Source organism: Mobula hypostoma, chromosome 14, assembly GCF_963921235.1.
Source record: "Mobula hypostoma chromosome 14, sMobHyp1.1, whole genome shotgun sequence".
Lineage (NCBI taxonomy): Eukaryota > Metazoa > Chordata > Chondrichthyes > Myliobatiformes > Myliobatidae > Mobula > Mobula hypostoma.
In genome coordinates, this window is record NC_086110.1 from 4,159,008 (window position 1) to 4,231,096 (window position 72,089).

Here is a 72,089-nt window from a genome sequence, read left to right on the forward strand (position 1 = left end):
TCTAAAACACTGCATTCCATTAAACCGATGTTGCTTTAAAATGCTATTGAGTTTGCAGCACTGATGAAGGCTAAAACATGATTTAATTTTGACAGAAAATCAATGCTGATATAGAGATGCGGTTGAAGTAAGGATTGGACAGAATATAAGACACAATACAAAATCACTAAGTGTTTAATGAGGGAAATTAAGGCTTGCCAAAATAGTAAAAACAATCAGTGAGAGTTTCTATGGATAATTAACTATGTGTGTATTTGCCCTGTGGAAAGTTGAGTCTGGGTGGTTTGTGAGGAGGTGTACTCCCCCTGTATTGGAAGTAGTTCACTGAATGTTTACTGGACTGATAGAGGGAGATTGTTTTAGAAAGGAAAACTGGTATCAATTGGAATTTATGAGAGTCATAGTGACCTTGCTCAAAACACAAGTTATAAGATTCTGGATGATGTGAAGAAATTTTTTTCTTGTGGCAACACCAGGAACTAGGGGTAGTTGAAAAAAGGGAGTGAACAGTTTAAGACAAGGAAAGGTGAAATTTTTTGTCTTTTTTTTGGCAACTCATGTGTCAGAGCCCGACAGAAATTGGGATAGAGAGGATAAAAGGAGGAGATTCAGGCAAGGCTGGTCCTTTTGGGCAGCACAGGCATGGAAAGTGTCAGAGTCAGAGGCCTAAACTCAGCTGCAAACAAAAAGAGAGTAGGTTTAAGCAGAGTGGCCAATGATAGAGTGTGAAGGCTTTGGCTTTACAGGCTTTGACATGAACAGGCCTTTTCTTTCTAGTGTAGAGTAGTCAGGACAGACATCCTACCCTGCAAAAACTCATTTCAGGGAGGTAGCACCCCCGCCCCCCGCAACCCCATATTCCACCCCACCCCCCCTTCCCGTCGACCTCCAAGGGTGTATGTAATACCTTGTTTAGTGATTTTGTCTAATCTGTAAACCAAGTTGGGTATATGCAGAAAATGTGACATTAAAATATGTACTTATATTATATTATCATGTTTATTCTATTACAACTTTAAGCAAGTCTACAGGGAGTTTGATCCCTGATCTGGGTCGACATTTACGTGCCGGGCGGCACCTAATTAACTAGCTTGTTTATTTTGGCTTTTTTCTTAAAAGATGTGCTGGGTGCGTTCCGGCCACCATTGTATTCTTCGCAGCCCGGAGGTTGGGGACCACTGAATTATAAGTCACTTATAAGTCAATAGCATCATTACATTTTAAGTAACGTTTGGATATTAAACACACAGCGCATACTTTCCCCGTATGAACATATAAAATCATTGCAACACACCAATATCGCTGAATCAGTGGGAGCCCTGGGCTTGTTTTCCTGCAACAAGACGGTCCCATCTGGGGGTGATGGGAGACAGCGATACTCGAAGGGGGTTCCTTATGTCCAGTCTATTCCGCAATTTAGTTTTCGTTGCATTCATTGCAGAAAACTCCGCTTCTCAGAGATACGATGTTGGAAATGGAAGCAACGTTTTCAGTGCTTTTGTGGCTATCTCAGGATATTTAGACTTGATTTTGATCCAAAATGCCAGCAGAGATGTTAAGTCAAACATACTTTTCAGCCCGTCATCATTTGCAAGCTCGAGGAGTTGATCTTTTTCCCGCGCTGACATTTGGATGATTCACCGGGGACATTCACAAATGGGTCACGGACCCATTCCTTTGCACGTCTTGGGTCACTGATGACCTCACGTGTGTTAAAATTCAACAGTGCGTGATAGGGAATGAGGAAAGGTGGAGCTGACTCATATTGTTTCATATCGCCAAATCATATTTTTTCCTCGGTTGGGGACCACTCTTAGCACGAAGAGAGACCAATCAGGATGCTCGCTCTCCCTCTCAAAAAAAACGATTTCTGGGATATTATATATAATTTCCAGGCATCAGGGAGCCACTATCGATATACGGGAGACTCCCAGAACTTCCGGGAGAGGTAGGATGTCTGAGTCAGGATGAAATGCTCTTCCTGTCAGACGTGGGAGTTCAATACTCAACCACTCTCTGCTCTCTCACAAAGTCAAGGTCCAATCCAATTTACTACCTCATCCTAAATGCCAAGTGACTGAATCTTCTTGACCAGCCTCCCTTGTGGGACCTTGCCAAATGTCCATGTCGACAACACCCTTTTCCTTGCCTTCATCTACTTTCCTAGTATCTTCTTCAAGAAAATTCTATCAGATTGGTTAGATATGACCCACCACATACCAAGCCATGCTGTCCATCCGTAATCAGTCCATGTCTATCCAAATACTTATATATCCAGTCCCCTAGAATACCTTCCAGTAATTTTCCCACAGCTGATTTCAGACTCACTGGACTATAATCTCCTGCTTTATGTTTGGAGCCTTTTTTAAACAGTAAAACAACATTGACTATCCTCCAAACCTCTGATACCTCTCCAGTCACCAAGGATGTTTTACGTATTTCTGCTAAGGCCTATGTTCTATGTTCTTGGAACTTCCTCATGAAATAGATTCCGAATAATCAAGTGGGGATTGGTGACCAGAACTGGCCAGGAATGCAGAGTTGAGATTGTAATTGGATCAGTAATTATCTCATTAAAAGCCTGAGTGGGTTCAAGAGGCCAAATGACCATCAGCCATTGGAGCAGAATTAGGCCATTCAGTCCAGAGTCTGCTCCACCATTCCACCATGGCTGATTTATTGTCCCTCTCAACCCTGTTCTCCTGCCTTCTCCCCGTAACCTGTGATGCCTTTACTAATCAAGAACCTATCAACTTCCTGATGACAGCCTCCACTGCTCTGAGCAGGAAATTTTTACACGGACTGAAAACTGCGTGGCACTTTAATCCACAAACACGAGAAGATCTGCAGATGCTGGGAATCCAAAGCAACACACACAAAATGCTGGAGGAACTCAGTAGGCCAGGCAGCGACTATGGAAAAGGTCTAGATGCAGGGTCTTAGCCTGAAACGGTGACTGTTCACTCTTTTCCACAGATGCTACCTGGTTGCTGAGTTCTTCCAGTATCTTGTGTGTGTGGCAATTTAAATGTGTTTTTGTATGTGATATGCTTACGGTACTGTGAATATTCAGAATGAAAACTGGAAAACCACCTACTTTTGATTTTATTTATTAATTGAAAGGTGCTTAGAAATACAAAACAACAAAGAAAGTCTTTCACGTTTTGTAAAGTTTTTCCAGCTGTGCCCAATTCCAGCTGCGCAGCAACAAAGGCTATGTGCGCGGGAGTATTCCAGCTTCTGCGTGGCCTCGTACCCGCGCAGCTTAGAGGAAATATTATTCTCCAAATCCACTCTGCCTAGGCCTTTCAATACTCGATATGTCCGTGTGTATGAAAAACAAAAATAATCATAAACCCCATGTGAAATGTTTCCAATGAAGGAAACATCTTTGTCCTACTGGAGACAGAAGCCATGGATTCTGGAGTCTGGAGTAAGAAACAAACTGCTGGAGGAACTCAGAGGGTAAAATAGCATGTTTAAAGACAAAGGGGTAGTCAGATTTTTGACCCCGCAGGGCTGAGCGTGCAGAGGGGAGACAGTAAAGAGGTGAGATGTAGGGAGTGAGGCCAGGTGGGTCCAGGTCAGGTGGAGGAATGCTGGGCAGAAGGAGCCAAATAGAATGGGGGGGGGGGAGTGGGAGTTAGGAGTCAGAAGTTGGCGGGTTCTTAGATGGAAATAAATAATGAAAAGAATTGTACCAATGGATCCAGATTTGGATTTACACCCAATCTGTACATGATCTGATAACAAAAATGACTGAATTATCAGCATCTGGTCATATAAAACTTATTTTACACGAGCAGCCCTCAAAGGTGATTAGGATTGTCAACCATTCAACATTGCTGCTCACTAGAGAAAATCTGCAGATGCTGGAAATCCAAGCAATGCACACAAAATGCTGGAGGAACTCAGCAGGCCAGGCAGCATCTAGGAAAAGAGTACAGTCGATGGTTTGGCCCAAAACCGATGGGTTTCAGCCTGAAATGGTGACTGTACTTTTTCCTAGATGCTGCCTGGCCTGCTGAGTTCCTCCAGCATTGTGAGTGTTACTGCACACTACTGGTTTCCATCCGGGGGGTCAGTGTGGACATGGTGGAGGATTACAAATACCTGGGGATACAAATTGACAATAAACTGGACTGGTCAAAGAACACTGAGGCTGTCTACAAGAAGGGTCAGAGCCGTCTCTATTTCCTGAGGAGACTAAGGTCCTTTAACATCTGCCGGACGATGCTGAGGATGTTCTACGAGTCTGTTGTGGCCAGTGCGATCATGTTTACTGTTGTGTGCTGGGGCAGAAGGCTGAGGGTAGCAGACACCAACAGAATCAACAAACCCATTCGTAAGGCCAGTGATGTTGTGGGGATGGAACTAGACTCTCTCACGGTGGTGTCTGAAAAGAGGATGCTGTCCAAGTTGCATGCCATCTTGGTCAATGTCTCCCATCCACTACATAATGTACTGGGTGGGCACAGGAGTACATTCAGCCAGAGACTCATTCCACCAAGATTCAGCACAGAGCGTCATAGGAGGTCATTCCTGCCTGTGGCCATCAAACTTTACAACTCCTTCCTTGGAGGGTCAGACACCCTGAGCCAATAGGCTGATCCTGGACTTATTTCCTGGCATAATTTACATATTACTATTTAATTATTTATGGTTTTATTACTACTTAATTATTTATGGTGCAACTGTAATGAAAACCAATTTCCCTCCAGATCAATAAAGTATGATTATGACTATGACTATGGTTTACACCAGTAGATGGTGTGCCAAACAAACACTCGGATTTGGTGACAAGCTTCTTGGTGTTGTTGGAGCTGTGCTCAGTGGGGATGCTGCCAGGACACTCCTTAACCACAGCTCGTGGTGAAAAGATTTCGTAGCTGGTGAAGTCACTCTCACAATAACCAGCCTTGGCCTTGCTCCTGTAGTCATAGTACAATTGTGACTAGTCAATTTTTCAGGTAATTGAATTGGATTGGTTACTAATGTCATATGTACTGAGGTACAGTGACAAGCCTTTCTGTATGTACAGATTGGGGTGTAGATTTGTTATTTTTCTTGTAGTTTAATTTTCTCATGCTTGCTTGAGTTTTATATAATCACCTATATACACATAGGGGTATATGGGGTGTCAGGGAGGGGTAGCACCTCTGGTGGGGGAAAATGTCGCGTCCTTTTCAGGACGGTTAGTCCACCTTTGGTCCCCACCTGGCACTGAGCTCTCACCTGCGTCTCCCCGTAGCTGTTTGCATGCAACAGCGGCCACACCCCGGGCAACAGCTTCGACAAGCCGGCTAAACCAGGTGAGGGTAGCCGACGGGTCTCAAACCCTCAGTGAGATAGGGAGTTGTCTATCCCAGCATGTGCAGACAGACTCCGGCGGATTGAGCAGACGAGACCAATGGAAGGTCCAATGGTCAAGAAGGCGGTCTCTGCAAGCGTCATGGAACGTGTAGAGCAGGACAAGACACAGAAGATGTCCTGGTCATCCACTGCACCTAGTCCCATCTCCAGCCGTCTAGACTCTATCTTGCCACTGGATTCAGATGGGAATTGGGAAGAGAGAGTGAGGCTGACGCTGCGCAACTCTCCCTCACTTACATCCAAATCACGCACTAGTCTCGACATCATCATTATGGTGTTGAGGTCCTCATCGACGTCAACGATGGACGAACAACAACATATACACATAATTGTCCACTAAGGTTGTAATAGTTGCTTCAATATTTTTCCAGAAACTTCTTAATTTTCAGTAGCAGGTGTTCCACCACTTGAATCTGGCAATTTTACACGGTAACTGTTATCAATGGAATTCTGTCATCTCTAGTCTGAGTATGAGAGACTACAACTACTTATTGGACTTCTCTTTGTTCCCTGGACACTTCTTTCATCTCTGCTCTTGTAACACTTAATAAAATGCCAGCAAGCAGTAAGTTTTATGCCTCATTCTTGACTTCCAAAGGACTTTCAGATTGCAAAAGCATCAGGGTCCAAGAGCTTGGAGTAGTTGGGAGGATGATGACAAAAATTTAAGGACATGGAAGAAGCCCAGATGAAGGGGAAAGTTTTGATGTGCACATTTTGTAGGATGTAAGACTTTCCTCCTTACTTTCATAATCATCAGAAAAATCCTCTATTTCGGGCTTCAATAAACTATTTGAAGGAAGTTTAAAAGTGAAGGAAGACCCTATTATACTTTCCTTTGGACTCTTTTAATAAAATTAACTGCACAAAAAATAAATTTTGGTTGCAATCTAGTGATAAAAGCAAGCACAAATTCAGTTCTGTGCAACGAAAATTGTTACAAGCAGGCAAAGTACGAATAAAATTAAAAGTAGCAATAAAGTTAGAATCATCGGATCATACAAGTGTCACAATGGCGGGGCATAGGGAGCAAGGGTGGACCCAAATGCAATTCACATCTTGTGAGGTTACTTAGATTTAGCTTATTGTTCGATACCATGAGAGCTAGGCAGGAGCAGGAGTAGTGAACTGGACAAGGACTGAGGACTACGACCAGGCTGGGACTAAGGGTTTGGGCTTGGACTCTGAATTGGCTCCCAGAACTGAGGAGACATGAAGAGGCTAGGGTATGGACTCCGAGCCAGAGACTGGGCAAGGACCCAGTACCTGGGTCTTGCCTCGGGCTCGGACCCCAGAACCAGGCAAGGACATGACATGGGCTAGGGAGAGAAGGAACATGGGAATACAGAGCCTCCGTCTCAGGGGACCAGGTACATGGAACCATGGACACATACACAGAACAGAGAGTCGGGACCCCTCCTTGGGTACAGGACATAGGGCCGGGCCTCACACACAGAACAGAGAGTCGGGGCCCCTCCTTGGGTACAGGACATAGGGCCGGGACTCATGACCCTCCGCGGGGCAATGGCAAGACGGCCTGACTTACCCCACAGAGGCGAGGCGAGGACAAGACAAGACAGAACATGACCCCCCGCGGGGCAATGGCAAGACGGCCTGACCTACCCCACGGAGGCGAGGACAAGACACGACAAGACATGACCACCTGCAGAGCAACAGCAAGACGGCCTGACTTACCCCGCGGAGGCAAGGACAAGACAAGACAAGACCAACACGAATGAACACCAGACAGTACCTATCTAGCTCCGGTGATGGAACTAGACCGAAGTGCAGGTGGGGGCTGCAGACGAGGGCTAGAGGCGAGAGGGGCAGAGAAAGGATACAGACAAGGGGGTAGGACAGGAATCAAAGACCGCCAGGGCCAGGATTTGACTTGGTGCTTGAATGCCGCCAGGGTCAGGACTTGACTTGGAACTTGAATGCCGCCAGGGCCAGGACTTGACTTGGAACTTGAATGCCGCCAGGGCCAGGACTTGACTTGAAGCCTCCAGGTAGTGGCGAGCTCTCGACTCGACCCGGGAACAGTAGACAGTGGCTCTTGGTTCTCTCCGGCTGGTTAACTGACGGACCCACCTTGATGAGGAAACTTTGCAGGCTCGCTTCAGCGAGGTAACTGGACAGGGTTGCTCCGGTGAGGAGAGGCGAATTACCAGCACTCGCTTCGGCAGAGACTAGGCTTGCTCCGGCCAGATGACATTGGCACGCCGTACCTTAGATGACTTTGCAGACGCTCCCGCGCCGAACGGCTGAAAGCCGGAGACTATAAGCTACCGGTTCAGCCGAGTGTTAATTGCCTCTAATCACCAAAGTCGAGGGAAAACAGGGAATCAACAGTCCAGATCGTAACATAAACAAGGTAAATTTAAAGGGACCGCCATCCGGACCATGACAACAAGTCAACAGTAAAAGCAAGCACAAAATAAGCGCGTGGCAAAATTAAGGCAATGGCCAAAGTAGTGAAACCCTTAACCTCCTGTTGTTATGTGTCAGCAGATGACTGAGGGCTTGGGTTCCTACCTGAACAAAGTATTTCAATTTAATAACAGTAATGAAGAAATTAGAACAAAATATAGATTCAATGTTGGGTCTAATGAAAATTAGCGGCTAGACAATAGTAAAAAAAGCATGGGGCAAGACCAGAGAATGCCCAGGGGAAAGGAAAAACAACTGGATGGACATTAGTAGCCTTTTCGTGGTTAAAAAAATGTGAGTATGCAGAGTTAGAAGATCAAATATGGGGTTGAAACGAGAGTGTGTTGTTTCTGAAAATCAATTATGGGGTTGAAACAAGTGTGTGTTGATGCTGAAGATCAAATACGGGGTTGAAACGAGAGGGTGTTGAGTTAATTGAATTGAATTGACATTATTTCTTACATCCTTCACATACATGAAGAGTAAAAATCTTTACGTTACATCTCTATCTGAATGTGCAATGTGTACATTTTAGTAATTTGTAAAAAATAGTATGTACAATAAGATATACAACAGAACAGTCAATAATTACAATTGTATCAGCATGAATGAAAGGTACGAAGTGTCGTGGAGTATGACTGCTTATCATGGATGAATGCCTCACAGAGTGTCCTCAGCCAGCTTGATTCCATTCAAAGAAAGGCTCTCAGGATTATAGGTGTAGATGAAGCCACAGCTCGAGAGAAGCTAGCCATCAGTAGCTTACACCACAGATGACAGGTTGCTGCAGCTACTGTGCTACACAAAATGCACACCAGCCCTGCAGACCTTCGCGCCATGCTGCCTTCATCTCATGAGAGACAGCGCACCACACGATCAGATTTATCTGTGCCCGCTCATGCTGTTTCTATGCCTGATGCTAGAACCAACACACTGGATAGAAGCTTCCTTCACTGTGCTATCAGAATTTGGAACAGCCTTGCAGATGCTGTGGTTGGAAACATCTGTGACGATGGGGTCCAAGCCTTCAAGAGTCGAGTGCACAAACACCCATCATCTCTGGGAGGGAAGTCACATGCTTCTTGATAAAGTATCATGAAGGGGACCAGGATGGCAATGCTTGGTTGTTGGTAGGTAGGGTTAATACCTGACTATCAAGAGCACTTGTGAGTTATGTTCCGGCTGGACTTAGTCCTTAAACTGCTGGAGACCAGTACGGAAAGAACAGGTGCTGTTTTCTCCCGGTAGGGATTAGTTTTCAGTTCCAAGTGCTCCTGCCACGTTTTGTCACCCTGCAACCTTATTCTTCAATCTCTTTGAATTATGGAGGACAGCATGTGTATAAATTTCTCTCTCCAGCAGACTTCATCATGATCATCATGACTCCAGTATTTCTGCTATTTTTTAAATGTTTCTTAATTGTACATACGATTTTTTTTTGTGTTCTACCGCTGAGCAGCAGTGAACCATCTGATTGGCCTATCAGAGTTCGCTTTGGGAACTAGTCGACTTGATCAGCATTTCTGATCTGGCTATTGTTCACGATTGCACTTAATAAAAAAAATTAATCAGTCTGATGGCCTGGTGGAAGAAGCTGTCCTGGAGCCTGTTGGTCCTGGCTTCAATGCTGCGATTCCGTTTCCTGGATGGTGGCAGCTGGAACAGTTTGTGGCTGGGGGGGGGCTTGGGTCCCCAATGATCCTTCGGGTCCTTTTTACACACCTATTGCTGTAAATTTCCTGAATAGTGGGAAGTTCACATCCACAGATGTGCTGGGCTGTCCTGCGATTAAGGGAAGTACAGTTCCCATACCAGGCAGTGATACAGCCAGTCAGCTCTCAATTATGCCCCTGTAGAAAGTCCTTAGGATTTGGGGACTCATGCCAAACTTCTTCAACCATCTGAGGTGAAAGAGGCACTGTTGAGCCTTTTTCATTTCATTTTCATTTTCAAATCTTTTTATTAATTATTATTGAAAATCAACTACAAAAAATACATTAAAATAATCAAGTCAATATATCAATATGTATAATAAGAGTCAAACTATTAACCAAGCTAAACAATATATATATCAATATAGTAATAATAATAAAAAAAATGTTAAAGAAAATGGAAAAAAGAAAGAAGGAAAAAAGAACCCCTGCTAACTAAAACAAAAAAACCCTAACAAAAAAAAACGAGGAAAAAAACTCATTTGGAGCACAAACCCGGAGCTATACGCCATACAAGCTTCCATAAAAAAAGACATCAATCTGCCAGCCAAATCCATTTACCCAAGAATCAGAAGGAAACCACCTTAATTAACTCAAATCAAATGATAGTAGCGGGCAAAATGACCCTACCTTTTCTCAAAGTCAAATCGAGGATCAAAAGTTCGATTTCTGATTTTTTCCAAGCTAAGACATAACATCACCTGAGAGAACCATTGTATCAAAGTGGGAGCAGAGGCATCTTTCCATTTCAATAAAATAGCCCTTCTGGCCAGTAATGTAACAAATGCAATTACATGTTGGTCTGATATAGAAATACCATGAATATATTGAGGAATTATACCAAACAAAACTGTCAATTTATTAAGTTGTAAATTAATTTTTAAAGCTTTAGAAATTGTAGAAAAAATAGATTTCCAAAACTGTTTCAATACAGAAAATGACCAAAACATATGTGTCAATGTAGCTGTCTCAGTTTTAAATCTATCACACTGACTATTAATATTAGGAAATATTTTGGACAGTCTCTCCTTTGTCAAATAATAATGATGTACAATTTTAAATTGAATTAGAGAATGACTGGTGCAAATCGAAGAAGAGTTAACCAACTTCAAAATTCGCAACCAATCCTCTGCTATCAAGGTCATGTTAAGCTCTCTTTCCCAATCTTGCTTAATCTTAAATAGGGGATGATTTATCTTAATCTTGCTTAATCTTAAGTAGAGGATGATCCTGTTGTAATAGTAAATTATAAATTTTCCCTGTAAAACCTTTCACTAAAGGGTTCATTTTTAAAATAATGTCTAACAGGTCAGAATCTTGTATATATGGAAAATTACTTAAATATTCTTGTAAAAAATGTCTGACCTGAAGATATTGCAAAAAGTGTGAGTGTGAACGAGAGTATTTAGTTACTAATTTCTCAAAGGACATCAATCGGCTTTCTTGAAACAGATCTTATTCCTCCAAAGAGAAAAGGTAGGATCACTAAGTGAGGGTTTAAATAAATAGTTTCGATAAATTAAACTAAGAAGGTTAAATTTTTTAAGATTAAAAAACTTACGAAACTGGTACTGTATCAAACTCGTAATAACTGCTTAATCATAGGATTTATATTTAAAACAGAAATTTTGGCCAGTTGTACAGGTAAAGAAGCTCCTAATAACGAACAAATAAAATTGGTGGTCGTTCATTTTTATCGGTCCAATATAACCAAGAACACGAATAACATATATTAACTGCCCAATAATACATTCTTAAATTAGGCAAAGCAAGACTTCCATCCTTTTTTAATTTTTGTAAATGACATTTTCCAATTCTTGGTCTTTTATTATTCCAAACAAAAGATTAAATAATAGTCAACCTGATTAAAAAACTTCTTAGTTAAAAAAAAGGAATATTTTGAAATACATATAAAAATTTTGGTAAGATCATCATTTTAACTGCATGAATTCAACCAACTAACGAAAGTGTAAGAGGATTCCATCTAGAAAATAACTGCTTTGTAAAATCCACTAAGGGAACTAAATTAGCTCTATAAAGGTCTCCATAATTTTTAGTGATAATACCTAAATATTTAAAAGAATCCGTAACTTTAAAAGGAATATCATCATATATAAAAGCAGAATCATTTAAAGGAAATAATTCACTTTTATGCAGGTTTAAATTATATCCTGAAAACTTTCCAAATTCATTTAATAATTTCAATAAACTAGGAATAGATTCCTCAGGATTCGAAACATAAACTAAGAGATCATCAGCATAAAGGGAAATCTTATGAATAGTCCCATTTATGGAAATTCCTTGAATATTCTTAGCTTCACGAAGTGCAATAGCCAAAGGTTCCAGCACCAAATTAAATAACAAAGGACTTAACGGACATCCTCGTCTCGTACCCCGCGAAAGTCGAAAAAAGGGGGATCTACAGTTATTAGTAATCACAGTGGCAATAGAGCTTTTATATATCATTCTAATCCACTTATTAAAATTAGTACCAAAACTAAATTTCTCTAAAACATTAAATAAATATTTCCATTCAACTCTATCAAATGCCTTTTCAGCATCAAGAGAAACAACACATTGGGGAGTTTTCGAGAGGGATGAGTATATAACATTTAACAGTCTCCGAGTGTTAGAAAAGGAATAATGGCCTTTTATAAAACCTGTTTGGTCCTGAGAAATAATTTTAGCTAGTATATTCTCCAACCAATTAGCCATTATTTTTGGAAGAATTTTAGCATCTACATTTAATAATGATTTAGGTCTATATGAAGCACAATCCGTAGGGTCTTTATCTTTCTTAAGAATTAAAGAAATAGAAGGTTCATAAAATGTGGAAGGTAATTCTCCTAACAGAAAAGAATATTTAAGCATTTCCAACATATAAGGAGTAAGCAAATCTTCAAATTTTTTATAAAATCCTACAGAAAAACCATCCAGTCCAGGAGCTTTACCAGATTGCATTGAAAGAATAGCTTTCTGAATTTCTCTTTCAGTAAAAGGAGTATCGAGAATTTGTTGCTCTTCAACAGATATTCTAGGAAAATCAATCTTTTGTTAAAAGGCATTCATTTTAGAAGGATCAGCTGGAAACTGAGATTTATAGAGTTCACTGTAGTAGTCTTGAAAAATGTTATTAATACCTTCATAATTACAAGCTAAACTACCATCTCCCTTACGAATTTTTAAAATTTGTCTTTTAGCTCTAACTGCTTTTAGTTGGGATGCTAATAGCTTATTACTTTTATCTCCAAACACATAAAATTGACTTTTTAATTTAAGCAAATTTCTTTCAATAGGATAAGTTAACAATAAATTATATTGTGATTGAAGTTCAACCCTTTGTTTAAATAAATCAATATTAGGAGAAACTGCGTAAGTGTTATCCAAGTCTTTAATTTGTTTTGAAATCCTATCTAACTCTATTTTTGTCTGTTTCTTAAGCTTAGCCAAATAGGAGATTATCTGACCTCGCAAATACGCTTTAAATATATCTCATATAATTAATTTCGACACATCTCCTGTATTATTGAAATGAAAAAAAATCTTTTATTTAAATCTCTATAAATTTGACAAAGTCCGAACTTTGTAATAAGTTTTCTGCAAAACGCCAAGGCAAGTTTACATTACTAACATCATTCAATTCAAAAGTTAATCTTAAAGGTGCATGATCCGAATAGCATCATATTCAAATTTCTGGACTTTGGACAAAAATCAGAAATCAGCTATAAAATAATCAATTCTCCAATATTTTTATGGACATGTGAATAAAAAGAATAATCTCTATCATTAGGATGTAAATTTCTCCAAATTTCTATCAAACCATAATCAATTAAAAAGGAATTAATAAGTGATGCTGAACAACTCAGAAGCTGCTGCTCGGTTGAACTCTTACCAATCAAAGGATTTAAATAACAGTTGAAGTCACCTCCCATCAGCAGCATATATTCATTTAAGTCTGGTAATAAACCAAATACATTTTTAAAAAAAGAAGGATCATCTACATTAGATCCATATAGATTAACCAGAACAATTTTTCTATTACAAATTGTTCCTTTATTAATTAAAAATCTACCATTGATAGCTGAGACGATGTCTCCCTGATAAATAAAATATTAGATTTAATAAAAATAGATACTCCCTTTGTTTTATTTTGACAAGTAGCATGATATTGAAGGCCCTTCCATGTTTTAAAAAATCTATTTTGATCGTCTGTTCTGATATGCGTTTCTTGAACAAAAATTATATCAGGCTGGAATCAATTAATAATTTTAAAAGTCTTCTTTCACTTAATAGGGTGACTCCAGCCATGTACGTTCCAACTAATAACGTTCATCTGTTTAATTACCATAGAATATTGTTTTAAACATGAAAATACACGCATGCCATCGCGGGCTAATCAAAGATGGCGGTGATGAGTATCACCATATAGAAAACACGCACGCTCTGGAACTCCATAATAGGGAAAAAACTGAAAAGAAAATCCCACAATAAACCCCAAAATGCAAAAATACCCCAAATCCTCCCATCATCCCAAAAGGTAGAAATCCAGAAAAAGGAGAGAAAAGGCCAGATTGCATCTCCAGAGAGAAAAGAAAAAGGCAGAACTCCACTTGCGGCTCAACTTAAATAGTGATTTAAAAGTTTTTCTCCCAATTCCCCCCCTTCCTCTTTACAAAGAAAACACATGACCGGAAGATAAGAAAGCCCAGCAGAGAAGCAGAAAAAAAGATGTCTATAGTTAATCATTGAAAATAAACTAGGAAATGCAAAAACAGTCTCCAGAGACGTCAAAGCAATACTATTAAACCTAAACAATACAATCTCTAACAAGAGAAAGGCACCATTATTCCTTTAGCTTACTACCCAACTTTAATAAAAGAAACTAAAGCTAATTATCTATTCTAAACACTCCTCACTGTAAAAGAAAGAGTCTATATAAATTATAAAAACTATCTCTTAATTAATAAAAGAGAAGGAAGAAAGAAGCAGATAATCAAACCAGTTAATAATCTGTCCGTGTTAGTTCACTCTGTATACCAAACAGACTTCAAAAAAGTCATTCGTTAGTCAGACCAAGAAGTTCACCACTTCTTTAAATAGTTCATCGATCAAAGGATATCTTCAGCATATCAAAAATCTTCAAAGCCTGTTTTCTTTCAGAAAATTATTCAGCAACCCAAATATCCTTCATGCGTCAGCCAACTCCACGATAGTGTTAAAGTCCAATGCTGCTTGGGGATCCAAAAACACACGAGGTGTAGAATCTTCAGGAAATAACTTTAATCAAACGGGATAACAAAGGTATGGAAAAAGTCCCTTTGCATGAGCTATTTTCATAGCTGGAACAAATTTGATCCGCTGTTCCATAACTTCCCGTGGATAGTCTTCGTAAAAAACGTATCTCGGAATGGATCTCAGAGGATTTAAAAACTCTGTTTCCTTGCACATTTTATGATTTGGTCTTTAACTTTAAAGCGAAGAAAATTGGCCAAGCTTTACCTGAAATCTGAGAATTCAAAATGGAAATTCTATGAGCTCTTTCAATATCGGGAGGCTGAGGTAGAATATCCAGAACCAAAGATTGAAACAAATTGGCAAAATAGACCAATAATTTCCCACTCTCAGAACCTTCCTTCAGTCCAATAATTCGTATATTATTCCGTCGAGACTTCGCCTCTAAATCGACAATTTTGCGTTGAGCCTGTTCCAATCGGGTTCAAATATCTGCAATCTGACGTTTCGATTCTTTAAACTCAGTATTCAAGGAAATAATATTTTCCTCAATAGTCTGAAAAGCCTGTCAGAACGACTTCAACTCAGAAGTGTTATTGTCTATTTGGTTGTCAAGAGCCATCAACGCACGTTCCAAACGCTCAGCCCAGACAGGCATATCTTCTGATTTTTCTTTCAAAGTTTTTCCCTTTCCATTGCTGGATTCAGAAAGCTGCTTTCCACTTCTTAAAGGATGTGACATAATGACAACTATTCTCCTCTAAGATCCAAGAATTAGAAGTTAAAAATTCAAGGTTTAAACTGGGGAAAAGGAGGAATTAAAGGCAGCCGCAAAAATTTATGTATTACTCCATCAAGCCGCAGGCGGAAGTCCGGCCTTTTTCACCACACAGCTGGTGTGTACAGACCACGTGAGATCCTCGGTGATGTGTATGCTGAGAAACTTAAAGCTGTTCACCCTCTCAACCCCAGATCCATTGATGTCAATAGGGGTTAGCCTGTCTCCATTCCTCCTGTAGTCCACAACCAGCTCCTTTGTTCTTGCGACATTGAGGGAGAGGTTGTTTTCTTGACACTATTGTGTCAGGGTGATTACTTCTTCTCTGTAGGCCACCTCATTATTGTTTGAGATTAGGCCAATCAGTGTAGTGTTGTCAACAAATTTAATTAGCAGATTGGAGTTATAGGTGGTGACACAGTCATGGGTATACAGGGAGCAAAGGAAGGGGCTTAATACACAGCCCTGTGGGGCACCTTTGTTGAGGGGCAGAGGTGAAGGCGCTCACTCTTACCATCTGTTGGCTATCTGACAGGAAGTCTAGGATCCAGCTACACAAGGCAGGGTCAAGGCCGAAGTCTCTGAGCTTCTTGTCGAGCCTGGAGGGAATTATGGTGTTGAATGTTGAACTGTAGTCCAAGAACAGCATTCTCACATAAGCATCCCTCTTCCCAGGTGTGTAAGGACGGTGTGTAGAGCTGTGGTTATTGCGTCGCCTGTTGATCAGTTGTGTTAGTAGTGAATTGTAGGGGGTCCAGTGTGGGTGGTAGCATGGTGCTAATGTGGTCCTTGACCAGCCTCTCAAAGCATTTGCTTATTATTGAGGTGAGTGCGACAGGACACCAGTCGTTCAGACATGTTACCTTGGTCTTTTTCGGTATAGGGACAATGGTGGAGCAGGAGGATACGGAGAGGGAGAGATTTAACATGTCTGTAAACACGCCTGCCAGTTGTGTTGCGCTCTGAGTACTCGCTGTCCGGTCCTGCAGCCTTGTGACTGACCACTCACTGGAAACACCGCGTACTTCAGCCTCAGAGATGACCAAGGTGCAGGTCGCATCAGCGGCTCTCCTCAGGGGCTCAGTGTTGGCGACATCGAACCGAGCGTAAAAAAGATTTAGCTCATCTGGGAGAGGGGCAGCGATGTTGGCAGCACCACTGCACTTAGTTTTGAAGTCTGCGATGGTGTGCAGACCCTGTCATAGCTGCGTGTGTGTTACCAGAATAAGTGAAAAATGTAAGCGGAAAAGAAAAATATAATTGTGATAAATTACAAAATCAGTACGACAGAGACATTAAAAAGTCTAAAGAGTACATCTCAGCAGAAGAACAGAACAAGTGTAATCAGATCAAAATGCCGACAGTCAGGACAAATTAAAAAAGTATCAGAAAACTCAGCAGGGATGTCAAGTAGGTGGTTTCAGGCCAAGGCACCATAAATGCTGCCTGACCTGCTGAGTTCCTCCAGCATTTTGTGTGCTTTGCTCGGATTTGCAGCATCCGCAGATTTTCTTATCTTTATGATTATTAATAAGATTGGATTGGCCCCATGTTTTGCATAAGTCTGCACAATAAGGAACCAATCTGGTTGGACTAATTCTCCCTAAGTTGTCTTACTGTGGTGAGGTCAAGAACCCATCTCATCAGGCACAAGTTGTCAGCACTACAGCCAGGACCTTGTTAGGGCCATGGCCTATCTAGTACATACAGCTTTATTTTTAACTACTTCATTTTTATTTGTTTTTCATAAAACTTGCAAATACAACATGTGGCATGTGGCTGCATTATCTCAGCCTCCATATCCTTCACCTAACTAATTTATGACACCGTTCTCAGCAGCACAACAGTGCATTAGAGACATCAGTATTGTTCTCCACTTAAAGCGAGGATGCTTTATCCTGTAGAGACAGCAGTTGCTGCCAGGATTGCTGGCTTCTCACGGTAGTGATGGTGATGGTGCCACATGAGCCCTGTCTTTGGGCTTCCCATTGAACCTAGAGCTCCAGGCAACTTGCAGGGACTACCACTGCCTGAGCTTGTAGCTCCCATGTGACCTGGGAAGTAAGTGCTGTAGTCATAAGCTGGAGGTAGCTGAGAGCAATGCTGGGAAGAAAGGCTCCAGGAAATTACATTCTAGGATCCTCAGGAAGACAGGGAGGCTGACTTCTATTCAGAAATCGACAGATTTCTGACAGAACCCGGCCTGAACTGCCACGCACACCCTCCCGCTGTGCAGTTAGCAACTCCTGCGTTCTTTAGTCTGTGTTCTCAGTCACTAATTCTAAATGCTTCTTCACCTCCTGTATATTACAGGACTGTGTGATACTTCATCAAGCACCTCCGTCTCCTCCACGTCTCTTCAGGCAACAAATACCTTGCACGCTTCCCAATTCCTAAAATTTACAGTATTTACTTACTCGTCTCCCCCTTACACACTCGGTCAACCTTCAAAGTTGAAAGTAAATTTATTATCAAAATATGTGTCTGTCATCATATGCTGGCCTGACATTCAGTTTCTTGCAGGCATTTACCAGAACATAAAGAACAATAAAGTTTATGAAAAATTACACAACAAAGACTGATAACCAATGTGAAAAAGTCATATCATGCAAATAATTAAAAATAAATAATACTGACAACATGAGTTGAAGAGTCCTTGAAAGTGAGTCTGTAAGTTGTGGAATCAGCTCAGGGTCAAGGCGAGTGAAGTTATCCACGTTGGGCCGGGAGTCTGGTGGATGTAGGGTGAATTGTTCCTGGACCCGGTGCTGTGGGATTGAAGGCTCTAGTTCCTCCTGCCTGATGGTAGTAGTGAACAGAGACCATGGCCTGGATGGTGGGGGCAGGGGGCCCTCACTGATGGGTGCTGCAGCATTGTGGCAGCTTTCCTTGTAGATGTACACAATGATGGGGGAGGACTTTGCCTGTGATGGACTGGGATATATATCCACCACTTTTGTAGGTGTTTGCAAAACAGGCCGAGATGCAACCAGTCAAGTTTTAGCTGACATGGTGAATCTGTGCAAATTTCTAAGAAAATGGAAGCGCTATTGTGTTTTCCTCGTAATGGTACTCACATGCTGGTCCCAGGACAGATCCTCTGATATGGTAACACCAAGGAATTTAAAGTTACTGACCCTCTCTACCTCTGATCCCCTAAAGGGGACTGGATCAGTGACCTCTGGTTTCTTCCTCCTGTAATCAATAACCAGCTCTTAGGTTTTGCTGTTGTTGAATGAAAAATTGTAGTGGCACCAAAGTTGAAAGTTTAAAGTACGTTTATTATCAAAGTAGGTATACTTTACACCACCTTCAGCTTCACCTCCTTACAGGCAGCCACAAAGCAAAGATATCCAATAGAATCCACTGTGCAATTAATAAAGAACCAATCGTGCAAACAGTAAATAACATTCAAAGCTAAAGTTCACAAGCAACACACATCAAAGTTGCTGGTGAACGCAACAGGCCAGGCAGCATCTCCAGGAAGAGGTGCAGTCGACGTTTCAGGCCGAGACCCTTCGTCAGGACCAGCAACTTCGATGTGTGTTGCTTGAATTCCCAGCATCTGCAGAATTCCTGTTGCTAAAGTTCACAAAGGTGAGTTCCAGCCGCGACTTCAGTCATCAGTGCAGGCTGTCCGGGAGCCCGCTAGTTGTCGGTCACAGCCTCAGCTAAGTGCAGAGACGAGCAACCAACTGAACACCAGCTCCGGCCCCGACACTTTTCAACCTGGCCCGGCACCTAAATTGTTACTCACTCTCAGACCCGGACCCTGCTACTTTGACACGATATCGGGCCCTAGCCCCACCATCTAGATTCGACCCATACTTCAACCAGATTTTCAATTTCCCTTCTACATGCTGATTCATCACCACCTATGTTTCTGCCAATAACAGTGCTGTTGTCAGCAAACTTAAACATAACCTCACGGCCACAGGTATAAAGCAAGCAGTGCGCTGGACAAGGCACAGCTTTGTGGAGACCGGCGCTGACGGTCATTGCGTCGCCATCCCGACCCTGGCTGACGGATGAGTCATTCAGCCTGGAGGTGGCGCTGATGAGCCTGAGCATCCAGGTTACCTCTTGCCACCACACGCAAGCCTCCTTGCTTTCCCTGTATAAAGCCGCTGCCGCCGACGTCTAAGCTTCCCTCAGCCGGCAAGCGTGGCGATGTCGTGTTCGTACAGACTGCTGTCAGCGGCGGCCCGCCACCCGGCTCTGGCCGCCGTCTCCGCACGAGCTAGGTAACCGCCAGCCGTCCGATCACCAGCGCTGCCGCCTCCAAGCGCGATCCAAACAAGTCACCGTGGAAACGGGACGGTGTCTGTGCGGCCCCCAACAAAAGCCGCTTATCCTGAGCTTGAAGAACGTCTTAGCTAAGATTGACTTTCCTCAAGATTTTGCGGTTGTGATTTGTGTTGTATGGGGAGGGCGGGATGGGCCTCGGGAGACGATCCCACATTAATCTGTCGTCCTTTGTTCGCTGATTGGCCGAGAACCGTTCCAAGCCCCGCCTTCTTTGCGTCATCACGGAAGCTGTTCCTGGCCGCCGCCTGTCAGTCAAGCGGGACCGAATGACAGCTGCCTGGCGATTGGTGGATGGGTCTGGCGAGGCTCCGCCCTCTCGCGTGGTGGTCGTGCCCTTGACAGCGAGGTCACCGGGGAGGGGGGACCCGGCGTGGCGGGACGGGCACGGAGTCACCTTCCGCCAGTCTGACCCACCGTAGTCCGGTCTGCCGGGGCCATCCGCTGCTGACGGCATCTCGGGCCGGTCCGAGCGGAGCGGAGCCTGGGGAGACCCGGCGTGGCGGGACGGGCACGGAGTCACCTTCCGCCAGTCTGACCCACCGTAGTCCGCTCTGCCGGGGCCATCCGCTGCTGACGGCATCTCGGGCCGGTCCGAGCGGAGCGGAGCCTGGGGAGACCCGGCGTGGCGGGACGGGCACGGAGTCACCCTCCGCCAGTCTGACCCACCGTAGTCCGGTCTGCCGGGGCCATCCGCTGCTGACGGCATCTCGGGCCGGTCCGAGCGGAGCCCCCGTTTTCCTTCGCGGCCTGGCTCGGTTTCACGCCCCGCTCCGGTCTCCTTGCAAATATCGCCGCTAATGGTCACACAGCCTGGAGAGGAGCTTTTCCACCCATATCCCTCTGAACCTCAGTGTGCCTATCTCAGCCACCTACTCCGGCAGGTCACTGCTATCCTGCTCACCGTTAGTTAGATCAAATCCATTTCTTTCTTCCCTCTATATCTGTCTGGCTGTACTTGATCTGTATGTTTGCTTATAGTGATGTTAGTGTTACCTCTGGTCATCCTGTTGGCACATTCATCAATGCCCTATAACTTCTGTAAAGCTTTGTCCTTGCAGCATTTCTGAATTGATATTTCCAGTTATTGCAACAGTCAGATTATTTGATGCTATAAATTGCCTTGAGTTAACGATTAATTTGAAATTCTCTAAGATTTCATACAGGAATGTTGCAATAGAAAATATTTTCAGCTGGTTGTTAGCATTTCTTAAAATTTCTTAAAACAGCTTTGTATGAGTTGCAGTTTCTATGGATGGAAGAGGGTTGGCAAAAGTTGTGCTCGAAACGCAGCTGTTTTTTTCTATTGTGACATTTTGCAACTTGTATTACAAAGCAGAATTAATTACACTTCTGTTGTAATCTAATATGAGTGACCCAGAAGGAATTGCATATGGACCTTTTGGCAATATCTATCTGTTGATGTGTTTTGTTTACTTTAACTAAAGTTGATAATTTATAATTTATACTCTTTTGAATCCTCTAGGACTCCTTGCACATAAAACTTAGATTTACAAAGTTCTGCGCTTCAAAGAACTGAAACGTGACCTCTTGGGAGCAAATTCCAACTCAGTTTTGCTTTGCAATGTGACTGGTGCTTTTATTTTAACTGAGGATGATGCAGGAGCATGTGGTGCACGTCCTCAGAGCTGAGTAAACTCAGGCACTTATAAAATGTGATCACAAATGCTGGACCAGTGAAGGAAAATGGGGAATTAAACAGAAGCTGTCAAATATGAGATGAGTTCAAAAAAACCTTTTTGTCTGAAAATCAAAACTATTATAGTTTCAGGTTCACGGAGCTTCTCAAATTGAGTTCTTGTTCTTAAGCATCATTTTTTTCTACACTCTACAAAGTAACTCATGGAACTGAAGGTGTACATTGATTAAACTAGTAAATGTTTCAGTGTTCTTTTTAGTCACATTACTTCCACTCTGAAAACTGAATAGTATTAAGATTATATTGTAATAAATTAATTTTAGCTATACAGTATGTTCATAAAAATACAGCAATTTTCTTAAAGACACTTATAACAGTATCTTAATGCAAGTAAGAAAATAATTATATTTAATGCTGAATAAGCTCTTCGGCTTCCAGCTGGGTACAAGCATCAATTTTAACCAACATTTCGATGACAAACTCGTCATATACACCAGGAACGCACTAGATCCTATATTCAGTGCTGTCTAGTGCTAATTTATGTAGATTTTAAATTTGTGATTGTGCAAATGCATTTTGGCATAAACAAAATCTTTTTTTTGAAATCATGGCTTACGTCCAATTTTCCAACTGTCCTCAATGAAATGTGCCTCACTTGTGTTTAATGTGAGTTTCAATTTCTCTGTTCATTTCTCCTTTTAAAAAAAAAAGTTACGTCTTGCTAGAACAAGACTTACCTGGTGTTGTGAAGGTTGCCTTATCAAGTCATCCAGGCTGACTTCATTAGAATGACCTCTGTCACTGGCTCTCTCCTCTGCACCCCTCTCTTCCCCATTCTTCCTGTCCATACTCTCCACGTTCTTTCTCTCTCCATCTCCTTTCATGGTCTTCTCTTTCGTCTTTTTTGCTTCTTTCTCTTCTCTGGCGCAGTTTTCTTTCTTCAACACATCCCACATCTTTCTATTTCTTACTCTCTAACGTACACAGAAGAGTACATTTAAAATGTGTGTGTGTACACACACAGACACACACGCACCCAACCATCCACTTGCTGTTTGGTTTAGCTTCTACACACTGCCATCACTATGCCAATGCTGGTTTTCCAACCGTGACTATATCAAACCTCAGAATGATCCAGGCATGTCATTCCTTTCTGTGGTCTCACCCAAATGTACTACCCTGAGATTCCTTTTCTTGCTGGCATTTACAGCAAAATAAAGACATGCAATATTTTTTTGTGAAAAACAATATATAAGGACTGATGCAACCAGGACTGTGCAAAAGAAGACAATTTAGCAGATAAAAAATAAATAATACTGAGTTGTAGAGTCTTTGAAAGTATGGTTTTTCTGCTTTGTTCAAAGTTAGGCTGGAAACAGATTACTGAGGGTGTTTTAAAATTGTGGTTTCAGCAAACAGGAATGTAACTGGGTTCAGTCAGAGTGGAGTGATGATCTGTGTTAAGGAACATGGACATTTTGTCTTCCAGCAGTCAGTCTTTCTCTGACTCATAATTTCCCTATTTCTGATTCTCAATTCTGAGGAGAATTGCAGGTGGTTATTCCCATGTTACTAGATCAGCCACTTATAGGATTTTTACAAGTATATGGGTACAAAGTTACATATTGGTGTGGTATTGGAGGAGTCCTATATTGTTGGAGATGTTGTCTTTTAGATGTGACTATACATCAAACTGTGAGGATAGATTCAGGCTGATTCCTCAGAATAGAACAGTGGATTTGTCCTAGTGTGCCATCAACATTTATCTTTTAAAAATAGTAATTGTTATTTCAGTAAGTATATAAATTTGAGGATACTATAATAGGTTTAAACAGAAGCAGGGGAGAAGATTTTAACCAATGGTTGATGAGATTTCAAACTGAAATGATCATGAGCAACACACACAAATTCTGGGGTTGAGAAACTCCACCCGCCAGAAAAAGGTGGGATCTCCCTGTAGCCACCCATTTCAATTCCACCTCCTGTTCCCATTCCAACATGTCAGTCCATCGCCTCCTGTACTGCCACAATGAGGCCACACTCAGATTGGAGGACTAACACCTTGTATTCTGTCTGGATAACTTTTGACCTGATGGCATAAATATCGATTTCTCAAACTTCTGGAAATTTATTCCTGTTTTCTCTCTCCCCCCCCCCCCCCCACCTTATCTCCTTACCTGCCCATCACCTTCCTCTCATGCTCCTCCCCTTCCTTTTCTTCCATGGTCTTCTATCCTCTCCTACCAAATTTCCCCTCCTCCTGTCTTTTACCTCTTTCACCAATCAATTTCCCAGCTCTTTACTTCACCCCAAACCTACTGAGTTCCTCCAGCATTTTGCATGTGTTGCTTTGCATTTTCAGCATCTGCAGACTTTTTCATGTTTGTGATTCAACTGGATGGGCAGTTTACATGGTTTAACATGCAAGGATACAGACCATGATTTAACATGCAAGGATACATGACCTCTTTTGCCATCATGTTCACAATGGGCATGAAAATTTATGATACTGTACATTAATTGGACACTTTATGCATACACCATTATCCTGAGTGGTACATCCATAGCAATCCAATTGGTAGGAAAGTGTGTATTGTGTTTACCTGGGGGTTATGACTGCTATTTATAAAACAAGCTAACTCCTTATTGTGCAATTATAATCCACTATAATACAGCTTATTTTGTCATTTATGCAGTTTTTAAATGAATTCAAATAACTTTTTGAATAGAAGCTGTCGCTGAAATATACTTTCCAATAATATTCCAGCTCGGTGTGGTCCCATGTGGAACTGGGTCCTCCTGATCCAATTCTTGGGGTTACTGAAGCTTTCAAGCGTGACAACAATCCCAAGAAAATGAACTTGGGTGTCGGTGCATACCGTGATGACAGCGGGAAGCCATTCGTATTGAACTCTGTCCGAAAGGTGAGTAGAATACGGTGTTCCTTTTATTTGTAAAGTGTGTTATGGTGAAGAAACACCAAATCCTGTAGACTCATGGTCTCTTCACTGAACAATGCTGCGAGATGACTGAGGTTAATATATGCATGGGAAAGAGAAAGGGAAAAAATATAAGAAAATTAAATAATTTCAGGCAGCATTTGTGAAGAGTCAGTAAATAACCTTGTATTTACTGAAAGTTCATCTATTTAGATAAGTGGGGGGCTTTCTCAACAGGGTCCTTCATTTTTCATAAGAGCCTACCTAATAGAATCTACTGTGTAGACTGTTGAAATTCTTCATGCTTATTATTGTGGGCCTTTCATATCAAAGTTTAAAAAAAAAACACTACAGCACAGAAACAGGCATTTTGACCCATTTGGTCCATGTCAAACATTACACTTCCTAGTTCCATCAATCTGCACCCAGACCATAACCCCCTCCCATGCATGTTCCCATCCAAATTTCTCCCAAACATCCACCACTTGCCCTGGCAGCTTGTTCCACTGTCACCACCCTTGAAGTGAAGAAGTTCCCCCTCATTTCACCTTTCACCCTTAACCCATGACCTCTAGTTGTAACACACATAAAAGTTGCTGGTGAACACAGCAGGCCAGGCAGCATCTCTAGGAAGAGGTACAGTCAACGTTTCTGGCTCAGACCCTTCATCCTGAAACGTCGACTTTACCTCTTCCTAGAGATGCTGCCTGGCCTGCTGCGTTCACCAGCAACTTTTATGTGTGTTGCTTGAAATTCCAGCATCTGCAGATTTCCTCATGTTTGCACCTCTAGTTGTAGTCTCCCCTAACCTCAGTGGAAAAAGCCTGCTTGTATTTACCCAATCCCATAATTTTGTACAACATCTAGCCAATCTCCCCTTAATCTTCTATGTTCTAGGGAATAAATTCCTAACCTATTCAACCTTTCACTAAAACTCAGGTCCTCAACCAATCAGTTCCAGTACCAATTCCTGTGCACACCACTAGTCACTGATCTCCAGTCAGAGAGGCATCCACCTACTACCACTCTGACTTCTCCCTCAAAGCTAATGTCTAGTCGGTCCAACTTACTGCTTCATCTTGAATGCCAGATGAACCTCTTGACTAACCTTCATTATGATCAGGACATAAATAGCCAATTTTCCGGTGTAGATCTCTTATTAAGTCTACACTTTAAGCACAGTTACAAAAAAAGCAACAGTGGAGTTGCATGGTTTCAGGCCCTTTAACATTGTACTTAATGTTTTCTTCATATGAAGCGGATTGAACTAACCACTTGCAAAGATTTCTGAGTAACCCAATACTGGAAATGTGATCATTGAAAGACTGGTCCATTACTTCAAGTACAGAACTACAACCTGCAATTCAGAATTGGTGTCTCTTTATGAAATGGCTGCCATTTAGTTGAGAGGAGTACAAAGAACTTCAGAGGGAATTACTTTTATTCTTGGAATTAGAAGTCATTAGGAAGGTAGGATTTGCTCTGTGATTATGGCACTGATACTATGAACCACTGCAGTAACTGTAAAAGCAACGGAGCATTTCTCTGAACACCAGAGCTGTACGACAGGATTGACAATCTGACAACTATGCCAATAATCACCTTGTAAAAAAAAAAAGTCCATATGAATTCAATTCACAAGGTTACTGATGGGAATGAAACTCCAATTTTTATTGATTTAGCTTTGTAGACTACTACTACTCCAGAATTTTATTTCATTCACCATAGAACATGCATCTGTGGAAAATATGGACCATGAGATAGTGGAGAAGGCTGGGGGTTGTGGTACTGTTGAAGGACAACGTCAAAGTGCAGCTGGTAATACCAAACTTGTATTCCGGTGCTTTATTTTTCTTTAGCTTTGTTGTACGTACGTGATCCTGTGCAGGAATGGCCAACAGAAAAATTTTTCAGGGGAAGAACTGTTCTTTGTCAGCACAATCAGTGCCTCCAGACATTACTACTTCTGACGAGTACCTTGTCGTTTCAATATTCTTGACAGGCTGAGAGTCAAATTGCAGCAAAGAAGATGGACAAAGAGTACCTTCCAATAGGAGGCCTGGCAGACTTCAACAAGGCCTGCGCAGAACTGGCTCTAGGGAACAACAATGAAGTCATCAAGAGTGGACGGGTAAAGAACTATGGTTTTCTAGTGATCTAGGCCACGCAAGCAGAAGGCCAGCATTCCTGGGTTTCACGACCAAATATATGGAGTAGTCAATCAGGATAGAAGAATAAGTGGTCTGATTGGATGGGAAAATGAGGAGAAGCAATTTATTAAAGCAGGAGATAGCACTATATTGAAGCTGGGGAGGAATATAGACTGTAAGATCCTTAAGCCATAGGAGCAGAATTAGGCCAGTCTGCCCATCAAACTCTATAATTCCATTATGGCTGATTTATTTTTTCTCTTAACCTCATTCTCCTGCCTTCTTCCCATATCCTTTGACGCTTTTACTCATCAAGAACCTATCAATTTCTGCTTTAAGTATACCCAATGATTTGGCCTTTACAAATGTCTGTGGCAATGAATTCCACAGGTTCACCAGTATATAGGTCTGATAAATTAATACAATTACAATTAAACCTTTGCTGATCCATTTAACCTGGATGTATTTACTGATAATTAGTGGGAATAATTAAATCTTGATTTGACCAGAACACAGGAATGGTCAAGATTATGTGCACATTGGGATATCATTCAAAAGTTTAAGCAGATTTTGGAAGTTTAACTGAACTTGGGGATACCAAAGTGAAGTTATTGTCATTGCAGAGAGGTAACATGATCTGGGCTTTGAAGAAGGCTAAAAGCAACATAGAAGCAGATAATCTGAAGAGCTGAGAGGGCTATTAAACCAAGTTCAAAGTTACTTGGTGATAAACCTGATATTTTTCCCATGGAATAGCAAGTAAGCAAAGAGCTTTCTCATTAACCATTTAGCACTGTTGGAGAGTGCTGTAATCTGGGGTGGGGGTTGTTAGGAATGTGGGCAGAATTTAATAGGATTACTATAAATGGGCTCAATAGACAGAAATGCCTGGTTCAATGCTGTATGACTATTAACTTTAATTGACCTTGAGCATTATTTAGAGATACAGCACAGTAACTGGACCAATGAGCTTGTGCTGCCCAATTATACCCATGCGGCCATTTAATCTAATAACCCATACACCTTTGAAACGTGAGAGAAAACCGATGCAGTCACAGGGAGAACGTACCAACTCCTTGGAAATTGAACCTGCTGTAATACCACTAGCTACTGTGCAGCTCCTTTGTATTATGTGTATTCACCCTCTCAAATAATCAATATTATGAATTCAAGAAAACGGAAAAAAAGATGTAGCCAAATATTGTATTATCAGTGTACCAAGAGCTGATAAATCGCAAAATTACTTTTAAAAAGCATCAGCGTTAATGTGGATGCATGGAAATATCCCACAATCTGAGCACTGGTGAACTTAATCTGTGTTGGTTATGGAATAGGAAACGTTAAGACAGAACAGCGTTGTAGCATTTTCTTAAAATTTCATATCAAACTGCAAGGTGTTTAACTAGTAGGCTAAACGGTGGAGACCAGCGTAGGTAGAATTTGGATTTCCAGGAGCCAGTTAATAAATTGCTGCATGAAATTAGCTCTTTGTGGTATTGATGATGAAAAATGGAGAATTGGTTAACTGAGAGAATGTATGAGAGTCAGTTCAAATGGGTGCTTTTTTTAAAAAAGATTTACAGGCTGTACCTACTGTAATGTATTAGGAATCAGTGTGAAGGTGTCAGCTATTTCTAATCTCTCTTAATAGACAGCCAAATGGACTAGGGAAAGTTGCTGAAGATGCTGTACATGTGGGAAAGGAAGTTGTTGGATATAATGAATGAAAATTTGTAACATTGGTAGGTTAACTGGGTGGGCAAAAACATGACACAGCATGGTGTGCATTAATATAAGCAATCCACTTTAGAAGTATAGAAAAGTAGAGTATTATTTGTGCCGTGTGTTTTATGTTCTCTAAATGGTATGAGGCCATTTAAAGCTTGTGTTCAGGGAGATCTAGGTCTCTTTTTATGAATAAGTCAGTTTGCAGATACAGCAAGTAATTAGAAAGGTAAATGAGATTTTAGTGTTTGTTGAAAGGGAGATTGAGTAAGTAAGTGTAGGTGAGCTTTGCTAAACTATTGTACCTGGTGTACTGGGTACAGTTTCGTTCTTATTGAAGGAGGGGTATGCTTACCTTGAGAAGATGTGCTGATGACTCAATAGATTGCTTATAATCTGAAGACAATTGTGCAGATATTGCCTATGCACTAGAGTCAAGCTGAAACTTCAAAATTATGAGTCGATAGCAAAAACTACAGTGGAATATAGATCAGTTGCATATATGAGTGGAGAAATGGTAGATGGAGTCACTTGGCCAAATGACAAGTGTTGCTCCTTGGTAGGTCAAATATAAAGAGACAGTACACTGTTAAGGGCAAGGCCTTTAACAATGTTGTTGAGTAGAGGGATCTTGCGGTCCAAGTTCATAGCTCCCTGAAAGTGACTACACAGGTTCATAAGGTGCTTAAGAAGATATATGACATGCTTTCCTTTGTTAGTTGAGGCATTGAGTTCAAAAGTCATGAAGTTGCAACTTTATAAAACTAGTTAGGCCGCCTTTGGAGTGTTGTGTACAGTTCTAGAAACTTAGAAAACCTACAGCACAATACAGGCCCATTGGCCCACAAAGCTGAGGCGAACATGTCCTTACCTTAGAACTACCTAGGCTTTACCCATAGCCCTCTATTTTTCTAAGCTCCATGTATCCATCCAGGAGTCTCTTAAAAGACCCTATCGTTTCCACCTCCACCACCGGCAGCCCGTTCCACACACTCACCACTCGCCGTGTAAAAACACTTACCCCTGACATCTCCTCTGTACTTCCTTCCAAACACCTTAAAACTATGCCCTCTCGTGCTAGCCATTTCAGCCCTGGGAAAGGCCTCTGACTATCTACACGTTGCCCCATTATGGGAAGGATATCAAGGCTCTGGAGAGGATGCAGAAGACATTTACTAGGATGTTGTCTGGATTAGAAGGCATGAGAGATTGGACTAACTTGGGTGGTGGTTTTCTCTGGAGTAGCTGAGACAGAGGGCGGATGTGATAGAGGTTTATAAGACTATGAGAAGCATAGAGTAGACAGGAAGTATCTTTTTCCTGGGTTGAAATGCCTTAATACCAGAGGGAATGCACCTAAGGAGATGTAAGGAGTAAGTTTGTTTTACACAGTGGTGATGCCTGGATTGCACTGCCTGGGGTGGTGGTAGAGGCAGATATAATGGAGGCTTTTAACAGACGTTTAGATACTGTAAGCACATGAATGTCAGGGAAATGGAAGGATTTGCACACCATGTAGGCAGAGAGGATTGGTTTAGTTGGCTATTTGATTACTAATTTAAGTAGTTTGGCATAACATTGTGGGCTGGAGGGACTGTTCTTGTACTGTTCTATGTTCTTGTCAAGGTGGATGACATGAGGATGCTTCCCCTGGTGGGTGAATCTAAAACCAGAACAAAGGTTGGGGTAATTGGTTGTAAACCAGTTCTGAAATTTTCCTGCCTGAAGTGTGATGTAGTCATGAATCTAAACGTATTCATTGCCAAGTTGCATGTATTTTTTTGTGGCTTCAGGGATTAAGCAAGAAAGTGGTGTTGAAACCAAGATCTGATCAGCCATGATCTCATTGGAATGACAGAGCAAGTTAACGGGGCTGTTAACACTTTCTGTTACTAGTACTCTTCAGTACGTCTGGGTTGGTTTGCAACACTAGCCTGCAAATAACTGCCCTCTTCACAACGGAATGGACTACTTAGCTGCTTGGTCCCATGATTCTTATAAACACCATCACATCCACAGAGTCCTCATTAGTGTTCTAAGCAATATACTATTGATCAAAAATGTTACCCATCACATAGCAATTCAGAAATTGTTAGAAACAGCTGTGACACTATGCCCAAGGAAGAAATGTTAGAAACGCAAGAGATTCTGCAGATGCTGAAAGTCCATCTGCAGGAGTCCTGAGGAAGGGTTTTGGCCTGAAACATCGACTGTTTATCCCTTTCTGTAGATGCTGCATGACCTGCTGTGTTTCTCCAGCATTATGTGAATGTTAGAAAGTTGTTCAAACATTTGGTCAAGGCAATAGATTTTAAGTGTTCTGGAAGGAAAATAAGGCAGATGAAATGAATGGAGTTTCTGATGGGGAATGGTAGGGCAGCTGAAATCACAATAGCCATTGGTGCAGCGTAAGATGCTACTGCCTAAGGAAGGTAGACCTTTTAGATTCTTGAGCAAATGTACAGGTTACTGACGAGTAGAGGTAGAGCCACAAAAATAAGCATTTTAGGTATGAGACAGGAGGTGAATTATTAAAGGATGAAGAGTAAACCTCCTTTCATTGTGTTTGTATTAATGTGAACATCAAACTCCGTTTTTGAATCAAATTATACATACAAGAAACAAATTTTTTAATTTTTCCTTTTTGAATTAAAATTTCAATTTCATTAGCTTTTGGCAAAAACATTGTTTGACCCAGCTTACCTATTAAGTAAGCCCTTAACTGAAAGTAACAAAAGAAAGTATTATTAGATATTTTATATTTATCCTTTAATTGTTCAAATGACATCAATATACCTCGCTCAAAACAATCTCCTATAAATTTAATCCCTTTTTGGTACCAATTATATAAAAGTTGATTGTCCATTGTAAAAGGAATTTGATTCAAGAACAGACAATTAAACAAGGAACCCATAAGTCAAAGCAAAAATGGGAAACAGATCTGAATATTAATATTGATGAAATAAATTGGTCAAGACTTTGTTTGGACAGTATGACAAATACAATAAATGTTTGACTTAGATTAGTACAATATAATTTTTTACACCAATTATATATTACACCACAAAAAATAAATAGATTAAATTCAAATATATCTGATAAATGTTTTCGGTGTAATCAAGAAATTGGTACTTTTCTACATTCTACTTGGTCTTGTTTTAAAATTCAACCCTTTTGGATAAATTTAAGAATCTTATTGGAACAAATTACTGGAATTCAACTTCCACATAACCCTGTATTATTTCTATTAGGTGATATTGAAGGGATAAAACCGAAACTTAAATTGAATAAATATCAGAAAGAATTTATAAAAATTGCATTGGCAGTAGCTAAGAAGACTATTGCAGTTACTTGGAAATCTGATTCGTATTTAAGTATGAATCGTTGGAATAATGAAATGGCTAGTTCTATTCCACTTGAAAAAATTACTTATAATTTAAGAGATTATGTAACATTCTTGAATATTTGGCGCCCTTATTTACAAAAGATAGGATGTCATATTTAAGTGCTCCGACAAAGAATTTGGTTACTTGGGGAAAGTAACGAATAATTATACCAAATTTATTTTGAATCCCATGGAGTGTGTGGAAACCTTCCAATACCCAGGAGGTTCTTTTTTTTTTCTTTTTTTCTTTTAGGTAGGACTATATATGGCGGGGGGAGGGTTAAGGAGGGGGGGTAGATTTTATCTTTTCATGTATTCTTTTTGAAAATTTAATAAAAATTATATATTAAAAAAATCAAACTCCATGGAATTGGTGCGAGTCTACCTGTCTCCCAAATTAAAATCCGTGGTCTTTTGGAATAAATATCCCAATTTGTCTTAAATCAACACTGTTATGTGTTACGTGTTTTAGGCCAAGACGCCCTGGATTTATGGTCCTGGCCTCGTTACTTACCAGTCTGCATTATATTTCAATGGATAGAACTGCAACACTGTATTACCCAGTTCTACTACCTGTGGTCTCATCACTCTAGTTTAATTCATTTTTCTCTCTCCCTCTCCCTCTATATGAATACTGAATATTTTGCAAATGCACAGTCATTAACTAGAGCTTCTTTTGATTTCAGTACATCACCGTTCAAACTATTTCTGGAACTGGATCTCTGAGAGTTGGTGCTAATTTTCTGGTAAGTAGCAACACTATCTATTTGAGTAAATCTCATCTGAACTTGCCTGATTCCCTCCACCTAAACTCCAGACACAAGGTTCTGCTTCTTGGAAGTAGTCTTCCACTTCTGAGACCACAGTTGGCTTTCTTCTCATTACTAAACATAAAGATTTCTTGTCGTTTCTTCAACAGATTTCCTCAGGATCTCAAAACTGGCAGCCTTTACCAGTGAAAATATTTTCTTCCTTCTACAGCCTCAGTGTCAAACCTTCAAGACAGTTTCTTAACTTTGTTTTCAGTCTATTAATTCTTTGGCAGAATTGTAGGGGTATTTTACACTGCCGTCTTAGAACATTTATAAATTAAAGCACAGTGAAGCCTTATTTTTAAGAAAATTGTTTTTCTTTTTATCTGGATTAATGATTTGAGTATTTGAAAACCTCACTTGCTAGTAGGGTGCTTTCGGCATCATGTGAAAACTGCAAGGTCTTGGTTAAAAGATAAGAATCTGCAGAATGCAACACATCACTTCGGCTTTCTTCAGTGAAGACTTTTTACTCTACTTTTCCTTTTCCCTCCTTGCTGTAACTTCCTAAGTTAACCACAAATGGTAAACTGCATCACCAAATTTGTGGATGACACCAAGGTTGGGGGTGTAGTGGATAGCAAGAAAGACTATCAAAGCTTGCAGCGGGATCTGGACCAGCTGAAAAAAATCAGATGCAAAGTGGCAGGTGGAATTTAATGCAGGCAAGTGAAAGGTGTTGCACTTTTAAGAAGACAAACCAGGGTAAAAGTTAAAACGACAGGGCACTATAATTCCTTGAAAGTGGCATCACAGATAGATGGGGTTGATAGACAGGTAGATAGACATTGGCCTTCGTAAATCAAAGTACTGAGTACAGGAATTGCGACGTTGTGTTGAAGTTATATAAGACGATGGCGAGTCCAAATTTGGAGTACTGTATGCAGTTCTAGTCATGTACCAATAGGAGAGATATCAATAAGATTGAAATAGTATGCAGAGATTTTACAAGGCTGTTGCTGGAACTTGAGGAGTTGGCTTATCGGGAAAGGTTGAATAGGTTAGGATTTTATTCCCTGGAGCGTAGGAAAATCAAGGGAGGTTTGATAGTGGTATACAAAATTGAGGGGTATAGATGGTGTAAGTGTAAGGTGCTTTTATTTCCACTGAAGCTGGGTAAGACCAGATCTAGAGGTAAAAGTTTAAAAGTGAAAAGTGGAAGATTTAAGGGGGACCTGAGGGGGTTATTCTTAGGAGGCTAGTGCAAGGGAGGTGGCGAACGCAGTTTGATTGCAACATCTAACAGAAATTTGTAGAAGTGTACACACGAGAAAGATTTGAGGGGCTATGGTCTAGGTGCGGGTCAATAGGATGAAGCAGAATAGTTCAGCACTTACTTGACACTGAGGGCTCGTTTCTGTGCATAGGACCCTGACTCCAAATGCATCAGGTAGAATATTGATTGGCTATTAGCCAGCATAATAGTGAAGTGTATGGCACAGTAAAATAGAAGACTCTGTTTGGTGAACAGATATAGGACAAGAGTGCAGAATAACAGCCTGACTCAAGGTGCCACCATAATGGTATTTTTTCTACCCTACAGCATCGTTTCTACAAGAACAGTCGAGAGGTCTATCTGCCTAAACCATCCTGGGGCAACCACACACCTATCTTCAGGGATGCCGGCTTTGAGGTCAAAAGTTACCGCTATTATGACCCTAAGACCTGTGGTTTCGATTTTGCTGGAGCACTAGAGGACATTTCAGTGAGTGTGTGGTGAAGCTCATTCATAAATACAAATCAGACAAGGCTTGTAATTATAGATTGGTGTAAGCCACAACCTTTTCAATGCAACACCCTCAGAACGAAGAGTGTATTTGATGTTAATTACCTGTAGCTGGCAATTGGTTGAGATAGGGTGACATTGTAATGTGGTGGTTAGCGTAAAACTATCACAGCACCAGCTGTAAGATCGGGGTTCAATTTCCAGTTTAAAAAAAAGTTTGTAAGGAAAGGTCTCCCCATGAACATGTGGGCTTCCAAGTGCTCTGGTTTCCTCCCATATTCCAAAGATGTATTGTTAGGTTAGTGTGTTGTGGACATGCTATGTTGGTGTTGGAATCATAGTGACATTTGCGGCCTGCCCACTGATTTGATGTCACACAATATATTTACAATCACAGCAATTTTTCTTGAGCCACTCCAAAAATGGCAGGTGAGCAGATTGACCAATTATAATGTAACTAGGGGAACTCAGCATCTAAGCAACCCATTTGATTCATTTTCAATATTCTACAATGAAAATTTAAAGCATTGATTTCTAGTTCTAGCAAATTTTGAATCACGCTGTTCCCAGTACACCACCAACGAAAGGCTACCTATAAAGGCGTGCCCTGTGAAGCAGCTCCAGTACTGAAGCACACGTTTTTGTGGCTGGAAACCTGAACTAAAAATAGAATACTGAGAGCATTCAGCTTGTCAGGTCACAAAAATGAACCTGTGTAGGGTATGGAGACATGTACGTAGTTTGATAATTTACTTTGACATCTGTGGGAAGTGAAACCGAGTTGACAGTTCAGAATGAAAGCTCTTTGTCAAAACTATTTTAGTATTGTATATTCTGGGGATTGTATACTGGATAGTGAGTAATGGATTCAGGATTGTATAGATTCTACTTCAAACCACAAAATCAGAATATCACAGACTTGTTAAGTATGGGTTTAACACGCTTGCATTTACAGGAGGGTGCATTTAGATTTTTATTTTCCTTTCTGTTTCCCCGCAGAAACTCCCAGAGAGGGCCATCATTGTGTTCCATGCCTGTGCTCACAACCCCACAGGCGTAGACCCAAGACCAGAACAGTGGAAGGAGCTGGCTGCTGCTGTTAAGGTGAGCACCAGGATCTATGGTGTCTTCAGGTGGTGCATTTTGAAGCATAACCCACTTTTCCACTCTGATGTAGAGGTCTACAGTACAGAGTCTAACCGTGTATTGTGAACAAAAATCACCAATAAATATTAGTGCATTAAAGTCCAATGGTTGAGGCTGGAGGCCTATCCTGGAGTTGGAGGATTGCCTTTGAGGGTGCGTGAGTGGGAGGGAGGGAGCAAATGGGCTTGTTTTGCTGTTTGTTGCTTGTGTTCTGATGATTGTGGCCATGCTATGGAACTTGTGGGCTGCCCCAGTGCATCCCTAGGTGAGTTAGTTGTTACACAAAATATACATTTCACTGTACGTTTCATCATATGTGTAACAAATCTGAACTTAAACCTGTCACAGTCCATTGTATCTGGTATATAATTGGGTGGTGTGCTCTTAGACAAAGGTGTGACTTCTTATTTGTTAAATAAAGTTAGACTTATGTGAATGAAGCTAAGATTTTCTTTTCTTTTCAGCAAAGAAATCTCTTCCCATTCTTTGACATGGCTTACCAGGGTTTTGCCAGTGGAGATGCTGACAGAGATGCCTGGGCAATGCGCTATTTCATTGAACAGGGCATGAATTTGGTTCTGTCACAGTCCTTTGCAAAGAACATGGGACTGTACGGTAAGTAAATGACCCAGATGCTTTTTCAGTTACTCAACAGTTTAGTTTGGTTGTCAGCACTCTGGATTGTACAGTCCCCAAAATCAGTGAAGGGTATCACTTGTATCTCAGTGGGCCACCTACAGGATGTCAGTTTTGAAGTAACCTTTCCTGCTAGTTTGCCAGATGAGGAGTCTGAGTTGACAGCTCATCTTCCTGTTCCTGTTCCTCTACCTTTGCAGCATTAAAAATCTAAACACTGAGATGTATAGGTGTGAATGAGGTTGGTTAATGTCATTCTGGAATAGCTGCTTCATTGTGTGACTGTGCCCGCTATTTACTTCATAATTAAAATCTGGAATGCAATAAAATCAAGTCCAGTCCATTTAGCCTGTTTAATCATTCAAAATGATTGTGGTAAATTTCTGCCTCAACGGTTCTTTCCTGCACATGCCCACATCGTTGAGTGATAAGCTGTTAACTGAGCATAACTTCCATTGACAGTGTCAACTGTTCCCATTGCCTTGGTTTCACCTCATCCTAATTCCACGTAAACTCAACTTGCAGTCCAGAGACGATATCTTCTAAAGAAAGCTGGTACCCCTGGGAATCGATGTTTTGTGAAACATTAGCTGATCTCAATTGTGCAGTGCTTTCCACATCCTTTCCATGGCATGTCAAAGCCCACGATGTGTTTTTTTAAATGTAATCACTGTGATAGAAAACAGCATTTAAATAACACAACACCCACTGAGGTGGTCTGGTGAGACTAATCAGGGCTCCCACTCCCAGTCAGCTTTGAGCGGGGGCTTTTCTCTCTTGAGAAAAGATGAGGGGGCATAATTTTAAGGTGATTAGAGGAAAGTATAAAGGGGTTGTCAGAGGTAATTTTTTTAATAGAGTTGAACACTTTGCCAGGGTGGTCTTAAAGACAGATACGTTAGGGCCATTTAGATAGATACATGCGTGATAGAGAAATGGAGGACTACGAGGAGGGAAATGTTAGATTGTTCTAGGAACGTTTTAAGTCCAGCACAACATCGTAGGCTAAAGGGGGTGTACAGTTCTGTTTCATGAGAATCAAACAACTGTTGTGTGGCAACAGAGCTATGCTTGCAGTTGTGTTGGCTCTGATGATAAAACTGTGGCCTGGAGAAGATTATTGTGTTGTTCCTCTGTTCCTGAGAATGGTTACTCTAGAAGCTAAAGAGGAAAATCCATGTGGAGAATATCAGCATTAGAAGTTTGAGTGTTGACACTTAGGAAACATAGACATCAGCTAATCATTCTTGCTTGGGATCATTAGCCACTGCTCTCAGTGTGAAAGCTTACTTTCTGGACAGCTTTAACCCCTACTGTGTCAAAAGCCCTCTAATGTGACAATGACCTAGCAGAACTAGCCCGTTCAGTCCATCACCTTTCTGTCAATTGCTGATCTATTTTCCTTCTCAACCCCATTCTTCTGCCTTCCCCATACCCTTTGAAGCCCTTACTTATATCAACCTCTGCTTTAAATATACCCAATGACTGGGCCTCCACAGCCGTCTGTGGCAATGAATTCTGCAGAAATTCTGAAGAAATTCCTTCTCTTTTAGATTTGTGGCTGCGCCAGGTGCACCGAGTTACAGCTCCTCAGAGACCGTGTTAGGGATCTGGAGCTGCAGCTTGATGACCTACTGCTTATCAGGGAAAGTGAAGAGGTGATAGACAGGAGCTACAGGGAAGTAGTCATCCCTAGGCTACAGGGGTCAGAAAACTGGGTCACTGTCAAGAGAGGGCAGGAAAATGCCCGGATAGTGGAGAGCACACCTGTGGCTGCCCCCCTCAGCAACAAATATCTTGTTCTGGATGCTGTTGAGGGGGATGACCTGACAGGGGACACCCATGGTGACCGGGTCTCTGGCATTGAGCCTGGCACTGTTGTGCAGGAGGGAGAAGAGGAATGCGGTAGTCATAGGGGATTCCATGGTCAGGGGAACGGACAGGAGATTCTGTGAGCCTGATAGAGATACCCACATGGTGTGTTGCCTCCCAGGTGCCAGGGTAGGGGATGTCTCGGATCAGGTCCTGAATATTCTGAAGGGGGGGGGTGAGCAGCCAGTTGTCTTGGTGCATGTTGGTACCAATGACATAGATAGGACAAAGGAGGAGGTCCTGAAGAGAGATTTCCAGGAGTTAGGAAGGAATCTGAGAAGCAGGACCTCCAGGGTAGTAATCTCGGGATTGCTACCTGTGCCACGTGCTAGCAAGGGCAAGAATAGTCGGATCAGGCAGATGAATGCATGGCTGAGAGACTGGTGTAGGGGGCGAGGCTTCAGATTCTTGGATAATTAGGATCTCTTCTGGGTGAAGTATGACCTGTTCAGAAAGGACAGGTTACACCTGAACCCAAAGGGGACCAATATCCTGGCGGGAAAATTTAATAGAGCTTTTAGGGAGAGTTTAAACTAATTTGGCAGGGGGATGGGAACCGGAATGATAGAGCAGAGGAAGGAGAAAACAGAAATAAATCTAAGATAGTGAGCAGTAAAGATGTCAGGAAAGACAGGCAGGTGATGGGGCAAATTTGTAGCCATTGGGATGAGTTGCAGTGCAATAAAGTTGCAGTGAAATCAAAGCAAAAAGTATCAAATACTGGTCTTAAGGTGTTGTACTTAAATGCACGCAGCATAAGGAATACGGTTCATGATCTTGTTGTACAGTTACAAATTGGCAGCTATGATATTGTGGCCATCACTGAGACCTGGCTAAAGGATGCATGTCTCTGGGAGCTGAACATCCAAGGATACATGGTGTATCGGAAGGATAGGAAGGTAGACAGAGGGGGAGGCGTGGCTTTATTGGTAAGAAATGATATTAAATCATTAGAAAGAGGTGATATAGGATCAGAAGGTGCAGAATCTTTATTGGTTGAGCTAAGAAATAGCAGGGGTAAAAGGACCCTGATGGCAGTTATTTATAGGCTTCCAAACAGCTGCAGGGATGTGGACTACAAATTACAACTGGAAATAGAAAAGGCTTGTCAGAGGGGCAGTGTTATGATTGTGGGGGATTTAAACATGCAAGTAGATTGGGAAAATCAGGTCAGCACTGGATCTCAAGAGAGAGAATTTGTAGAATGTCTGCGAGATGGCTTTTTAGAACAGCTTGTTGTTGAGCCCACTAGGGGATCGGCTGTACTGGATTGGGTATTGTGTAATGAACCTGAGGTGATTAGAGAGATTGAGGTGAAGGAACCCTTAGGAGACAGTGATCATAACATGATTGAGTTCCCTGTGAAATTAGAAAAAGAGAAGCCGAAATCTGATGTGTCGGTATTTCAGTGGAGTAAAGGAAATTACAGTGGCATGAGAGAGGAACTGGCCAAAGTTGACTGGAAAGGGACACTGGCAGGAAAGACAGCAGAGCAGCAGTGGCTGGAGTTTATGCAAGAAGTGAGGAAGGTGCAAGACAGGTATATTCCAGAAAAGAAGAAATTTTCGAGTGGAAAAAGGATGCAACTGTGGTTGACAAGAGAAGTCAAAGCCAAAGTTAAAGCAAAAAGGAGGGTATACAAGGAAGCAAAAATTAGTAGGAAGACAGAGGATTGGGAAGTTTTTAAAACCTTACAAAAGGAAACCAAGAAGGTCATTAAGAGAGAAAAGATTAATTATGAAAGGAAGCTAGCAAATAATATCAACGAGGATACTAAAAGCTTTTTCAAGTATATAAAGAGTAAAAGACAGGTGAGAGTAGATATAGGACCAATAGAAAATGATGCTGGAGAAATTGTAATGGGAGATAAGGAGATGGCAGAGGAACTGAACGAGTATTTTGCATCAGTCTTCACTGAGGAAGACAGCAGTATACCGGACACTCAAGGGTGGCAGGGAAGAGAAGTGTGCGCAGTCACAATTACGACAGAGAAAGTACTCAGGAAGCTGAATAGGCTAAAGGTAGATAAATCTCCTGGACCAGATGGAATGCACCCTCGTGTTCTGAAGGAAGTAGTTGTGGAGATTGCGGAGGCATTAGCGATGATCTTTCACAAGTCGATAGATTCTGGCATGGGTCCGGTAGACTGGAAGATTGCAAATGTCACTCCGCTATCTAAGAAGGGGGCAAGGAAGCAAAAAGGAAATTATAGACCTGTTAGCTTGACATCGGTGGTTGGGAAGTTGTTGGAGTCGATTGTCAAGGATGAGGTTACAGAGTACCTGGAGGCATATGACAAGATGGGCAGAACTCAGCATGGATTCCTCAAAGGAAAATCCTGCCTGACAAACGTATTACAATTTTTTGAGGAAATTACCAGTAGGCTAGACAAGGGAGATGCAGTGGATGTTGTATATTTGGATTTTCAGAAGGCCTTTGACAAGGTGCCACACATGAGGCTACTTAACAAGATAAGAGCCCATGGAATTACGGGAAAGTTACATATGTGGATAGAGCGTTGGCTGACTGGCAGGAAACAGAGAGTGGGAATAAAGGGATCCTATTCTGGTTGGCTGCCGGTTACCAGTGGTGTTCCACAGGGGTCCGTGTTGGGGCTGCTTCTTTTTACATTGTACATCAACGATTTGGATTATGGAATAGATGGCTTTGTGGCTAAGTTTGCTGACGATACAAAGATAGGTGGAGGGGTTGGTAGTGCTGAGGAAACGGAGAGTCTGCAGAGAGACTTGGATAGATTGGAAGAATGGGCAGAGAAGTGGCAAATGAAGTACAATGTTGGAAAGTGTATGGTTATACACTTTGGCAGAAAAAGTAAATGGGCAGACTATTATTTAAATGGGGAAAGAATTCAAAGTTCTGAGATGCAACGGGACTTGGGAGTCCTCGTACAGGATACCCTTAAGGTTAACCTCCAGGTTGAGTCGGTAGTGAAGGAGGCGAATGCAATGTTGGCATTCATTTCTAGAGGAATAGAGTATAGGAGCAGGGATGTGATGTTGAGGCTCTATAAGGTGCTGGTGAGACCTCACTTGGAGTACTGTGGGCAGTTTTGGTCTCCTTATTTAAGAAAGGATGTGCTGATGTTGGAGAGGGTACAGAGAAGATTCACTAGAATGATTCTGGGAATGAGAAGGTTAACATATGAGGAATGTTTGTCCGCTCTTGGACTGTATTCCTTGGAGTTAAGAAGAATGAGGGGAGACTTCATAGAAATATTTCGAATGTTAAAAGGCATGGACAGAGTGGATGTGGCAAAATTGTTTCCCATGATGGGGGAGTCTAGTATAAGAGGGCATGACTTAAGGATTGAAGGGTGCCCATTCAGAACAGAAATGCAAAGAAATTTTTTTAGTCAGAGGATGGTGAATCTATGGAATTTGTTGCTACAGGCAGCAGTGGAGGTCAAGTCATTGGGTGTATTTAAGGCAGGGATTGATAGGTATCTGAGTAGCCAGGGCATCAAAGGTTATGGTGAGAAGGCGGGGGAGTGGGACTAAATAGGAGAATGGATCAGCTCATGATAAAATGGCAGAGCAGACTCGATGGGCCGAATGGCCTACTTCACCTTTGTCTTATGGTCTCATGGTCTTCTAAAGGGATATCCTTGTATTCTGAGGCTGTGCCCTCTGATCCTAGACTCCACCACTACCAAAAACTTCCTCTATCTAGCCTTTCAATTTTTGGCATGAGATTTCCCCCACCCCACCCCCTTCTGTTAAACTTCAAGTACAGGCTCAGCACTGTCAAATGCTCCTTGTACGTTAACCTTTTCATTCCCAGCATTATTTCTTGTAAACGTCCTGGATTCTCTCATCCCAGCACATCCTTTCTTAGAGAAGGTCCTGAGATGAAGGGTCTCGGCCTGAAATGTCGACTGTACCTCTAACTGGAGATGCTGCCTGGCCTGCTGCATTCACCAGCAACTTTGATGTGTGTAGCTTTCTTAGATGTGGGGCCTAAAACTACTCAAAATACTCCAAATACAGACTAACCAATGCCTTATAAAGTCTTGGCATTACATCCTTGCTGTTACATTGTGGCCCTCTTCAAATGAATGCTAACCTTGCATTTGCCTTCCTCACTACTGACTCAATCCTGCACTGGGATTCCCATGTTCCTCCTACTATCCAAAGTTATGCCACTTAAAAATTCAACCAGCAAGAAATTGTTTCTGAAGCATTTGGTCAATATCATTAACTGGCAAGATGCTTAAACTGCTCTCAATCTTGATCCTAAACTGCTGAATAGAATCCTTGAAGTTCATTTGCACTGTTGCTTTCTGGGTCTTCCTGCTCAACCTCTTATCTTAATGGGCTTTCTTTAATCTTGCAGGCGAACGTGTGGGTGGATTCACAGTAATCTGCAGTGATCCCGATGAGGCAAAGCGCGTGGAATCCCAGCTGAAGATCTTGATCCGTCCCATGTATTCCAACCCACCGTTAAATGGAGCTCGCATTGCTGCCACCATCATGAACACAGCAGAACTCAGGAAAGAATGGTGAGTGCAGTTAATGACCAACACGTTGAAGGTCTGACTTCCTGCTGACAAATGAAGAGGTTGGGACACAGACTCAGTCTTGGGGACCAGGTATCAGCCTCAGCTGTGCTGAACAAGTAGTACTCTTCTTCCTCACTTGGATTCAGATTTGGGTTCATTTATCACATGTACAGTACATGGAAACAAACAGTGAAATGTGTTGTTTGCGTTAATAGCCAACACAGCTTGGGATGTGCTGGGGGCAGCCCACAGGTGTCACCACTAATTCCAGTGCCAACATAGCATGTCCGCAATGCTCAGCAGAACAACAAAGAACACAACAACAGCTAAACAAGCCCTGTTCCTCCCTCCCACTCACCCACGCACACAGCAATCCTCCAACGACAGGATAGGCCTCCAGCCTTCAACTTCTGGACTATCTACCGACCGACCTTCAGATTCTCTTCGGTATCAACTCCCGGATAGTCAGGGACGGGTCCCCAAACTCCGGACGTGCCGACTGATTGTGCCTCTTTGTGCCTCCTGGTCGCTGGCCTTTGAGTGCAGAGTGGAGGCCTGGACTGCAGATGTCCTCTGCTGTCTGTCTGTGTCACTGGATAAATAGGGTTCAAGCACTGTTCCGGAGACGTTCTATAGCCTGACAATGCAGTGTCAGAGGAGACATGAGACTGCAGTGCTGGAATTCAGAACAAAACTCATGCTGCTGAAGGATCACTGTAATTTGGGTAAGGCTTTAAACAGTGATTGCTCATAATCAATTTAATAGCTGTGACACGCTTTGAGATTTTCTGATGGCATAAAACACCCGTTTTAGTTATCTTTGGACTAATGAAAGTAGAGGAATTTGCACTCGGAGCTGATGTGCAGAAGTGAATTGTTCATGGTTGTCTGATGTGGAGAGGGTGATCTGTGTTGAGGAAAGAAAGATACCCGCTATCAACTCGGTCAATATCACCACCCAGGATCACTGGAGAATTGGAAATCAAACACTTGGCAGATCAGGCAGCAACTGTTAAAAATCAGAAAACCTGAAATGTTAGTTCAGTTTCTCTCTCCACTTATGCCATCTAATTTGCCGTGTGCTTCCAGAGTTCTCTCTTCTTATTTCAGACTGTAAAATGGCACTGATAAGTGCCGACTCTACATGCAACTGCAATGGAAATCATTAAATATTCTCATTTAGGGACCAGTACAGCTGAAATCCACAGTCACAGACATAAGTACTTCAATAAGCAGCATAATTTTAATGTTTTAAAAAATATATTGCTACTCAACATCAATAAACCTCATACGGCATTGATCACAAGTGCAATTCCCCTTCAAGAACGTGGAAGCAGGGACGATGCATTGGTTGCCAAGTACGAATGAAATGCCAAAGCTTTAGACACCAACCAACTACCCTGCCTCCCCCATGCCAATTATCATGATGGCGGATGTAGTCTCTGGAAATAAAATTGAAGACCTCAGAGCAAGATTGCTTAACCAGAGGGACGCCATGAACTGCTGTGTACTTTGCTTCATGGAAACATGGCTATCCGCTGCCATTTGCCTATAGTGGAGCGTGTATCGAGCTTCAGATTCCTTGGTGTCCACATTTCCGAGGATCTCACCTGGTCCCTGAACTCCTCCATCCTGATCAAAAAGGCGCAACAGCACCTTTATCTCCTGTGGAGCATGAAGAAAGCTCACATCTGTCCCAGGATACTGATGGACTTTTACCACTGTACCATTGAGAGCATACTCACCAACCGCATCTCAGTGTGGTATGGCAGTTGTCCCGTATTGGACTGCAAAGCACTCCAGCGTGTGGTGAAAACTGCCCAGCGGATTATCGGCACCCAATTGCCCATCATTGAGAACATCTATCATAAACGCTGCCTGGGCAGGGCGAAAAGCATTATCAAGGATGCATCTCACCCTAACCATGGACTTTTTACTCTCCTCCTGTCTGATAGGCGCTACAGGAGCCTCCGCTCCCGCACCAGCAGGCACAGGAAGAGCTTCTTCCCTGAGGTTGTGACCCTGCTGAACCTCACATCACAGCGCTAAGCAGTATTGCACCCATATTGGACTGTCTCAGTACTTTTATATTTGTGTGCTGTAGCACTTTTTATTCATAGTTATTTTGTAAATAACACTATTCTTTGCATTTCTGGTCAGATGCTAAATGTATTTCATTGGCTTTGTATCTGTACTCGGCACAATGACGAGTACAGATACAAAGTTTAATCTAATTTTGAACATAGCGCTACAGACCGATGGCTTCAGCTTTCTCCATAAAGACAGGTCAACTCAGTTTTTTAAAGATAGCAGGTGGAGTATGCTGTATCATTAACTCTTTTTTGTCTGCCGAGGGACTTTTCCACCATCCTGGTTGCGGTGTAGATTCCACCTCAGGTCAACAATAGGCAGACACCGGAAGAGCTGGGCTTCATAGTCAGCAGGCAACCTGATGCCTTCCCTATCATTGCAGGAAATTTCAACCAGGCCAACTTGAAGAAATCTCTGGAAAAACTACCACCAACATGTCACCTGTGGTACACACTTGACCACTGTCATACCACCATCAAGAACGCTTACTGCGCCATTGGAAAGCCCCATCTCTTGGCTGTACTTCTACTTCCAGCGTATAGGCAGAGACTGAAGATTGCAGCACCAGTGGTGAGGACCAAGATGGCATGGCTGAGGGAGGCCAGGAGCACTTACAGGACTGCTTTGAATCGGTGGTCTGGACAATGTTCCGAGATTCATCTTTGAATCTGAATGAGTATGCCACAGTTCTTACTGACTTCATCAAGACCAGTGTGGATGAGTGTCTGCCTTCGAGAACGTACCAGACATACACAAGCCATGAACGATCAAGGAGATTTGTAGTCTGCTGAGTGCTATATCTGTGGCACTTAAGACCGGTGATCCAGAACCATACAAGCAGTTTTGGTATGACATATGGAAGGCTATTTTAAGATCAAAAAAAAATCCCATTGAGGTCATTGACAGAATTGGATGCATATCAGATCTGGCAGGGTTTGCAGGCCATTTCTTCCCAGAAAGCTGAACGACTGTGATGCTTCCGGGTGAGTTCAACACTTTTTATGCATGCTTTGAAAACAAGAATGAAACTTCACCTGTGCCAATCCATGCAGCATCTGGGGACCCTGTGATCTCTATCTCGGAGGCTGATGTCAGGACACCTTCCAGAGGATGAACCCTTCCAAGACATCAGGGCCTGATGGTGTACATACTTGATAGGAGTCTGAAAACCTGTGCCAACCAACTGTGTTCAAGGACAACTTTAATCTCTTACTGCTGCAGTTGGAGGTCCCCACCTGCTTCAAAATGACGGCAGTCATACCATGATCAAGAAGAGCAAGGTGAACTATCTCGATGACTGTTGTCCTGTGGCACTCATATCTACTGTGATAAAAGTTCTTTGAGAGGTTGGTCATGGCTAGAATCACCCCACCAGGGAAAGGGTTCCTCTTGTCTTCACCTATCACCCTACTATCCTCTTTGTCCAGCACATAATTCTCCACCGCCATCTCCAATGTGGTTCCACCTCCCAGTACATCTTTCCCTCTTCTTCCCCCCCCCCACCTGTTTTCCACAGGGATTGCTCCCTACATGACTCCCTTGTCCATTTGTTCCACCCCACTGATCTCCCTCCTGGTACTTGCCCCTGCAGGCAGAACAAGTTCCACACCTGCCCCTACTCCTCCTCCCTCACTACCATTCAGGGCCCAAGCAGTCCTTCCAGGTGAGGCAACATTTCACCTGTGAGTCTGTTGGGATCATCTACTGTATCCGGTACTCCCAGTTGGCCTCCTGTAGATCAGTGAGAGCCAACGTAGGTAGGGAGACCGGTTCACCAGTAAAAGTGGGATTTTCTAGTGGCTACTCATTTCAATTCTACTTTCCATTCCCATTGCAACATGTCGGTCCTTGGCTCGTCAACTGCTGCAATGAGGCCACACTTGGGTTGGAGGAGCAACACCTAGTATTCCAACTTGATGACTGCCCCCCTACCTTCACTGTTCTCCATTCCTATTTCCCTCTCTCACCTTATCTCCTTACCTGCCCATCACCTCCTGGTGCACCTCCCTCTTCCATTGCTTCCATGGTCTTCTGTTATCTCCTATCAGATTCCCCCTTCTCCAGCCCTTTATCTCTTTCACCAATCAACCCCAGCTCTTTACTTCATCCCTCTCTCCTGGTTTCACCTTTAACCTACTACCTTGTACTTCTTCCCTCCCTCACCTTCTTACTCTGACTTCTCATTGCTTTTTTCCGTCCTGATGAAGGGTCTCGGCCAGAAACAATGACTGTACTCTTTTCCATAGATATGCCTAGCCTGCTGAGTTCATTTCCATGAGTCCAGCCATATGTTTGTTTGTCCTGATTCCCACTAATTTCTGTTTCACTGGGGCTTTGATGGCACACACAAATGTCATACTGATGTGAAGATTAGTATCTCTCCTCTCCCCTGTGGATTTCATCTCCTTTCTATGTTTGAATCAAAGCTGTGGTGTTGAATGGCCCTGTGCGATTGAGTGTCTAGAAAATGACAGGAGGGTTTATTTGGAAAACAATCTTCTCGCAGTAAGTGTCATAGCCGTGGGACTGGAGGGGAGCTATGACACAGTGTTAATACAGAGCAACACACACAAAATGTTAGAGGAACTCAGCGTGTCAGACAGCATCTATGAAGGGAAATAAACAGCCAATATTTTGGCTGAGATCTTTCATTAGTGCAGAGTTAAGACCCCACACATTAAAACCATACTTTTGTTTGGTTTTGATGCTTTCCCTGAAATGGAAAGTGATTCATTCTCCAGCATGTTGTTATGAATGTACTTGCTGTGCAGTAGAAATAAGACTTCTGACAGTGATCCTTCGATTTCATTTTGTCCCTGACTAGGCTAGATGAGGTGAAAGGAATGGCAAATCGGATCATCAGCATGAGAGAACAGCTGGTATCAAACCTGAAGAAGGAAGGCTCGATCCACAACTGGCAACACATTACAGACCAGATTGGAATGTTTTGCTTCACGGGACTCAAACCAGAACAGGTAATTCCAAGTGGAGAGGTTGTGGAGGCAGATGTTGGTAAGAGCTCAGACAAAGTTAAGAATCATAAGGTTGAGAATGATCAAAAAGGGTGAATACAGGACAGAAGGTGTTGTATCTGAATGCGTACATTATATGGAATAAGTTAGTTGAAGTTGTAGCACAGTTGAAGATTGGCAGGTATGATGCTGTAGGCATCACGGAATCATGGCTGAAAGATTAGAGCTTGGAGCTTAATGTCCAAGGATACACATTGTATCGAAAGGATAGGCAGGAAGGCAGAGATGGTGGCATTGCTGTGTTGGTAAAAGTGAAATCACATCATTAAAAAGAGGTGACGTAAGGTCAGAAGGTGTTGAATTATTGTAGATAGAACTAAGAAACTGCAAGGGTGGAAAAAAAACACCCAAACAGTAATTAGCATGTGGCGTACAAACTGCAAAGGAGGTAGAAAATCCTTGCCAGAAGGACAATGTTATGATAGTCATTGGGGGAGGGATTCAATAGCCAATAGGTGCAGGAGTAGGCCATTCGGCCCTTCGAGCCAGCACCGCCATTCACTGATCATGGTTGATCATCCAATATGCAGGTAGACTGGTAAAATCGGGTTGGTACTGGATTACAGGAAGGGGAATTTTTAGAGTGTCTGTGAGATGGCTTTTTAGAGCAGCTTGTGGCTGAGCCCACTAGAGGATCAGCTATTCTAGATTGGGTGTTGTGCAATGAACCAAATTGATTAGAGAGCTTAAGGTAAAAGAACCCTCAAGGGGCAAGTGGTCATAATATGACCAGTTTCACCCTGAAATCTGAGGAGAAGCTAAAGTCAGATGCATCAGTATTACAGAGGAGTAAAGGGAATTACAGAGGCATGAGAGAGAGAACACTGCAGGAATGACGGCAGAGCAGCAATGGCTGGAATTTCTGGAAGCAATTCAAAAGACACAGGATATGTACATCCTCAAGTATTCTACAGGAAAGATAACACCATGGCTAGCAAGAGAAGTCAAAGCTAACATAAAAAGAAAGGAGGGGAGGGGTGGAACAACTTGCCCGCCCATCGCCTCCCTCTGGTGCTTGTCCCCTCTCGCCCACTGCTTTCTTTCTTCCATGGCCTGCCTTCTGTCTCTTTCACCGACCAATTTCCTAGCTCTTTGCTTCATCCCTCACCTCTGTTTCACCTATTGCCTGCTGTTTCTCTCTCTCCCTCCCTCCCCCCACCTTTCAAATCTACTCCTCAGCTTTTTTTCTCCAGTCTCCAGCATTTTGTGCATGTTGCTCAGATTTCCAGCATCAGCAGATTTTCTCTTGTTTGTGAGTGGTGAAAGACCTTGATAGAGTGGATGTGGAGAGGATATTTCTTATGGTGGATACAGCCTCAGAACAGAGTGCATGAGGAATGAGGAATTTCTTTAGCCTGAGAATGATGAATCTGAAATTCTTTCCCACAGGCAGCTGTGGAGGGCAAGTCTTTACATATATTTAAGGCAGAGGTTGTTAGATTGGTCAGGGCATGAAGGGATATGGGGATTATGCAGGAGATTAGGGCTGAGAGGAAAATTGGATCAGTCACATTGAAATGGCAGAGCAGACTTGATGGGCTAAATACCCTAATTCTGCTCCAATATCTTTTTGGTCTTGTGGACAATGATTTGTTCAGAGGAGTAATCTGTCACTGCAAAATATGCTAGGGTGGAGGAATGGAAGACCATTAGAACAGGAATGCAGTCAAGCCATACAGACTGAATGGGATCAGTCAGTAAAGGAACTGAAAAATCCAGATTTAAACTTTGATGGAATAGCAAAGGTATCCAGAAACCTGGCTGCTAGAGATTGGGGCAGGTAAATGAGTAGAGCTGAGATTTTAAAAAAATTCAAAAACCATAACACTGCATCCTTTAAAAGAGCAGTATTAAATGTTTCAGTTTAAAAGAATTCTGTTCATGCCTCACCCTGTTTGTCCTTGCAGCATACGCCAGGATTTTGTCATATTTCATGTAGATGTTGTAACTTTTTAAATGTGACATAAATATAATAGAAATCCATTGTACCATTTTAATGGGATATTTTAATTGAATCATTTAAAACACTTACGCTTTTCAAATACTTTAACGGTCAACTGGTTAGTAAGGCTGAAGATGAAGCATAGGAAAATATATTTCTGAATTTTACATTAAAAATTAGTTGCTAGGAGAGTAAGAATGATTTGTTTGGGGCTCCCAGTTTGCTCGGTGAAGTGTAGTATAAACTTGGTCATCAGGAATGAAATAATTGTAGTTATTTGTTGCTGCCGGACCTACACTGGAACTCAATCATACCTGGTATTTTACCTGCAGGTAGAGCGTCTGACGAAGGAATTCTCCATTTACATGACAAAGGATGGCCGCATTTCCATTGCTGGAGTCACCTCTTCCAATGTCGGGTACCTAGCACATGGCATCCATCAAGTCTCCAAATAATGCACCCAAGAAAGAGTCAAAACATGAAGGGGGAGGAGGGTGAAGAAACTCATCTTTCAACCACAGCCAGAGACCAGTCAGTTTGTACAGTATGATATTGTGAAGTATCTTGTGGATATTATTGAATCATCTTGGCTGACAAAGAGCAGGGTTGGGAGGAGTGGTAAATCGCCTGAAGTCTACCTTGTAAACTAATGGAGACTTAGTGAGGTTTTGTCTCCTCAACCTTGTCTGAAAGCATGGGTTTGAACAGCAGAAACCATTCTGTTCCCTGTGCTGTTTTTCTACGGTCAGCCCCTTGTACCCTGGGTATTTTTCAAACCGCTGCCCTGTTTCCATTTTCTCTCTTTATTTTGCTTCAGTTATCAGAGAAATACTCAGCTGTTTGTTTCCTTTTGATCTGCTTTAGCACGGTTACACAAATAACTTGCACATTGTTGGTAGCTGCTTTCAATATTGGGCCATTCTAGGTATACTGTAAGCAGGTAAAGGTCAGCAGTATGTTCGTAAGCATAATTGCTTAGCTTCATACTTGTCAGCATGATATGCCTGTAGAAAATGAATTGAACGGTTCTTCTGGTCAGTAATTGTTCGACATCCTTTTAATCATGCTCTGTGGGTAGCTGTTTGGAATGCCCCTTACCAATAGGTACCTGTCATGGTAGAATGGTTAATTGCGTGTTACATTTGGCTGTGTTGCTTTTAAAAATATTTGGCTCAGATTTGCCAAGGGGCGGTGCTGTTATGGACAGTACAAGAGATTCAAAACTGCTCTCTGTAGATGGTACAAGGCTGTGGAAGCAAGTTTAGGCTCGCTGTCAGCTGGTAATCCTGATTTTAAAAAGTCTTAGACCTGTATTGAGAGGCTCAATAAAGCAATTATACTTCCACGTGTGTCTAGCATTCTGCTGAATTAGTTTGAACTGACTGCACGTAGCTGCTGATTAATTCTTTTGCAGTACAAGTCAGGATATTAAACAGTCAGAAGCATTTGAAACCAGAAGAAATGATAATGGGGTCAGAACAAGCCCCATTCCATAAGAATTTGGCCTCTTGGCCCATCGAGTCTGCTTTGCCATTCCGTCATGGCTGATTTATTATCCTGCTCAATCCTGTTCTCCTGCCTTCTGCCTGCAACCTTTGACCCCCTGATTATTGAAGAACCTATAAACCTCCACCTTAAATGTACTCACAGACATTGCCTGCACAGCTGGCTGTGGCAAGGAATTCCAGATTCACCGCCCTCTGGATAAAAAATATTTGCCTCATCTCTGTTCTAAATTGACGATCCTCAATTTTGAGGCTGTGCCCTCTGGTCTTATAGGGAACGTCCTCTCTACATCCACTCAATCCAGATCTTTCAATATTTGATAGGTTTCATTGAGGTACCGCCCCCCACCCCCCACCCCCTTTAAACACTCCTATGTTAACCCTTTCCTTCCTGGGGTTATTTTTGTGGAGCTTCTCTGGATCCTCTCTAATGTCAGCACATTCCAAAACTACTCTCAGTACTCCAAGTGTTGAAGTTTTAGTGTCACATGCTTGCTTTTGCATTCTAGTATTCTTGAAATGAATGCAAACATTGCATTTGCCTTCCTTACCACCAACTCAACCTGCAAGTGAACCTTTAGGGAATCCTGCACAAGGACTCCCAAGTCCCTCTGCACCTCTAATTTTTGAATTTTCTCTCCATTTACAATATAGTCCGTGCCTTTATTCTTTCTGCTAAAGTACATGACCATACACTTCCCTACACTATATTCCATCTGCCACTTCCTTGCCCATTCTCCTAATCTGTCTAAATCCTCCCGCAGACACCCTGATTCCTCAACACCACCTACCCTTCCACCTATCTTTGTATCATCCACAAACTTGGCCCCAAAATCAATTCATTCATCCAAATCATCGACATATAACATGAAAGGGAGCAGCCCCAACATTGACCCTAACAGAATGCCACTAGTCACTACCAATGAACCAGAAAATGCCCCCTTTATTCCCACTCTTTGCTACCTGCCAGTCAGCAAGTTTCCATCCTTTCTAGTACCTTTCCCACAGTACCATGGGTTCTTGTGTTGTTAAGCAGCCTCGTGTGGCAATTGAAAATCCAAATAAACAACATCCTTGGACTCCTTTCTCTATCCTGCCTGTTATTGCCGCAAAGAATTACAACAGATTTGGCAGGCAAGTTTCCACTTTAGAAAACCATGCTGAGTTTGGCCTATTTTATCATGTACCTCCAACTACCCCAGAACCTTAATAGACTCCCAACATTTTCCAACCACTGAAGTCAGGCTAACTGGCCTATAATTTCCTTCCTTTTGTCTCCCTCCCTTAACAGTAGTATGGCATTTGCAATTTTTTTTAGTTCTCGGGTACTAGCTAATGCCTCCATAATCTCTTCAGCTACCTGTTTCAGAACTCTGATCCAGGTGACTTAACCTCCTTCAGACCTTTCAGCTTCCCAAACACCTTTTCCTTAGTAATAGTAATGACGCACTTCTGCCCCCTGACATTCTTGCATTTCTGGCTTTCTTCTAGTGTCTTCCACAGTGAAGACTGACACAAAATACTTTAAGTTAATCCAACATTTCTTTGTCCCTCATGACTACCTCTCCAGCATCATTTTCCAGTGGCCCGATATCCACTCTCATCTCTATTTTACGTATATATTGGAAAAAAATTTTGTATCCTCTTTTATATCACTGGCTAGCTTACCTTCATATTTCATCTTTTCTCTCTTTTTGGCTTTTTTAGTTACGTTCTGTTGGTTTTTTAAAAGCTTCCCAATCCTCCAACTTCCCACTCATTTTTGCTCTATTATATGCACTCACTTTTGCTTTTATGTGGTCTTTGAATTCCCTTGTCAGTCACAGTTGCCTCATCCTTCCTTTAGAAGACTACTTCATTGGGATATATCTTTTCTGCACCTTCCAAATTTCCCCCAGAAACACCAGCCATTGCTGTTCTGCTGTTATCTGTGCTAGTTCCCCCTCAAGCCTCTGTAATTCCCTTTATTCACTATAATACTAATAGATCCGATTTTAGCTTCTCCTTCCCAAAATGCAGGGTGAATTCTATCATATGATTACTACCTCCTTAAGGATTCCTTTATTTTAAGCTTAATAATTAAATCTGGATCAATGCACACCACCCAGTCCAGAATTGCCATCCCCTAATGGGCTGAAGTACAAGCTGCTCTAAAAAGCTGTATCATAGTCATAGAAAACTATTAACACAGAAACAGGCCCTTTGGCCTATCCAGTTCATGCTCAACCATTTAAACTGCCTAGTCCCATCGACCTGCACCTGAACCATCGCCCTCAATATCCCTGCCATCCATGTACATATCAACATTTTTCTGGAATATTGAAATCAAAATTGCATCTACCATTTGCGCTGGTGGTTCATTCCACACTCACCACTTGAGTGAAGTTTCCCCTCATGTTCCCCTTAAACATTTCACCTTTCACCCTTAACCGATGACCTCTAGTTTAGTCGTACCCAACCTCAGTGGGGGTGGGGGAAAGCCTGCTTGCATTTGCCCTATCAAAATCCCTCATAATTTTGTATACTTCTATCAAATCTCTCCTCAGTCTTCCATGTTCAAGAAAATAAAGTTCTATCCTAGTTGGTCTTTCCTTATAACTCAGGTTTTCCAGTGCTGCCAACATCCTTGTAAACTTTCTCTGTATTCATTCAATCTTATGTATATCTTTTGTGTTGGTATGTGTCCAAAACTGCACACAATACTCTAAATTAGGTCTCACAAATGTGCAACTTCAATATAACATTCCAACTCCTGTACTCAGTACTTTGATCTATGAAGGTCAAAGTACCAAAACTTTCCTTAACGAAGCCACCTACCTGTGATACCACTTTCACCTTATCTCCTTACCTGCTCATCATCTTCCTCTGGAGCTCCTCCTCCTTTCTTCCATGGCCTTCTGTCCTCTACTATTAGATTCCTCCATCTCCAGCCCTGTATCTCTTTCACCAATCAACTTTCCAGCTCTTTACTTCACCTCAGCAACAACACACAATGCTGGAGGAACTCAGCAGATCAGGCAGCATCAATGGAAAAAAAGTACAGTCAACATTTCAGGCTGAGATCCTTTGGCATACCCGAGGGGAAAAAAAGGATTTGAAAGGTGGGAGGAGGGAAGAGAGAAACGCCAGGCGATAGGTGAAACTGGGATGAGGAGGGATGAAGTAAAGCGCTGGAAAGTCGATTAGTGAAAGACGTACAGGGCTGGAGAAGGGCCTACCAGCCCACCAGCCTCTGCACCCAGCACATTATTTGTCTGGAACTTCACCTCCAACGGGGTCCCACCACCAAGCACGCCTTTCCCTACCCCCTCCAACTTTCTGCTTTCCACGAGGATCGTTCCCTATGCAACTCCCTTGTCCATTCGTCCCTCCCCACTGATCTCCCTCCTGGCACTTATCCTTGCAAGTGCTACACCTGCTCCAACACCACCTCCCTCACTACCATTCAGGGCCCCAAACAGTCCTTCAGGTGAGGCAACACTTCACCTAGGGGTCATATACTGTGTCTGGTGTTCTTGGTGTGGCCTTCTGTATATCAGTGAGACCCAACGGAGATTGAGTGACCACATCATCAAGTCTGCTAGAAGAAGTGGGATCTCCCACTTCCCATTCCCATCCTGGTGCGATGAGGCCACACTCAGGCTGGAGGAGCAACACATATTCCATCTGGATAGCCTCCAACCTGATGGCATGAACATTGATTTCTCAAACTTCTAGTACTGGCCTCCCATCCCCCATCTCCTATCACACCTTTATCTCCAGGCCTGGTCATCGCCTCCCTTTTCTTTCTTTCTTCCATGGCCTTCTGTCCTCTCCTATTAGATTCCCCTTCTCCAGCCCTGTATCTCTTTCACCAATCAACTTCCCAGCTCTTTACTTCATCCCCCCCCCCCCACCTCCCAGTTTCACCTATCACCTTGTGTTTCTTGTTTTTCTCTCTCCCCTCCACAACCTTTTCCACCTATTCCATCTTTTTGGTCTCGGCCAAAAACATCAACTGTACTCTTTTTTTTATCCCCACAGATGCTGCTTGGCCTGCTGAGTTTCTCCAGCATTTTGTGTATGTTTAGATTTTCAGCATCTGCAGATTTTCTCGTTTGTGATTGGAATACCATCTGGGAATCTCGTTCTCATCCACAGAACCTTATTTTTGTTCACTTACTAATGAACCCCCAATCATGCAGCTCACTGCTTCCCCCCCCCCGCTCCTTCTCAGCCAACTCAGTGCCAGAGACCTAACCACTGTGACTTTCCTCTGCTACATAATCACCCTCAACAATATCCAAAATGTTATATCTGTTGTTGAAAAGGTTGGCCACAGGGATACTCTGCATTGGCTGTTTAAACTCTCTCCCCCTCCCAACAGTCACCCAGTTTCCTATGTTCTGCACCTTGGGTGTAACTACCTCTCTATATGTCCTGCCTTTCACCCCCTCAGCCACTCCTCAAATGATCCAGAGTTCATCCAGTTCTAGCTCCAACTCTTCAACGCGGAGTGTTAGAAGCTGCAGATGAAGTCGTCAGGGACACTGGAGGTCTCCCTGTCTTCCCACATCCTACAAGGTGAGCATTCAACTATCCTGCCTGGCATCCCTACTGCTCTAATTGTAATTATAAAGAAACAATAAATCTATATACTACTAAAACTCTCATTCTCTGTTTGTCACTTCCAATTAGCGCAAACGGTGCATTACAGCAGCACTTTTTTTGGCTCAATCGAATTAAAATGCACTAACTTACAGAATGCAGGCAAAGTTCAGGGTTATATATTCATATAAAATTGCTCATTCGCCAAAAATCAACAGGCTGGCCTACACCCAAGACCCGATCGGCCATCACTTGGCCAGCCTCAGCAGCGACACCTACTGAAGCAAAAAGGTAGGGCAGCTCTATTTGGAGGGGTCACATTCTGCTAATCACCATCAGCATGTGCAGGATTGGGACAGATCTAACTGCCACCCATCAATAAGAGATAATTAAATCTTATTGTAATGACGTACTTTGAAACAACCATAAAAGGGGGCAGGGTTTCAAATTCTTGAATCATTGGGATCTATTTTGGGGAAGGTATGACTTGTACAAAAAAGATGGATTACACCTGAACTCAAAAGGTACTAGTATCCTAGCGGGATTGTTTAATATAGCTGTTAGGGAGGGTTTAAACTAAGTTGGCAAGGGGAAGGAAACCAAGGTGTTAGGATTGAGGAAGAGGAAAATAGAAATAAGTCAAAAATACTGTGCAGCAAAGATGGTAAGAAGGACAGGCCGGAGAATATACAGGATAATTTGCTGCAAAATAGATAAATAGCACAAGTGGCAACAGGTACCGATCTAAATGTACTGTACTTAAATGCACGCAGCAATAGAAATAAAGTGGATGACCTTGCTGCACAGCTGCAGGTTAAAAGGTCATTGTGGCCATCACCGAGTCATGGCTAAATGATGGATGTGATTGGGAGCTGAATATCCAAGGATACACAGTGTATAGGAAGGTAGGTAAAGGGGGTGGCGTGGCCCTGATGGTAAGTAACGATATCAAATCAATAGAAAGAAGGGACATAGGATCAGAAGAGGTAGAATCCTTATGGGTAGAATTAAGAAATGGCAAGGGTAAAAAGACATTGATAGCAGTTATATACAGGCCTCCAAGCAGCAGTCGGGATGTGGACTACAAGTTGCAGCTGGAAATAGAAAAAGCGTGTCAGAAGGACAATGTCAAGATAATTATGGGGGATTTTAATATGAAAGTGGATTGGGAAAGTCGGGACGGTAATGGATCTCAGGAGAGGGAGTTTGTAGAATGCCTACCGGATGGCTTTTTGGAGCAACTTGTCCAGAAGCCCACCAGGGGACTGGCTGTTTTGGATTGGGTGCTGTGTAACGAACCTGAGGCGATTAGGGAGCTGGAGGTAAAGGAACCTCTGGAAGTAGTGATCATGATGTGATTGAGTTCAGTTTCAAATTTGAAAAGGAGAAGCTGGTATCAGGTGTATCGATATTTCAGTGGAACAGGGGAAATTACAGTGGTATGAGAGAGGAACTGGCCCAAGTCGATTGGAAAAGTAAGCTAAATGGAGGGACGGCAGAACAGAATTGGATGAAATTCCTACAAGAAATAAGGAAAATGCAGGAAAAATATATTCCAAGAAAAAAGAAAATCATGAATGGAAAAATGGCACAAATGTGGCTAACGAGAGAGGTTAAGGCAAAAATAAAAGCAAAAGAAACGGCGTACAAGGAAGCAAAAATTAGTGGGGAAAATGAGGACTAGAAGACTTTTAAAAACTTGCAGAAAGAAACTAAGAAAGTCATTAGGAAAGAAAAGATGAATTATGAAAGGAAATTGGCAATTAACATAAAAAAGGATACTAAGAGTTTTTTTAAAATATATGAAGAGTAAAAGAGTGACAAGGGTAGATATGGGACCGATTGAAAATGATGCTGGAGTAATTATAATGGATAACAACGAGATGGCGGAGGAACTGAATGAGTATTTTGCATCAGTCTTCACAGTGGAAGACATGAGCAATATACCTGATAGCCAACGGTATCAGGGAATAGAATTAGGTACAGTCAAGATAACTAGAGAGAAAGTGCTTGGGAAGCTAAGTGAACTAAGAATAGATAAGTCTCCCGGCCCGGATGAGGTGCACCCAAGGGTTCTGAAGGAGGTGGCTTTGGAGATTGTGGAAGCATTGGAAATGATCTTCCAGGAATCAATAGACTCTGGCATGGTTCTGGAGGACTGGAAGGTCGCAAATGTAGTTCCGCTATTTAAGAAAGGAAGGAGACAGCAAAAAGAAAATTACAGACTTATTAGTCTGACATCTGTGGTTGGAAAGATATTGGAGTCAATCCTCAAGGACGAGGTTATGAAATACCTTGAGGTGCATGACAAGATAGGCCGAAGCCAGCATGGTTTCATGAAGGGAAGATCCTGCCTTACCAACTTATTGGAATTTTGTGAGGTAATCTCGAATAAGATTGACAAGGGAGAGGCTGTGGATGTTGTGTATTTGGATTTTCAAAAGGCCTTCGATAAGGTGCCGCATATGAGGCTGCTTAATAAGATGAGAGCCCATGGAATTATAGGAAAGATATTGAAATGGGTGGAGCATTGGCTGATAGGCAGAAAGCAAAGGGTGGGAATAAATATTCTGATTGGTTGCCGGTTACTAGTGGTGTTCCGCAGGGGTCGGTGTTGGGGCCGCTTCTTTTTATGATGTATATCGATGATTTGGATTATAGATTAAATGGTTTTGTGGCCAAGTTTGCAGATGACACCAAGATAGGTGGAGGAGCAGGAAATGTTGAAGAAACGGAAAGGTTGCAGAGAGACTTAGTCAGTTTAGGAGAGTGGGCAAAGAAATGGCAGATGAGATACAACATTGACAAATGTACGGTTGTACATTTCGGAAGAAGAAATAATCGGGCAGATTATTATTTAGATGGGGAGAAAATTCAAAAATCAGAAGTGCAAAGGGATTTGGGGGAACTCGTGCAGGATACCCTAAAGGTTAACCACCAAGTTGGATTGGTGGTAAGGAAAGCGAATGCTATGTTGGCATTCATTTCAAGAGGAATAGTGTATAAGAGTAAGGAGGTGTTGAGGCTTTATGGGGCATTAGTGAGATCTCATTTGGAATACTGTGTGCAGTTTTGGGCCCCCTATCTTAGAAAGGATATACTGATGTTGGAGAGAGTTCAGAGAAGATTTACGAGGGTGATTCCTGGAATGCAGGGGCTAACATATGAGGAGCGTCTGTCGGCTCTTGGATTGTATTCATTAGAGTATAGAAGAATGAGAGGGGATCTCATAGAAACGTTTCGAATATTGAAAGGGTTGGACAGAGTAGATGTGGAAAGGTTGTTTCCCTTGGTGGGTGAGTCCAGGACAAGAGGCCATAGTCTTAGAATTAGAGGGTACCCAGTTAAAACAGAGATGAGGAGAAATTTTTTTAGCCAGAGGGTCGTGGATTTGTGGAATTCATTGCCACATATGGCTGTGGAGGCCCGATCATTGAGGGTGTTTAAGGAGGAGATTGACAGGTATCTAATTAGTCAGGGTATCAAGGGATATGGGGAAAAAGCCGGAAATTGGAGCTAGATGGGTGAATGGTTTAGCTCATGAGGGAGCTGTGGAGCAGACTCGATGGGCCGAATGGCCTACTTCTGCTCCTTTGTCTTGTGATCTTGTGAATCCTTTGCTGCAGTCAAAGGGCAGCGGTGACTATATCACATCCATTTAGGAGAGCACCAACCACATCATCAAGAATAATCAGCATCCTTTGGTGTTAGTGCTTCGTATCTTCTATCCAGCATTAGGCTAAAAAAAAAATGGTCAGCCTAATTATGCCGTGTGGAAAGGGAAGGGGGACATTGTGGTCAAGAGATGATGCCAAACTTTGTTGGGAAGCGGCAGGGAGAGAACAAGAATCAGATGAGGCCAGGGCCGCACGACTCCAGAATCAAAGAGTCAGGACAAAAAAAAATGAGAGAAGAAGAGACAGAGGAGGAGAGGCATGCACGTCTCCAGGATCAGAGACAAACAACAAACAGCAGAAGAGCTGAAGAGATGGGGGATGAAAGGACTGCACGTCTCCAGAATGACAACGAGAGGCACAAGGGTGGCAGATAAATCAAAAATGATGCCATCAAAAGTGTCCTTCGTTAAATGAGGAGCAGCTATACTTGCTTTGCTATGCGTCGTTCTTCTTTAAGAAACTGAGGTTTTCTATTTCAGTTTCCAAAGCAAAGCGATACCAATAGCATTCAGGAAAATTTAATGTTCATTCTGGTCACATCAGACTGCACCACCCGTCTCTCAAAGGGTGCCCCAACGGGTCACCCCGTGGTCTAGTAAACTGAAAAAAATTACCTTCAGCTTTTTGCCTCATTCAAGCCTCGAGGAGCTAAAGCCTCAAATTCCCCCCTTTAACACTATCCACTCCAACAATGGACACTCCACTTGCCTATGCCTTATTTTAAATTTGCACTTGCTTATGAATCCCACTCTCTGGCCACTGTTCAAACCCCAAAACTCCTGTGAAGCATTGCATTTTAATGCTGACTCGTCAACCTGTGAGTCACTTATTCTGACACGTGATTTCAGGCATTCTACAAATTCCCTCTCTCGGGATTCAGCACCAACCAAATTTTCTTAATCTATTTGTATATTGAAATCCCTCATAACTATCACAACATTTTCTAAGATGAGGGCCCAAAACTGTTCATTATACTCAAGAGAGGTCTCACCAGTGCCTTATAAAGCCTCAGCATCACATCCTTGCTCTTGCATTCTAGACCTCTTGAAATGAATGCTAACATGGCATTTGCCTTCCTCACCACCAACTCAACCTGCAAGTTAACCTTCAGGGTGTTCTGCACAAAGACCCCAAGTCCCTCTGCATTTCAGATTCCTGGATTTGCTCCCCATTTAGAAAATAGTCTGCACATTTATTTCTACTACCAAAGTGCATGACCGTGCATTTTCCAACATTGTATTTCATTTGCTACTTTCTTGCCATTCTCCTAATCTGTTAAGTCCTTCCGCATCCCACCCGTTTCCACAACACTACCTGCCCCTCCACCAATCTTCATATCCTTTGTAAACCTGGCAACAAAGCCATCTATTCCATCATCTACACCATTTATATCCAGCATAAGAAGAAGTGGTCCCAATACCGACCCCTGCGGAACACCACTAGTCACTGGCAGCCAACCAAAAAAGGATCCTTTTATTCCCACTCGCTGCCTCCTACCAACCAGCCATTGCTCTAACTATGTTAGTAACTTTCCTGTAATACCATGGGCTCTTAACTTGGTAAGCAGCCTCATGTGTGGCACCTTGTCAAAGGCCTTCTGAAAGTCTAAATATACAACATCCCCTGCAACCCCTCCATGTATGCCACTTGTAATCTCCTCAATGAATTCCAACAGGTTCATCAGGCAGGATTTTCCCTGAAGGAAACCATGCTGACTTTGTACTATCTTGTGCTGTGTCACCAAGTACTCCATCACCTCATCCTTAACAATTGACTCCAACATCTTTTCAACCACTGAGGTCAGGCTAACTGGTCTATAATTTCCTTTCTGCTGCCTTCCTCCTTTCTTAAGAGTAATATTTGCAATTTTCCAGTCCTCTGGCACCATGCTAGAGTCCAATGATTTTTGAAAGATCATTTTTCTAATGCCACCACAACTTCTAACGCTACTTCTTTCAGAACCCTAGGGTGCAGTTCATCTGGTCCGGGTGACTTATGTACCTTTAGGTCTTTCAGCTTTTTGAGCACCTTCTCTCTTGTAACAGTAACTTCACCTACTTCTCTTCCTTCACACACCACAATATCAGGCATATTGCTGGTGTCTTCCACAGTGAAGACTGACGCAAAATACTCATTTGTTCATCAGCCATCTCGTTGTCCCCCATTATTATTTCTCCTGCCTCATTTTCTAGCAGTCCTATATCCACTCTCATTTCTCTTTTATTTTTAACATACTTGAAAATACTTTTATTATCCACTTTAATATTAGCTAGCTTGCTTTCATATTTCATCTTTTCCCTTCTAATGAGTTTTTTCAGTTGCTCTCTGTAGGTTTTTAAAAACTTCCCAATTCTCTATCTTCCCACTAATTTTTGCTTTGTTGTATGCCCTTTCTTTTGCTTTTACAATAGCTCTGACTTCCCTTGTCAGCCATGCCTGTACCTGTAGCCCCCCGGTAAGCCTCAGGGTCGCTCAGCTCGCTGTCATCTAGGGAAACAGCCCTCGGCCCTGCCAAACTGGGTAATAGTTTGTGTGGATGCTGTGTGACGTACCCCACCCCGCCCAAATAACAAACAATACACCAGATACGATTAAATGATTTACAGTTTATTGATTTACAGATTACTGGAACTATATAATTAATAGAGATAAAATATGAAAGGAAAATAAAAGGTGCCACACTTATCAAAGTTCAATCTCTTTGTGCACAAACAGTTGGAGTTCGGGACCCTCCTTCTTCACCCTGTGATCCCCTCGGACCACCTCGACCTGCCCAGCTGGGACCAACAACGGTGGTCGACCAGACACTCCACACGAGTCCGTCTCCATCTCCTCTCCTCACCGACACCCTAGTCCGTGGACTCCTGGGCGGGGTCCAACCCCGTTAGCCAACTCACAGCACCTTGTCCACCCTCTCTCTCTCTCGCGCCTTCTCCCCAAAAACCCGCGCATCACAATAACTTACAGTCACACAGAAAGAATAACATCCATCCCAATTGGTTCGTCACCCTCTTATCAATAACATAATCCAAACAAACTACTAGCGGGAGGACTTTCTCAGCAGTTAACATAACAAAGAAGCCATTTTAATTAGCCTACGCAGTAACATAAAAGAAGAAACCCCTTACATACCATTTTACCATTTGAGTATTTCTTCATTTTCAGAATACACATGTCCTGCACCTTTACACGCCAGTGCTGCTCTGCTGACATCCCTGCCAGCAGCTCCTTCCAATTTACTTTGGCCAACTCCTCTCTCAAACCACAGTAATTTCCCTTACTTCCCTGAAATTCTGCTACATCAGAATTTACTTTCTCTCTATCAAATTTCAAGTTGAACTCAATCATATTGTGATCACTGGTTCTTAAGGGTTCTTTTACCTTAAGCTCCCTAATTGCCTCCGGTTCATTACATAACACCCAATCCAGTATAGCTGATCCCCTTGTGGGCTCAATGACAAACTGCTCTAAAAAGCCATCTCTTATGCATTCAACAAACTCACTCTCTTGAGATCCATGACCAATCTGATTTTCCTAATCGACCCGCATATTAAAATCTCCCATGACTACCACAACATTGCCCTTTTGACTCACCTTTTCTTCTTCCTGTTGTAACCTGTGGTCCACCTCCCAGCCACTGTTGTAATCTGTATATAACTGCCATCAACGTTCTTTTACCCTTGCAGTTTCTTAACTCAACCCACAAGGATTCAGCATCTTTCAATCCTGTGTCATATCTTTCTACTGATTTGATGCCATTCTTTACCAGTAGAGCCACACCACCCCCTCTTCCTCCCTTCCTATCCCTCCGATATAATGTGTAACATTGGACATTCAGCTCCCAACTACAATCATCCTTCACCACGATTCTGTGATGGCCACAATATCATACCTGGCAATCTGTAATATTGCAACAAGATCATCCACCTTATATCTTATACCACACGCATTTAGATACAACACCTTGAGTACTGTATTTGCTATCCCTAGTGATTCAATACTCAGCCTTTGGCTGAAACTAAGTCCCATCACCTGCCTGCCCTTCCTGACAGTCTGACTGCACGCCATCTTCACTTTGTTTTGAACTATCAATTGCAGTTCTGCTGTTTCCATTGCTACAGCTTTTTCAACAGCCTCAACACAAATCATCTCTTCATCTCTCTAAAGCCTTGATTTTCCCAATGAGGAGTTCAAAGTAATTTTTATTATCGGAGAACATACAGTATATGTCACCACATACAATCCTGTGGCCATACTCAGCAAATCTATAGAATAGTAACTAGAACCGGATTAATGAAAGATTTGTCAAAGTGCACAAGACAACAAGCTGTGCAGAGGAGGGACTGTGGAGTGTGCTTGTTTTTGGATTCCTGCAGAACTTAGTGTCATCTTACGTCTGCTTCATACTGGCATTCAAGCAGTGACGTAAAGGAGCAGGCCCAGTCTCAGTCCAGATCGGTGCCACAAAGAGACAATCACCCCCAGTGCTCTGCCTCATCTTTCCCACTACAGTACTGCACCTCACTGCTGTCACCTGCTGGAGTCAAATCAGTTTGGGGACAAATGGGAGTCTGTTCAGCTCGGTCACTTCTTCAGAACTAAAGTCACCTCACAGTAACCGATTTGCAAGATAGTATTTAAAATGTTTTCCCTATCAATACCACCAAGCCCCTCCGCAACCATTTCACTGGCCCATGTTAATCCCCAAACCATGTTGTGAAAGATGCCTGGTGCTGATCTACTGCCTCTTTCTACCTGAAGACAGATCAAATATGCATTTGGGGATGCTTAAAGATCAGGAAAGTTAATAAATGCAAGACTTTCAATTAGCAATTGGAGTGAAATCTCAGTTTCTTCATCTGTCAGTTCAGCTATGATTGCTAAAGTGGCAGGGCTGATAATCCTGTCTTCAGCTCCGACCTCACGGAGTTTCTATCTAAATCTTGTACCTCATAACTTTGGTACTCACAAAACCCCATATATTTGTAATTTTCCCCATCTGAGCACAATATTTAAACACTATTCTTCCTTTGGAATTAATTGCACAGAACTTTTGGACCATAGACTGTAAGACATAAGAGCAGAATTAGGCATTCAGCCCATCGAGTCTGCTCTGCCATTCAATCATGGCTGATTTATTTTTCTCCTAACCCTTCTCCTACCTTTTCCCTGTAATTATTGACACCCTGACCTGCAAGCCTTTGTGCAATAATTCAAACTAAAGCATGACTTGTCCTGTACTGAGATTGACAGAGTCACAGAGCACTAAAATACAGAATCAAGCCCTTCAGCTCATCTTGCGCACACTGAACTATCTATTCTGCCTAGTCCCATCGACCAGAACCAGGACCACAGCCCTCCATGCCCCTCCCATCCATGTACTCATTTATTGTTTCTTAAATCCCAAAATCGAGCCCATATCCTCACTCATTCCACACTCTCACCACCCTCTGAGTGAAGAAATTCATCCTCAAGTTCCCCTTAAATATTTGACCTTTTACCCTAACCCAATGTCCTCTAGTCTCATCCAACCTCAGCGGAAAAAGCCTGCTTGCCTTTACCCCCTCTATACCCCTCATAATCTTCTATACCTCTATCAAATCTCCTCTCATTTTCCTTTGCTGCAGGGAATAAAGTCTGAACCTACTCAACCACTCTCTATAACTCAAGTTTAAAGTTCAAAGTAAATTTATTATCAGAGTACATACATGTCACCATATACAACCCTGAGATTCATTTTCTTTCAGGCATACTCAGTAATCCAGTGAAAGAAGAATAATAATGAAGACCGCACCAACTCGGGTTCAACCAGTGTGCAAAAGACAGCAAACTGTGCCAATACAAAAACAAGTAAATAATAAATATCGAGACTATGAAATGAAGAGCCCTTGAAATGAAGAGTCCATAGGTTGTGGGAACATTTCAATGATGGGGCAAGTGAAGTTAAGTAAAGTTATCAACTTTGGTTGAAGATCCAGATGGTTGAGGGGTAGTAACTGTTCCTGTACCTGATGGTGAGAGTCCTGAGGCTCCTGTACCTTCTTCCTGATGGCAGCAGTGAGAAGAGAACGTGACCTGGGTGGTGGGGGTCCCTGATGATGGATGCTACTTTCCTGTGAAAGCACTCTGTGAAAATGTTCTCACTGGCTTTGCTCGTGTTGGTCCTCAAGTCCCAGCAACATCCTTGTAAGTATTCTCTCTACTCTTACAGACATCGTTCCTGTAGGTAGTTGACTACAACTGCACACAATACTCCAGATTAGGCCTCACCAATGTCCTGTACAACTTCAACACAATAGCCCAGCTCCTGTACTCAATACTTTGAATTAGTAATTTATTTCTATTTAAAGATTCTGTGTGGAGTAGCCCTTTCTGGCTCTTCTTGCCATGGCATCCTGCAGCCTCTGATTTAACCCTAGCCTAATCACAGGTCAATTTACAATCACTAATTAGTCTACTAACCAGTAGGTCTTTGGACTGTGGGAGGAAACTAGACCACCTGGAGAAAACCCTTGCATTCCACGTGGAGGATGAACAAACTCCTTACAGGGGATGCTGGGCTTGAACTCCGAAATCCAATGCCCCAAGCTGTAATAGCATCACAATAACTGCAACACTACCATGATGCCATATGAAAGGCAATGTGCCAAAAGCTCCCTGTACAACCCTATCTACCTGTGACACCACTTCCAAGGAATTATGGATCTGTATTGTTACGTACCCCATTGCCAAACCAGCAAAAATGGACCACTTAGTTGGAGTCTGGTTCAACAGAAGCTAATTAAGTTTTATTAAAGAACTAAGTAACACAGTACTCCAATCGGAAGGATATAAATGCAACAGGTTAGCAATGATAAAACACACATGTACACAGAACTAGGATAATAGGAATCAACCAAGCTCTATCGCAGTCTAGGGGTAAAATGATCAGTCTCAAGCGATGCAGAGTTCAGTTCAGCTTAGTACAGTTCGCAGTAATCGCTGTTGTGCCGTTGGAGAGAGAGAGAGAGAGAGATAATATGCAAATCTGATTCAGACAGACCTTTGATATTCTTCGCAGTTAGCTTTCGGGCGAATCCTTTTAATGTCTTCTGTGGTCACCGACTGTGACCCCTCTGTTCCGGATACGACCGTTCTTCCATGGGGAACCCGGCACCAGGCAAGGGCGGACACACACACCAGGTTCCCGCCGATCGTACCTTTGCATCCTGTGCGTCTATGGTCGGTCCCGCGACCAGACCTCCAAACTCGCACCAACTTGTGGGGGCACACCGCTCTTCCAGGGTCTTGTTATCTCATGGTGTCGTGCCTTAGCGAACCTGTTCTTTTTATCCCCCTGCTGGGGTATCGCCTGTCCATCAAACTTCAAACAGTTCAGGTTCAAAGCAACCGGTCTGTCAATACTCTTAATTGTGTTTCTTTTCCGTTATCTCTCTCCTCTCTCATTAACATTCTGAATGCTTCTCCATTGTCTCCCTTATCTCTCTCATCAGTATCAATCTTCTGATAACTTGGTTTATCGTCACACCGCTATCTTTCAAAGGATTTTTACCGAGGTAAGAAGTATAGGCATGAATACATTATTAGATACACACTAATATACAGGGTCATCAGCTGTTCAGCTCATACAGAGAACTTCAAGTGGTCAACACCTGGACCGACAGTCAGCAATCATTTCTGTTCCTTTTATATGTTTTATTTTAATATCCTCTAAGACCGGGCTCCAACTTAGCAACCTTTTGTTTTTATCCTTCATAGTGGCCAAAAACACTAATGGGTTGTGATCAGTGTAGATTACCAGTGGTTTCCGCCCCGGACAAACATAACAGAGGTCGTCCCACACAAACTTAGCATTCTTTGGCAAGAGCTTAGTAAGAGGGAGGGTAATATCCACAAAGTTTTTGCAAAACTTCTGATAGTACCCCAACATCCCCAAAAACCTTCTCAGGGTTCTCTTGTCTGTCGGGGTGGGGACTTCAGAGATAGACCGCACCTTAGCCTGCATCGGTGCCAGCTGCCCCTGTTTTACCACAAACCCCAGATAAGTGACCTTCGCGTGGCCGAATTCACTTTTTGCGAGGTTCACTGCCAGGCTGGCTTCAGACAGCTTTTTAAACAGCTCCCCTACTGCCACAATGTGCCCCTCCCACGTGTCACTCCAGACCACTAAATCGTTAATGTACACTTCTGCGTTCTTTAGCCCTTTTGTCACTGAATTAATCATCCTATAGGGGTGTTACTCACTAGGCTGACCTGATGTGACAACAACACCATGTCCCGGCACTTTGTATCACTTCGGGACATCCGGACATACGTCTGCGTGCCGGTTAATTAGCTTTCTCAGCGGCTCGCTCTGTTCGGGGGTTAAGTGAGAGAACTCATCAGCAAAGTTGGCCAAAACAATAGAGTGCTCCCATCTGGTTGGCACCATACTTATCGTTTCAAAATGGGTTTTCCCCTTATCAGGTGGCACCCTAGCCTCATTAATTTTCATGATAACACCGACTAGGTCTGCTCGCCTATCGTGGCAAGCTGTTAGCATATCAATAGTCTGTAACTGTGATAGCTCACGTCTACAATAGTCAATAGCATCCTTCCTCCTGTGCAGCCAGTAAAACTCTTTCATGATTCTATCGACTGTCTTCCTCACCCCAAAATGTCCACCGAGGGGTATCTTGTGGGCCAGGTTAAGAATCTCATCCCCATAAATTTTCGGCACCACCCCCCATTCCTCATCTGCGGCCACAGTACTTGGTCTCCATTTCCTCTTTAGTACTCCCTCCTTCACATAATAACCCACTGGCTCCCTTGTTAATTCTGCTTCAGAGAGAGCTGTCTCTATCAAAACCATCAGCTCCTCGTCTCATTCCTGTGCCTGTATAAATTCCTTCCTTGCTAATGATAAGTCTACCTCAATGTCTGTTTCACTACGCCCCTTTTCACTTTCTACCTCCCCCAGTACAAGGCTGGTAAAAACATCTCAGCTAAATCTACATTCGCTTCGGCAGCCTTTCTGGACATGCGCCGAGTCACTGCGCAAACGGGATAAACCTGTGAGTCCATCGGCGGGTCCTCAATCCTGGCAGGCTGGCTTGTCAGTTTTACTGCTGAGAACACATTTCCGCCGGCGAGGTCATTACCGAGTAAGACCGCCACGTCTTCCATCGGTAGTTCAGGCCCCACCCCGATCGTGACCGGTCCGGAGACCAAGTCGCTTTTTAGGTGTATCTGGTGCAAAGGTACTGCTTCAGTCCCTTTCCCAATGCCTTTTATCACCCTGACCTCCCCAGTCTGGGTCTCTGAACTAAAGTCTAACAAACTCCTTAAGATCAATGACTGACAAGCCCCAGTGTCTCTCCAGATCCGCACTGGAACTGGGTTGACCCCTCCCTCACCGACACCAATCCGGCTGAGATAAACTTCTCGCGCCCTTCCTGAACTTTATCAGACCTCTTCTCCCCTAGCAGTTTGTTTGCCGGCTCAATACAGCCAAGTAGAACCGTTGTTTTTCCTTTCCCCGTCTCCTTCTTTGGGGCAAAGCACCTGGACACAAAGTGACCGACTTTCCCACAATTATAGCATACGACCCCAGGAGACTTCCTACCAAACTGCTCCCTGTTTTCCTTATCCTTCTCACTAGTCCCCGGCTTACTTTCTGACTTTTCTGGCAGACTCTCTCCGCCCTCTTAACTACCCTTCTGGTAGCTTTTACTCATGGTAAACTTCGCTTTGTGCATTAACGCGTATTCATCCGCTAACTTAGCAGTTGGGGCTAAGGTTTCTGCCTCTTTCTCATCTAGATAGGGCCTCATACCTACAGGGACACAACTTTTAAACTGCTCAATCAGTATTAGCTGTAGCAGTCTGTCATAATCCCCATTGACCCATTTCAAGGCGCACCAACACTCACAATACATCTGCATCTCACGGGCAAACTCTAAATACGTGCGGCCCCACTGCTTCCTCGCATTCCGGAACCTCTGCCGGTATGCCTCCAGGACCAACTCATAAATCCTGAGTATCGCCTCTTTCACCACATCATACCTTCTGCGGACAATGCCTAGTAAGCTTGCTGGGCTTTTCCTTTAAGTACGCTCTGAAGCAAAACAGCCCACTTATCCCTCGGCCAGTCCTGACTTGCAGCGACTCTTTCAAAATGTAGAAAGTACGGATCAACATCGGCCTTCTCAAATGGGAGAACCAGCCTAACCTCCTGGGTCACCCTGAACCCTCCACCTTGGTTCGGCATGGGCCCCTGCGCTAGCGTCATCCTTAACTTCTCCAGCTCAAATTCCCTTTCCCTCTGTTTCTCTCTCTCTTGCCGTTCTAACTGCTTCTCTTCTTGTTCTAGCTGCCTTACCCGGAACTCGTGCTCGAGTCTCAATTTTTCAATCTGCAGCTGTACTGCTTCTCCACCAGGTTTGCCCATAGATACCACCTTCAGCTCCCCTTGGGGAAACATACCTTTAGATACATAATGCTCAATGATAGCTCTGTGCATCTCTGCTCTCCTCATTGTCGACTTCCCCTTAAAAAGATTCAACCGTTTGGCCACAGTTGCCAATTCTGATATCCTGGCATCCTCTAATGCCTCCAAGGTTGGCGCCTTTAGAAATTCCTCAATCTCCATTTCTGCTGTTTGCCCTTTCTTTCTTTTGGGAATTTTAACCCAATCAATTTACCCAGTCCCAAATTTGGCATTCAAAATCGCGGACGAGATCCCCACTTATGTTACATACCCCGTAACTGGGTTGCCAAACCAGCAGAAATGGACCGCTTAGTCGGAGTCTGGTTCAACAGAAGCTAATAAAGTTTTATTAAAGATATAAGTAACACAGTACTCTAATCGTAAGGATATAAATGCAACAGATTAGCAATGATAAAACACACATGTACACAGAACTAGGGTAATAGGAATCAACCAAGCTCTATCGCAGTCTAGGGGTAAAATGATCAGTCTCAAGCGATGCAGAGTTCAGTTCAGCTTAGTACAGTTCGCAGTAATCGCTGTTGTGCTGTTGGAGAGAGAGAGAGAGAGAGCTAATATGCAAATCTGATTCAGACAAACCTTTGATATTCTTCGCAGTTAGCTTTCTGGCGAATCCTTTTAATGTCTTCTGTGGTCACCGACTGTGACCCCTCCTTTCCGGTTACGACCGTTCTTCCGCGGTGAACCCGGCACCCAGGCAAGGACGGACACACACACCAGGTTCCTGCCGATCGTACCTTTTCACCCTGTGCGTCTATGGTCGGTCCCGCAACCAGACCTCCAAACTCGCACCAACTTGTGGGGGCACACCGCTTTTCCACGGTCTCGATATCTCGTGGTGTCGTGGTGTGTGTCGTGCCTTAGCGAACCTGTTCTTTTTATCCCCCTGCTGGGGTATCGCCTGTCCATTAAACTTCAAACAGTTCAGGTTCAAAGCAACCAGTCTGTCAATACTCTTAATTGTGTTTCTTTTCCGTTATCTCTCTCCTCTCTCATTAACATTTTGAACGCTTCTCCATTGTCTCCCTTATCTCTCTCATCAGTATCAATCTTCTGATAACTTGGTTTGTCGTCACAGTATCCAAAATCCCCCTGTTCCATAATGCTGTCCACTACATCCCTAATCTTGGTGTCATCTGTAAATATGCTGCCCAGTTTACCACACCATCATCCAGGTTGTGGATATAGATGACAAACAACCACAGGCCTCCAGTCAGAGAGGCAACAATCTCTGGCTTCCCTCATGAAGCTGATGTCGAATCCAATTTATCATCTACTACCTCCTTCTGAATGCCAAGCAACTGAATCTTCTTCACCAAACTCCCATGTGGAACTTTGTCAAAGGCCATGTGGAAACATCCACTGCATTTCCTTCAGCAGCTTTCCATGTAATCTCCTCAAAAAAATTCCATTTCAAATACTGTGGACAGTGCAAAGAACTCTGAAGCAACTTTATAAGAATAGTGATGATATGATGATGATGATAGGCATCTGTTAGTCTCGTGAGACCATGGATTTGTGCCTTGGAAGGTTTCCAGGGCGCAGGCCTGGGCAGGTTGTATGGAAGACTAGCAGTTGCCCATGCTGCAAGTCTCCCCTCTCCATGCCACCGATGTTGTCTAAGGGAAGGGCATTAGGACCCATACAGCTTGGCAGCAGTGTCACCGCAGAGCAATGTGTGGTTAAGTGCCTTGCTCAAGGACACAACACACTGCCTCAGCCAAGGCTCAAACTAGTGACCTTCTGATCACTAGACGAACGCCTTAACCACTTGAGGACGCACCAACACATAAGGATAGTAAACAGTTCAGTATTGTCACATGTGCCAAGATAAAGTAAACAAAAACTCGTCTTGCGTACAAAGGAGAGGTGAACAGCCCAAGGTTGTGGTGCATAATTCCACTGTTAATATTTATATCTTTGAGAGTTACTCATCCTGCACACCCCTGAAGTTCAACTTCAACTTCAATTGTCATTCAACCATACATGAATACCCATGGATACAGCCAAATAAAACAGTGTTCCCCCAAGGCCAAGGTACAAAACACAATGCCAAAAGTCACACAGCAGAAGGCACATATAGCACGTATAAGATAGCAAGCTCACATAACAAATCAGTAAAATACAGTCAGACAAAAATATATATATGGTCCAAGACTCCATGAATGTTGCAGAAATCTGCAGTCGGCCATAATACAGCTTGTCTCCTGCCGAGCAAACGCGGTGAGGGGGGACAGCATCTTGCCGAGCAAACGCGGTGAGGGGGGACAGCATCCTGCCGAGCAAATGCGGGGAGGGGACAGCATCAGTTTCAGCTGTAAGCCATGTGGAGTGCACTGACACTGACATTCCTCTCCTTAGAGGCT

At 42.7% G+C, this 72,089-nt stretch overlaps 1 protein-coding gene across 1 annotated transcript; it reads left to right on the top strand.

Moving 5' to 3' along the window:
* Positions 1-19,609: 19,609 nt before the first annotated feature.
* On the top strand, positions 19,610-50,808 carry got2a (glutamic-oxaloacetic transaminase 2a, mitochondrial). Its single transcript, XM_063066587.1, has 10 exons — positions 19,610-19,769; positions 24,258-24,414; positions 26,432-26,560; positions 32,376-32,435; positions 34,045-34,206; positions 35,227-35,331; positions 35,838-35,988; positions 42,235-42,400; positions 47,316-47,466; positions 49,798-50,808. Exons 1-10 carry the CDS (start codon positions 19,696-19,698, stop codon positions 49,918-49,920), a joined length of 1,278 nt encoding a protein of 425 aa, XP_062922657.1. The 5' UTR covers positions 19,610-19,695; the 3' UTR covers positions 49,921-50,808.
* Positions 50,809-72,089: the final 21,281 nt, after the last annotated feature.

Coding starts and splice junctions, on each gene's coding strand:
- got2a (XM_063066587.1), top strand. CDS start 19,696: ATGTCGTGTTCGTACAGACTGCTGTCAGCGGCGGCCCGCCACCCGGCT. Junction 42,401..47,315: donor GCAGAACTCAGGAAAGAATG/GTGAGTGCAGTT, acceptor GTCCCTGACTAG/GCTAGATGAGGTGAAAGGAA. Junction 47,467..49,797: donor CGGGACTCAAACCAGAACAG/GTAATTCCAAGT, acceptor TTTTACCTGCAG/GTAGAGCGTCTGACGAAGGA.